The sequence below is a fragment of the Malus sylvestris genome, chromosome 15, assembly GCF_916048215.2.
Source record: "Malus sylvestris chromosome 15, drMalSylv7.2, whole genome shotgun sequence".
NCBI lineage: Eukaryota > Viridiplantae > Streptophyta > Magnoliopsida > Rosales > Rosaceae > Malus > Malus sylvestris.
Genome location: NC_062274.1, coordinates 32,392,607 through 32,463,959, shown reverse-complemented (window position 1 = coordinate 32,463,959; position 71,353 = coordinate 32,392,607). Strand labels below are relative to the sequence as shown.

Genomic DNA, 71,353 nt, shown 5'->3' with positions numbered 1-71,353 from the left:
GTGAATAAAATATAGATTTATGCGAAAGCAGATGGTACTTACTTCCTCATATGAACTACCAAAGAAATTGGAAAAACCAAAGATTGTCTTTACATTCCAATTTTAAGGAATTTAATTCCGTCACTATAGTAGAGATGGATGAATGTTTTGTTTGACAAAACATTGTTCTTTATTAATCAATGATTGGATTATAGTAATCTAATTGATTGTCTCTATAGTAGAGATGATATGGTAGTGTTAACTGTTTAGAATACAACGATGCTTAAAACCCAAAAGGTTGCAAGGTAGTGACTAATCCCAACTAAAGTTGTGATACCTCTAAAAACATAAATTACAAGTTAGTCATAGATGGATACTTAGGATCGTTAGATCCGGATCCAATGCCTTCTTGTTAAAATTGTATAGAGGCAAAATGTTTGAATCTTCATTCTTTTGGAAAGAATAAAGAATCACAAAGTTGTTGAGGTTAATTCACTTAGATGTTAGTGGCACTTGTCCACAAACATAATACTACTCATGTTGGATAACATTCACCGAAGATCACTCTCGGTTGGACTACAGTTTATTTTGAATAAACACAAGCCCGAATACTTTGCAAAATGTTTCAAAGAATTCAAGAAATGTAAGTTGATAAGTAAGACATCTAAAGTATTTACCTTCTTAGATTTGATCCAAGGAAAAGTAACACTTTAGATGAGTTTCCTTGAAAGATATCAAGGAAAATAGCATCATAAGATAATAGATTTCTCCATTAGGAGAAGAACGAACTTGAATAAGATTTAGTTCGTTGGATATTATCAATTACCCATATATAGGATATATATGCTTCTAAGACAATATGATTGTCAATTAGAAGATCTTCCAAATTTTTCATGACTCCATAAGATGTAGTTGGAAAGAAAGACAAATCTTAAGCATGTTAAGATTTGGGGTTGTGTGCTAATAAGAAATATTTGTTTGATAACAATCTTGTGGGATATCCTTAAATTAACTTTTGGATATCACTTCTATAAACCAACTAACAAATGTTGTTTTGTTGGGTAGTTCATTGTAATCCTACAATGTGATTTGCCTAAAAGCAAATGAACGAGAGATAGAACTCAAAGAATGTGTTCTTTGAGAGACAAGAAAGTAATCAACAAATATAAACAACCTAGTTCCTATACCAAAAGCTCCAAGGTAGTCGATAAGGATTTATAAACCGTCTCAGTTGAATGGTTTGAACTTTATGACTATGTCATAGAGTTGCACCTCTTAATTCGAAAGAAATAAGAATGAAAATCCTTATGACTACATTGAGTGTATATATGATATATACTCAAGGAAATGGTAAAGTACCATTTGACTCGAAATAATGAAACCTTAATAGCTAATTGGTAGCTTAAGGTGACTACAATCAAAGAGAATGGTTGACTTTGAAGGAACAATTTTTGACGTAGTCTTAGTTTCAATTAATTCGAAGATTGCTAGCTACAACTAAATGGTGATTCAAAGTTTGGACATAATATAGGTTTCCGAAACCATTATTAAGATAGTCTTGATAATATATGTCTAAAACTATGAATCACAAGACATGTAAGTTGTAGAGATCCATCCATCATGGATCTTAGCAAGCTAGTGGGAGCTATAAGCGTCTTATGAGAAAAAGGTCAAATCGTTTGCTTTCTCATAAAGATGTAAATGAATCTTTTGTTTACTAGGTTTACAAAAGATTAGTGGGAGTTAATCATATTCCTAAATTTGTATATATATATATATATAAATATATATGTGATATATATGAATGTATATATGATATATTAATTTTGGAAATGAAAAGAATATTTCTTCGTTAAAGTTATGACTTTAAGCATTCTATAACGATAGAATGTATATGGGAGACATTGTCTATATACATGGGATGGAAATCTATATTGATAGATTTCAAGATATAATTTGATTATATCAATCCCTAATAATAGACAAAAGTTGCTAGGAAGTTTCTCATATGATGATAAACTTCAATTAGAAGGATGCCTCTAGTGTGACTAGTAAGTTGCCCTTCTCAAAGGGAACGTACCCTTTGACTCCCAAAGAAATAATGCGTAAATAAGAATCCTTTATGCATACGCATAAAGGTGATTTATGTATTTCATATTGTATGAAAAACATTGATATGAGTTGTACCTAGAACGGTACAAGATGATATCAGTGCAAGCCCAGGATCAGAACCATGGCAACTGTCAAGTAAGTCCTTAAGTATTTAAGAAATACTAAAGGATAAATTCCTCAAAGATCGAGGAAGAATTAGAGTAACGTAAAGGAAGCGTAAATGTATTAGATTATGAATCTAATCCATCATTGGATGTTTCTTCATTATGAATGAAGAGATAAACGAATATCTCTTTATTATGACTAAAGAGATTTTTGGATGGAAACATTAAAGTAATGACTGTAGTGTGTTCCATTATGAATGCAAAATATATTGCCATATAGAAGTTTACAACAATGTTGTTTGGATGGGAAAGTTCATTTATGAACTCTCTATTCGGTTCCAACCAGAAAGTGTATCTAGTGTACTGACACTATGACACTAATGGGGCGATAGCTCAAGCCAGGGAATCAAGGTCTCATCAAGATCCGAACTCAAATGAGAGACTAAACCACATGATTGAGAATCATGTATAATGGTGACGTCGTTATTCTCAAGGTTGCTTCTATGGATAACATATAGATATCCATTGCCTAGGCCTACTATTCAGCCATTTATGAAATGACTACAAAAGAGGTATCATCACTGATGACCAAGCTGATTGGCCCTAGTGCAAGTGGGAGATTGTTGGAAATGTGCCCTAAAACCAATCATATGATGATACTTTACGGACATTTCGCATGTTAAACTAATCTAGTTTAACTATAAAGGGCAAAGATTATTGTTTGAGCCGTCTCATATAAATGTTATATGCTTAAACGATAAAGTCCAAGGAATATGTGATTGGAAGAATGTAATCTAATGAAGTTAGATTCATGAGACCATTCTTTCGTAGACACATCCTAAATGTTCCTGATCATAGGATTGCCAATTGGGCATTGACAGTCCGTCAAGATCGGTACGTGCTATGTCTTCTCTCAGGGAGAGTGACTAGTCTCGAGTCATTGGTGTGTGTGACATCAAGACAAGTACGTAGGTGCTCAGTAGAGAATGAGTTCACTGAACGTGATCAACGAAGAGTTCTCATACTCATGTCACATGAGAACTCATGTTTGGGATAATGCAAATTAGTCCTTTGACCTGAGGCATCACAGTTGTCTTGTGGTTAAGTCTTTGATCTTTGATTATGTCAAAGTCACCCCATCGGGGTGTCCACGGCATCGTTGGGGTTAAGCCACTTAGTCATGGAGGCAAGTGAATGCGCAACAAGGGATCTCTAACCTTCAAACCGTTTGAGGGAGAATACTCTATGATATGATTTAGAATCTCTGGCCAGAGTATGAATGAGATTTAGGAATGCGTTCCAAATTACATTCAAGGTAATCATATAAGCACATGAATCACATTGGATAGTAGACATGAATAAATAAACTATCAAACCAAACAATGTGGTCAGGAGTATTAGATTAGAGAAAGACCGTATTGCATTTGTAATCCCAAACCGAATAGGTTTTCTCTACCTCTTCTAATTAGCTTGGGTAACCATGATATGCTGCAAGGTGTCACTCATGGTTTGTGGAAGTCCTAAACGTGTATAATCACTAAAGGGAGAATTGAAAGTAAGTTTCAATTCACAATCGATTTGAAATGGTTTTAATCGCCCACTGCCTCGCTAAAAGGAACCTAATGGATCGCACACCATAAGAGGTGGAGATTGGAGATTAAACGGAGATGAGTAAGAATGATTAAATGGTTTAATCATTTATTTATGGCAAGGATTAATTAATATGTTAATTAATCAAACGAATAAGTTCGTTAAAAGACCTCGGGATAGTTTTGGACGTTTAGGCCCAATGGGCTTCGAACGTCAAGCCCATTGACTTAGGTTGTATGACAACTTAATGAATAAAGATTCACAAGGGCATAATAGCCCAATAATTGAAGGAAAAATTTTGTCCTAGCTAAGAACAAGTATGAACATTTGAATACATATGCAAGCTATTAACACTTTAAAGTAGGCATGCATCCAAAAACAATTCATAAAACCCATGACTTTCAAAGCCTAGTATATGGTGAACCAAAACAAACTCTTTAACAACATTAAAGATAAGTAAAGATTTAGTGATTCTTTACCCTTGAAGCTCATCCTTGATTACACAAGGGATTCACCCAAGTGGAGGGCCTTCAAGTCACCTCCAAGCTCTTTGAATCCTCCTTTTAGTGCTCCTTTGATGATTTGAGGAAAAAGGATTTGTTCTCCAAAAACATCAAAAGCTTGATGTCTCTAAGTCTCTTCACCAAGGTTGTATATTGTGAAGATGATATGGATGACTTAGAGAGATTTTAGATGCTAGTAAAAATCCTCTAAGTGGCCGGCCTCTATGTAGAAAATGAGAGAAAAATGTTTCACCCAATTTCTATTTCATATAATTTCTTCACTAACATCCTTATGTGGTGTGCGATCCATTAGGTTCCAATTAGCGAGGCAGTGGGCGATGTTACTCTTAACGATCGATTGTGAATTGAAACCACATTTCAATTCTCCCATAAGATTAGTGTTTGCTAATCTTCAGGGCTTCCACAAACCATGAGTGACACCTAGCAGCATATCATGGTTACCCAAGCTAAGTAGAATTGGTTGGAGAACCTATCCAGTTACAACTACAATGCAATACGGTCCTTCTCTAATACAATACTCTTAATCACATTGTTTAAGTGATAGTTTGTTTCATGTCTACTATCCAATGTGATACTTTCCTATATGATTCCTTTGAATATGATTTGGAACAAACTTCCTAAGTCATATTCATATGCTTTGGCCAAAGACTTTAGAATCATATCTTAGAGTATTCTCCTTCCACCATGGAAGGTTAGAGATCCCTTGTTGTGCATTCATATGCCTACATGACTAGATAGCTTGACCCCAACAATGCCGTGGACAATCCGAAGGAATGCTGTTGACATGATCAAAGATCAAGGACCTAACCATTAGACATCTATGATGCCTCAGGTCAAAGGACTACTTTGCATATTGCAACTTCAGAGTTCATACATGACATGTATGTTCGAACTCTCTTTTGATCGACGTTCAGTGTACTCGATTACCTTTTCGAGCACCTATGTGTTTGTCTCAGTGTCCAACACCAAATGACTTGAGACTAGTTCATACTCACGTTTGAGTCAACATAACACATACTAACCTTAGCGGATTGTCAATGCCCAATTGGCAATCCTATGGCTAGGAATGTTTTAGGAATGAACATAAGAGAGAGGTCTCGATAATCTAACTCATTAGATCACTTATCTCTTAGAACAAATACATTCCTTGGATTCCCTTATTGCTTAAACACATGATACAATAAATAGTGATTAACAATAAGCTTTGCCCTTCATTAAACATATAAAAGTTTAATACAATAAGTATTCCAAAAGCTATTACATCAAATGAGTGGCTTTGTGGGCATACTTCCAACAATATCCCAATGGCCGGCCATGATGTTTAGGGTAGTGAACTTGGACTTATTTACAAGTTTGCCACTCAAATGAATAAAGGTATAAATATGACTTTATAGCCAAAATTCATTAAGGGTTTGTTTTGGAGAAAATTGGTGAGAACTTGTCTCTCCATTTCTCTCTAAAGAGGCCGGCCACCTTGAGGGGTGCATCTTGCAATCCCACTACTCCAAGGTCACTCATTTCTTCTCCAATCTCTCCTTGGTGAAGAGACTTAGAGGTTCTCAATTTTGGGAACTTGGAGAAACCTATTCTTCCATCCAAATCCATAGATTTTAGATGCAAGGAATGAAGGCCCTCTCTTTGGGTGATTAGCCTTTGCTTATGCAAAGAGGAATCTACAAAGGTATAAATTTCAACTCACTTTGATTTGAGTTGAGTTTTGGTTCACCAATCTACTAGGCTTTGAATTTCTTGGTTAATGTTTTGTTTTTAAGTGCATGCTAGCATGATTCCGCCTTTAATTGTTAATTGCATGGTTATTGATGTTGCTTAAATGAACATGTTTTCACAAAATATTCCTTCACTGAGGAGTTCCTGGTGGAGTCCACTGTGATACAATTCCACACTCTTTGAGATAATCTAGGAACTCGTTACTCAGATATTCACCCCCTCGATCCGATCTTAGGGTCTTTATCTGTTTCCCAGTTTGCTTCTCAACTTCATTCTTGAATTCTTTGAACCTTTCAAAGGATTCTGACTTGTACTTCATAAGATACACATAGCCAAACCGAGAGTGATCGTCGGTGAATGTGATATAGTAGGAGAAGCCTCCTCTCGACGTAGTAGACATAGGTCCACATATGTCAGTGTGGATTAACCCTAGAATTTCAGTGGCACGCTCTCCTTTTCCAGTAAATGGAGATTTGGTCATCTTCCCTTTCAAGCAACATTCACAAGTACCCATTTGGTCATTACCTAATGGGCGGATATATCCGTCTTTCGACATCTTGCGAATCTTATCAAGGTTCACATGTCGAAGTTTAAGATGCCACATCTTTTCTTGGTTAACTTCTTCTCTAGCCCTTTTGGGTTTTGAGGTATTCCTGCTTTCAATACAGTGCATCCCACTATTCGTCTCTAGGTGAAAAAGTCCTTCTATCATATTACCATGAGAGATAATACGACCGTTCAAATATAAAGTGCAACTCATTTTGTCAAACAATACTGAGTGCCCATCTCGTAAAAGCTTAGAGATGGAAATCAAATTCTTTATACATGAAGGAAAATATAAACAATTTTTAAGTTCCAGGACTTCCCCAGAAGGTAGGTTAAGCATGTAGGTGCCTATTGCTTTTGCAGAGATTTTAGTGCCGTTCCCAACGCGCACAACCATCTCCCCATTGCTCAGTGATCTGCTCCCCACTAGTCCCTGCATCGTATTACAGATATGTTGACTAGCGCCTGAATCAAATATCCAGGAACTGGAGCTCACTGTAAAAGCACTCTCTATGACAGAAATAGTCTCTTCAAAAGTTCGTGTCATAAGGCTCGCAATGCGCACCCTGTATTTCTTCTTCCAACGTTCATCCTTTCCACAATGAAAGCATGTTCCTTTGGATTTGTTTGCCTTCTTCTTATTCAACCTTTTCCTTGTGTTTGCATACTCACTCCCATTGTCCATTTTGAAACCTTTTTCAAATTTACAACACATGTCAATCATCTCTTTCAAAGAATGATCGAATCTATTCACTTTATAGTTTACAATAAACTTAGTGAAATCATCCGAGAGAGATGCAAGGAAAAAGTCCTGGGCCATTTTCCCATCGATGGAAGTTCCTAAACTTTTAAGATCTTTAAATATCTTTTCCATCTTTTGTCCATGTTTATGGACCGATGCCCCCTTTGCCATCTTGGCATTCATTAGACTACAAACATTTGAGAATCGTACATTACTAGTCTCAATGTCATACATCTTATGCAAACTTTCAACCATGGCACAAGAAGTGTCCATGTGCTTATGTAGCTTCATAAGCTCCTCACTAAGTGAAGTAAGGATTAAGCATTTGGCTTGTAAGTCATCCTCATAGTGTCTAACATAATTTTGACACTCCTCCTTTGAAGCTAGTTTCGTAGGAGGTACATGAGGAGGGGATTGCTTAAGCACATACAATATGTCTTTCACATTTGAGACATTCTCAATGTGGCGATACCAAGCAAGGAAACGTTGGCCCTTAAGGCCCCTTTTGTCAAGTATAATGGTGGGTATAATTTTAGGCATGTCGTTCACTACATAACATAACAGAAATCGTATTAGATTGTTTGTTTAAAACTATTTGATTGGGTCTTTGAATCAAATAGTACCACCCACTATTTTTGGCAAATTCCACATCCCTCAATAGAATTCGAGAGTTATATTGAACTCTTAGCGGGTTATGGGAGACTCACCATTACCAAGCCCACCTCAGAAGAACTCCATATTGGCTAGCAACAATAATGATGAGAGGATAACGCATTATCCATTTACAACTTTTGTAATTACCCATCTATTTTGGCCTCTAGAGAATGATGCCTCAGAAGAACTCCATATTGGCACCATTGCACTTAGTTAAGTTATTCCCACCATACTAGTTCAAGTAGGGGTTCAAGACTGACCTCAGAAGAACTCCATATTGGCCATACTCGTTGCCTACTTTCACTTCATCATATGTTTATGGGCTTCTCCTGAATGTAAGCACATACTTTGCATACCCCAGAACTGGACGAATACGGTGTATGAGTCACAAACGATTGAAGCCCACCACGGTGGAAGGCCTACGAAGAGATGTTCAAAGCATCTCTCGCTTATCAACTTAATATTCGGTTTTTTGAGGGAGTAGTTTTGGGCTACATCAAAACATTTTAATCACATTAAAAGAACTTGGGCCTATCACAACTATTGGTCCAAGTTTAATATAAATTTAGTAGTTTATAATACTCCCACTATTTCGAAGAAATAAGTGAGACTATATGGAACTACTAACGAATGCATTGCATCCTCATATGGACTATATAGTCATATTAGGTTTTAGGATGATTATGAACCATTCAATTTGATCCAACACGAGCCTTGTGTTGGACCTTGGGTCTAAGGTAGGTAGATGTTGATTTTAGTTACGCGTTTAATCCAATTAAACCGTTATTTCCTATTGGGCGTTGGACCCAACTATTCCATTTTGCATGCATATCAACAAAAAGGAATACATGAAATAATAAGAAGGGCTTATGCCCTTTTACAACACAAATCAAATGATGGACTTATGTCCATTTACAACAACTTGAATTAATCAAATTACATTCAAATCTACACTACTAAACCCAAACATTCATAATGTAAATCGGCCATTCACATAGCTTAATTATCGAGGCCTTTGGTTCATAATCACCCTTTTCTTAATCAATCACATTAACTAAGAAAACAACTTTAAACAATTGGTTTTTGGATCCATAGAATTGATTTAAATGGAACTAAATGAAATGAAAATCCAATTCTCATTTAAGAGACAAAACAATTTTGTTCTCATTCTTTTGGGCCAAAAGGAAACTATGACCACAACATTTGGGCCACAATGCAAATACAAAAACTTTTGGGGTCACTTTGTAAAAACACAATAGTCCACAACTTCATGTAATTACAACTAGATCCCAAAATTTTAATAATGTAAAAACATCATTAAAGGATCAAAACAATTTGTCCTTTAGAGTTTTTGGGCCTTAACGTAAAAAACGTAAACTTTTGGGCCAAAGTGCAAATACACAAAAGTATTAAAACTTTATGTAATTGCACAAAAGACCCAAAAATACCCCACTTGCAAGGTTGGCCGGCCAAGGATAGGATAAATGAAAAATTTCTAAAAAGTTTTTGCAAGTTGATTTTATTAGGTGATGTAAATGTGATAAGGATAAGTTTGTAAGATATTTTTGTCAAACATTAATGAAATTTTGTCTAACAATTAAGATATATATTATCCTTCATCAATAACCATCACCCATCAAATATAAACCAAAACTTTATGAAAAACATAAAACTTTTGAATCAAAACTTCAAAACTTTATGTTCTTGGCAAGAACTTCATGAACATTGAAGAACACCATGAAAACTCATAATAGCTCCATGAATGTTTTCACTCACCAAAACTCAATTTTTCACCACTCAAAAAGAGGGCTAATATCCTAGGGTACTTAGGGGTTCCATAAGTCACTTTAAAACCATTTTAACAAGACAAACATGAACCCAAAAAATCACCCTTTGGATTTGGCCGAATTTCCCAAAACACATGGCACCAAATTTTAGTTCCAATATTCATGCTTAAATGAAATACATCTACAACATTTGAGATGCTAAATTTTCTAGCAAAATTTATATATTCAAAAGCAAGAACAAAGCTTGTAACATTTACAACATTTAAATCACAAAATATGAAAGTCACAAAACCCAAAAGGATTCACCATAAACTAGGCCTAGGCTCTGATACCACTTGAAGGAAAAATTTTGTCCTAGCTAAGAACAAGTATGAACATTTGAATACATATGCTAGCAATTAACACTTTAAAGTAGGCATGCATCCAAAAACAATTCATAAAACCCATGACTTTCAAAGCCTAGTATATGGTGAACCAAAATAAACTCTTTAACAACATTAAAGAGAAAGAAGAATTTAGTGATTCTTTACCCTTGAAGCTCATCCTTGATTACACAAGGGATTCATCCAAGTGGAGGGCCTTCAAGTCACCTCCTTGCTCCTTGGATCCTCCTTGTGTTTTCCTCCCTTTAGTGCTCCTTTGAAGATTTGAGGAAATAAGGATTGGTTCTCCAAAACACCAAAAACTTGATGTCTCTAAGTCTCTAAGTCTCTTCACCAAGGATGTATCTTGTGAAGATGATATGGATGACTTAAGGAAGAAGAGATTGCTAGATGTCCCTTCCTTTAGTGGCCGGCCTCTTGGAAGAAAATGGAGAAAATGTTTCACCCAATTTCAACTAGAAAACCCCTAAATGAAAATAAAGCTATAAAGTTCCTTTTATACTTCATTTCTTTGGTGAGTGGCAAACTTGCCCATTCACCCTAATGGCCCGCCCTCCTTGGTGTTATTGGGCTATTTGCCCATTTTGTTTTAGTTGTCATACAACTTAAACATAATGGGCCTTTTGGACCAAAACGCTTTTGGGCCCCGAAACCCAAAACCAACATATAAGCCCTATACGAACCTTTCGTAAAATTAATTAACTAATTAATTAATCTTGACCATTCTTCAATTAAACCATTTAATTGCTTATCCATTTCATATAATTTCTTCACATACATCCTTACTCGGTGTACGATCCATTAGGTTCCAATTAGCGAGGCAGTGGGCGATGTTACTCTTAACTATCGATTGTGAATTGAAACCACATTTCAATTCTCCCTTTAATGATTAGTGTTACCTAATCATTTGGGCTTCCACAAACCATGAGTGACACCTAGCAGTATGTCATGGTTACCCAAGCTAAGTAGAATTGGTTGGAGAACCTATCCAGTTACAACTACAATGCAATACGGTCCTTCTCTAATACAATACTCTTAATCACATTGTTTAAGTGATAGTTTATTTCATGTCTACTATCCAATGTGATACTTTCCTATATGATTCCCTTGAATATGATTTGGAACAAACTTCCTAAGTCATATTCATTTGCTTTGGCCAAAGACTTTAGAATCATATCTTTGAGTATTCTCCCTCCACCATGTAAGGTTAGAGATCCCTTGTTGTGCATTCATATGCCTACATGACTAGATAGCTTGACCACAACAATGCCGTGGACACTCCGAAGGAATGCCGTTGACATGATCAAAGATCAAGGACTTAACCATTAGACATCTATGATGCCTCAAGTCAAAGGACTACTTTGCATATTGCAACCTTAGAGTTCATACATGACATGTATGTTCGAACTCTCTTTTGATCGTAGTTCAGTGTACTCGAGTACTCTTTCGAGCACCTATGTGTTTGTCTTAGTGTCCAACACCAAATGACTTGAGACTAGTTATACTCACGCTTGAGTCAACATAACACATACTAACCTTAGCGGATTGTCAATGCCCAATTGGCAATCCTATGGCTAGGAACGTTTTAGGAATGAACATAAGAGAAAGGTCTCGATAATCTAACTCACTTAGATCACTTATCTCTTAGAACAAATACATTCCTTGGATTCCCTTATTGCTTAAACACATGATACAATAAATAGTGATTAACAATAAGATTTGCCCTCCATTAAACATATAAAAGTTTAATACATTAAGTATTCCAAAAAGCTATTACATCAAATGAGTGGCTTTGTGGGCATACTTCCAACAACCTCGTCGATGAACAAGCTCAGCTATTAAACCTGGAGGGGCCAAAAACAAGGGTGAGTGGGCCAGTAAATAAAGTTTTAATAAAAACCTTTTAAAAACGTTATATGTTAGATCTCACATCGCCCAAGGGAATGAATCATGTAAGCCTTATATGTATATTCTCATCTCTACCTAGCACGAGGCCTTTTGGGAGCTCACTGGCTTTGGGTTCCAACGGAACTCCGAAGTTAAGCAAGTTCGGCCGAGAGCATCCCCAGGATGGTGAAGGATGATTTGTGAAAAACATGTTCGTTTAAGCAACATCTATAAGCATGCAATTAACAATTAAAGGTGGAATCATGCTTGCATGCACTCAAAAACAAAACATTACCCATGAAATTCAAAGCCTAGTAGATTGGTGAACCAAGACTCAACTCAAATCAAAGTGAGTTGAGAAATTTATACCTTTGTAGATTCCTCTTTGCATAAGCAAAGGCTAATCACCCAAAGAGAGGGCCTTCATTCCTTGCTTCTTAGATCCATGGTTTTGGATAGAAGAATATGGTTCTCCAAGTTCCCAAAATTGAAAACCTCTAAGTGTCTACACCAAGGTTAGATTGGAGAAGAAATGAGTGACCTTGGAGGAGTGGGATTGCTAGATACACCCTCCAAGGGGGCCGGCCTCCTAGAGAGAAAAGGAGAGACATGTTCTCTCCAATTTTCTCCAAAAGAACCCTTAATGAATTTTAGGCTATAAAGTTCTTTATATAGTCACTTCTTTAAATGGCCTAAAGAACCAAAAACCCTAATTCAACACACATGGCCGGCCATATAAGGGATATGGGCTTTTGGGCCTTTGTGAATATTTATTCATTAAATTGTCATACAACTTAAGTCAATGGGCTTGACGTTCGAAGCCCATTGGGTCTTAAGGTCCAAAACTATCCCGAGGTCTTTAACGAACTTATTTGTTTGATTAATTAACATATTAATTAATCCTTGCCATAAATAATTAAACCATTTAATTATTCTTACTCATCTCCATTGTTTCTTCAATCTCCACCTTACACGGTGTACGATCCATTAGGTTCCTTTTAGCGAGGCAGTGGGCGATTAGAACTCTTTCAAATCGATTGTGAATTGAAACTTACTTTCAATTCTCCCTTTAGTGATTATACACGTTTAGGGCTTCCACAAACCAAGAGTGACACCTAGCAGCATATCATGGTTACCCAAGCTAATCAGAAGAGGTAGAGAACCTATTCAGTTTAGGATTACAAATGCAATACGGTCATTCTCTAATACAATACTCTTGACCACATTGTTTGGTTTGATAGTTTATTCATGTCTACTATCCAATGTGATTCGTGTGCTTATATGATTACCTTGAATGTGATTTGGAACGACTTCCTAAATCTCATTCATACTCTGGCTAGAGATTCTTAATCATATCATAGAGTATTCTCCCTCAAACAGTTTGAAGGTTAGAGATTCCTTGTTGCGCATTCACTTGCCTCCATAGCTAAGTGGCTTAACCCCAACTATGCCGTGGACACCCTCCTTTTGGAGTGACTTTTGACATAATCAAAGATCAAGGACTTAACCACAAGACAACTATGATGCCTCAGGTCAAAGGACTACTTTGCATTATCCCAACCATGAGTTCTCATGTGACATGAATATGAGAACTCTTCGTTGATCGTGTTCAGTGAACTCATTCTCTATTGAGCACCTACGTACTTGTCTTGATGTCACACACACCAATGACTCGAGACTAGTCACTCTCCCTGAGAGAAGACACAACACGTACTGATCTTAACGGACTGTCAATGCCCAATTGGCAATCCTATGATCAGGAACGTTTAGGATGTGTCTACGAAAGAATGGTCTCATGAATCTAACTTCTTTAGATTGCATTCTCCCAATCACATATTCCTTGGACTTATCGTTTAAGCATATAACATTTATATGAGACAGCTCAAACAATAATCTTTGCCCTTGATATTAAACTAGATTAGTTTAACATGTGAAATGTCCGTAAAGTATCATCATATGATTGGTTTTAGGGCACATTTCCAACAGATGGGTGACCTATTGAGAAGTTCTTGTGTGATTTCCCAAAAACAAAATCGTGAGGGCGTGGTTGGGGCCCAAAGCGGATAATATCGTGCTACGGCGGAGTCGAGCCCCGGTTGTAGTGGGGGCCTAGGCCGGGATGTGACATTATAACCCCTCGCTGTAAAAACCCATATGGTGTCCAGAAAGTCATACTATGAATAAGTATGAAATCAATTGCAAATCAATCGTAAATCCAGAAATATTCCAAATCACTACATATCAGCAGTAGCATAATAAAATCATGCGTTCATCAATCTATGCTGACACATGATTCAGAGTTGCCTAGTGCAACATATACGACTCATAAATCAATCTATGCTAACACACGAGTTGGAGTTGCCTAATGCAACCTGTACGACTCATAGGGAACCTGTACGACAGTGTCAGAGTTGCCTATCATTGCAACATGTATGACAGTGTCGAAGTTGCCTATCATTGCAACCTGTACGACAGTGTCGAAGTTGCCTAAAACATAAATATAGTCATGCATAACTCAATCATTTCAACTAACACCCTAAACTCACCTGAACTTACCTGTGCATTCCGCATTCACCTTAGCACTTCAAAGCTTTTACCACAGTTATATGCAGGTAATATGCATATAGAAATGCCATGATGCAATCTAAAATTCAACCATTTCATAGGATTTTAAAATATATATATACATGACATGGCATAAATGCATAAATCAATTTAAAAGCATTTGTGGAACTATCAATCATATATATAATATAAAAAGGAAAAGACCCACTCGCCTGGAGTCCACGCTACAACTCCCTAGCACGAATATCAAGTTGTCACGAACGATCGCCGCCTAAAACAATTATCAAATCACGTCTCAGAATTCTTATCAATAGAACACATAACTTACATAAAACACATCCCCAAGGACGTTCTAGAATGATTTGAGACCCATTGACCAAAGTTAGCTGTCGGTCAAAGATCGACGATAGGGTCCACAACCCTATGTAACTCAATTCGGAAGATCTGCATCACAGATATCCGATCCGTAACTTTTAAAGATACACATTATATTTCTAAAGCATCATACTAAAATTTCATTACGATCCAACGGTTGATCTCCGCCAATTGCAAATTCAAGTGGCGGTTAACGTTTTATTTTATGAACTAACAAATTCAATTCGGGAAGATCCGTACATCAGATTCCTGATCTGTAAGTTCCTATGATCCTCATATATTACGTACTATAATGTATCAAAGTTTGGTGACGGTCCAACTGTTGGATCGTCAATTGCTATAATACTCAAGTGGCGGACCTTAATGGAACTAGGTTCAAACGACGAAAATTCGTCAATCGGACTTCACATATGGAATTGGAGAATAAAATTTAGCCTAGGGAGGTTTGGGGATTCCTCGGCCCATGCATCGCCGCCACGCGCCGCCTTACATGGCGGTCAGCAGTCCCAATTTGCCGGAAAAATCAACTATTTCTAAAAATTCTCAAACTTCACAGAAATGAAGATCTCAGTGAGTAAAGAAAATTTTATACCTGTGGACAAGCCCAATTTGGCCGGGAAAAGCCTCAAATTACCATGAACTCGCCTGAACCCTAAAATTTGGGTGTTCTTGATTCGATCAATCCGCAACACCACCGCCCTTAAAACTGTTTGGGCTTTGTTCTGACCTCTAGAGAAGTGTTTTGGTGTTGGTGATTGAAGGTAAGTGTTTAAGAAATGGGTGGATCGCTGCCTAGTCACCCACGAAGCCGTGCGTCGGCCTTCACAAAATTGGAACTAAAACTCTTTGTTTTTGGGCTGAGATGGTGGATGGAAGGCCACGTGAGTGATTTGCAGGTGATGGATGGTGGTGATCAACAAGAAAAATGGCGGAAATTCACCGGATTTGGAATCGGGTCGAAACTGGGTTGTGTACTTGAAAGGGAAGGGTTCATGATCTCGTGCCTCTCACTCTTCTCTCCTTTCTTCCCTTCTCTTCCTCCCATTGGTCCACTCACCTCCTCCTTCTCTGGTTCGTCCGCCTCCCATCAGATGGGTGCTTCCTCCCCCGTACCACCTTCCCTCACTTCTGATTGGTTACCCTTCCCACATGGTGAGAAGTTTTTAATTAATTTATATCTAAACATTAAATTACTAATTTCAAACGTCCGTAACTATACCAATATAATCCGGACTCGCAAACGGCTTTCACCTATGTGTTCGTACTAACGAGTACTACTCAAATACGCTAAAAGAATAATTCATACGTTTCTCTAGATGATGGTCAACGGAAGTCAAAGTCCTTACCTCTAGAGGCATTTTCGTCAATTCCCTCGATTAAAATAAATAAAAACGTAATTTCAGGGACGGGTTGTCACAATGATAATTGTCACATCCCACATAGCCTAGAGGTAAGGATCCTGTAAGCCTTATATATATATATTCCCATCTCTACCTAGCATGAGGCCTTTTGGGAGTTCATTGGCTTCTGGTTCCATTGGAACTCCGAAGTTAAGTGAGTTCGTGCGAGATCAATCCCAGGATGAGTGACCCACTGGGAAGTTCTCGTGTGAATTCCCAAAAACAAAGCAGTGAGGTCGTGTAGGGGCCAAAAGCAGACAATATCGTGCTACGACGGAGTTAAGCCCGGGATGTGGTGGGGGCCCGGGCCGGGATGTGTGTTGGAAATGTGCCCTAAAACCAATCATATGATGATACTTTACGGACATTTCACATGTTAAACTAATCTAGTTTAATATAAAGGGCAAAGATTATTGTTTGAGCCGTCTCATATAAATGTTATATGCTTAAACGATAAAGTCCAAGGAATATGTGATTGGAAGAATGTAATCTAATGAAGTTAGATTCATGAGACCATTCTTTCGTAGACACATCCTAAATGTTCTTGATCATAAGATTGCCAATTGGGCATTGACAGTCCGTCAAGATCGGTACGTGCTATGTCTTCTCTCAGGGAAAGTGACTAGTCTCGAGTCATTGGTGTGTGTGACATCAAGACAAGTACGTAGGTGCTCAGTAGAGAATGAGTTCACTGAACGCGATCAACGAAGAGTTCTCATACTCATGTCACATGAGAACTCATGTTTGGGATAATGCAAATTAGTCCTTTGACCTGAGGCATCACAGTTGTCTTGTGGTTAAGTCCTTGATCTTTGATTATGTCAATGTCACCCCATCGGGGTGTCCACGGCATCGTTGGGGTTAAGCCACTTAGTCATGGAGGCAAGTGAATGCGCAACAAGGGATCTCTAACCTTCAAATCGTTTGAGGGAGAATACTCTATGATATGATTTAGAATCTCTGGCCAGAGTATGAATGAGATTTAGAAAAGTCGTTCTAAATCACATTCAAGGAAATCATATAAGAACACGAATCACATTGGATAGTAGACATGAATAAATAAACTATCAAACCAAACAATGTGGTCAGGAGTATTAGATTAGAGAAAGACCGTATTGCATTTGTAATCCTAAACTGAATAGGTTCTTAACCTCTTCTGATTAGCTTAGGTAACCATGACATACGGCTAGGTGTCACTTATGGTTTGTGGAAGCCCTAAAAGTGTATTATCACTAAAGGGAGAATTGAAAGGAAGTTTCAATTCATAATCGATTTGAAAGAGTTTTGATCGCCCACTGCCTCGCTAAAAGGAACCTAATGGATCGTACACCATATAAGGTGGAGATGGATGAAACAAACTAAATGAGTAAGAACAATTGAATAGTTTAATTATTTATGGCAAGGATTAATTAATATGTTAATTAATCAAACGAATAAGTTCGTTAAAGACCCCGGGATAGGTTTTGGACCTTAAGGCCCAATGGGCTTCGAACGTCAAGCCCATTGACTTAAGTTGTATGACAACTTAATGAATAATGATTCACTAAGACCCAAAAGCCCAAACAACCCCCCATGGCCGGCCATATAGAGAAAGGGTAGTGAACTTGCTTTAATTACAAGTTTGCCACTCAAATGAATAAAGGTATAAATATGACTTTATAGCCTTTTATTCATTAAGGGTTTGTTTTGGGGAAAATTGGTGAGAATTGTCTCTCCATTTCTCTCTAGAAATGCCGGCCACCATGGAAGTTGTAGCTAGCCATCTATTCTTCCATGGTCACTCATTTATCATCCATGCTCTCCTTGGTGTAGATCCATCCAAATCCATGGATCTAAGATGCAAGGAATGAAGGCCCTATCTCTTGGGTGATTAGCCTTTGTTTAAATACAAAGAGGAATCTACAAAGGTATAAATTTCAACTCACTATGTTTTGAGTTGATTCTTGGTTCACCAATCTACTAGGCTTTGAATTTCATGGTTAATGTTTTGTTTTTAAGTGCATGCTAGCATGATTCCGCCTTTAATTGTTAATTGCATGCTTATAGATGTTGCTTAAATGAAAATGTTTTCTCAAAATATTCCTTCAATGTGACACAGAGGGCTCCTCTAAAAATTATAATAATTATAGCCGTTGGATCAAATTTCAACGGTCCAAATCATTTGATCCTTAGGCTCAGTTTTTTAAGATTTGGAGAGGATCTGGGTTTGTGTATATCATACATGAAAACATAATAAAATTTTGAATAATAATTGCGTTCCTCGTTGGAGAATGCGCATATTTCATATTTTGTGAATAAGGTATTTTTTCATATGAACTTCAAAATTAAAATCTTTAAATTTCTTAACTTCTATTTGAAGATCATTCATAAAAATATTATTCACATTGAAGGTTATTTGGTTATCTAAATGTATAAAACAAATGGACAGTTCATCATGAATATGTTATTTGGTGCTTATATCATTGATTTCTATACGTTTGAATGATTAAATATCTTCAATTCAAATGAGTTTTTTTTGTTTTTTTGTTTTTGTGAGAATAGGTCTTCAAATAAAGATTAAGAATTTAAATAGTTCTTATTATAAAAATGTATGGTAATACGTTATTCAAAGAGAAGTTAAACGGTTTCAGTTATAAAATTTGTATGATAAATATACGTTATTAAAAAAAGTAAAAAAGTATGTGCATTTTGTCACAGCTCGTCCCGAAAATTTTATATTGGGAGCGTGAAATGACGGATTTACCCTTAGCGGGTATTAAGGTATGTGTGTGTGACGTTATTTGGTTTAACTTATTATAAGTTTTGGATTAAAATTTTGGCTTTTGTTAATTTTGTGGTTAGGGAATTAGATGAAATGGATGGTGAGGATTGGTGTTGGACACCTCACACTCCCTGTCCTCTCCCTCTTTCCCGTAACTCTCTCTCTCCTCCCTCACGATTCCCTGCTCTCTCTCTCACCCCGATTGTACGGACCTCACCAAAACCATCCAAAACTCCATGGATCGAAGCAAACAAGGGAATTTCAAGCTCATAGTGAGCTTAGTGAGGTCCCAAGGAAGCTCGGAGTGCTGCGTTTGAAGGTTTTGGACGTCGAGATCACTAGGTTCGATTTTGGCCGGTTTTGCTTGGAATTTTTCCGGTGACACCTATCCCGAGGACGAGTGCATCCAGGGACGTCACGGGGGTTACGACCCATCGACTTATCAGTGAGTGGGCAGTTTTGTTTTCGTATTACCTATATACTACTGTTTTCCCAGAAAATGCGTTTATATGAAAATATGATTTAAATTGCCATGCATGCAATTGTTGAGATATTTAAATTGATAATTGATGCATATATATGTGAATTGACGCGGTGGACGCACATGTGAGTCTTTACATCATTCAGACGATTTATTTTATGTGAATTGCATTGGAAGCTCATAACCTGCACCCTTGGTGTTAGTGCTTATATTATTCACCACACCGCACGCTCACCTTGGATCCAAGTACCTGGATGTCGTACAGACCACTAGAGATGGTTCCGACATGCCAGTCGTACAGACCATTAGAGGGGTTCCGACTGGTGGGTGACCTTAGATTATGTGCACAGATGATTGATGAGAGAAGCACTAGAGCGTATTATTTCACCATCTTAGTCGTACATACTACTATAGGTAGTTCCGACTTATGTGCAGTGTAGTGCCGTACAGGTCACAGTTGGTGACTCCGGCAAGGCCGTACAGGTCACGGTTGGTGACTCCGGCTGGATGGGATAGTGAGCTATAGAATCAGCCGTACAGGACCACTGCAGGGTCTCCGGTTGATTTATTATTTCACCTGATTATATTGATGCATTCATATTATATTTTGGCATGGCATGGCATATTCTTTCTGAGATGTTATGTTGATAGTTGGTGAGCGGAGTTTTGATGATATATGTATTTATATGTTTATATGCTATTTTTCTGGGAAAGTATACAGGTTTTACGGTGAGGGGTTAGAAACGTTTTAAATAAAATGTTTTTGGAAAATCTTTGGTTTTACTGACCCACTCACCTTTATTTTGCGCCCCTCCAGGTTCTAGTTAGTAGTTGGTGGCTCACGAGGTCTTTTTCGGCATTCTGACAGACGTTCTGCATGTAGGGCTCACCTGCGGGTGTTGTACTTTAATTATGGTCTTACTTGACTGCACTTATATCTACGCTCTGAATTCGTGTGTTTTACTTTATAACTCTCTCTTGTATGCTAGTAGGTTATGCTGCTAGTGGTTGGTTTAAATTCCTTCATATTTCTGTTATATCTTGCTTCCGTGTCGCACTTTTGATTACGTCACACTCACGTGACGGCCAGCATGCCTTGATTCTAGGATCAGGGTGTGTCACATTTTCCATAAACATGAAGTTCACAAAAATTATCCTAAAATTTAATTAAATAATATTTAATTTTGTGACAAACTTGATACCTAATTAACAATCATCGTTGTGAGAACTGATAATTAGCTTTGTTGTGCAACTAGTGCATTACAGACATCCTTTCGTATTTCCAACCAAAATAAATAAATAAATAAATAAAGTAAAAGTCTTGTGGGGTTTAGATAAATTTCAAGTCCTTTGCTTTGTGGGGCTTTGATAGCAGAAGTAGCGATCTGGGTTTTCTTCTTATTTGATTGGAGAGTTGGCGTACTTGAGTTGGGAGGGAACAGAGAAATGGCGAGTTATGGGGACGCGAGCCAGAAGATAGACTATGTGTTCAAGGTGGTGCTGATAGGGGACTCTGCGGTGGGCAAGTCTCAGATTCTGGCCAGGTTTGCCCGGAACGAGTTTAGCTTGGACTCCAAGGCCACCATCGGCGTCGAGTTCCAGACTCGGACCCTCCTCATCGAGCACAAGAGTGTCAAGGCCCAGATCTGGGACACTGCCGGACAAGAACGGTCTCTCTCTCTCTCTCTCTCTCTCTCTGCAGCAGTAGCGTACAACCCTTTTCTTTCGGTCTTCTACTTGGGTTTTTAGATTTGGATAGTTTGCAACAATTCCAGTAAACTTTCTGCTTTTTACTTTTTCCTGTTTTAGTAAAAGTTGTTAAGTTGCTTTTTTTGTGAGCAGTATGCATAGATTTCATTTACATCCTTTTAAGTTATCTTTTTTATTTTCTGGGTTTGATTTCTTCAAGTAAATTTGTAATGTTGGTAAGTGAATTACTTCTTTGTATGCTACATATGAATAAGATAATCACCTGAGGCTTTTAGATCCGTGTTTTTGAATCTCATAAGTGCACTTAGTATGTTGTGATATTGATATTGATATTGATATGGATATTCACTCAAACGATTAGAAATGTTAAATGCCAGGAATGAAATTCGTTAACATTATCGGTTTCTTATTGTGATCCTTGTGTTCTTAATTGTATAAACTTGCCACCAGTAATATGGTTTTCGGTTACAAAGATATGAAATCGTGTTTAATTTGTCTTCTACTTTTGGTCTTCTTGCAATCTTGGATATTGCCATGGATGATATAGTGGGAGAAGAATTGTCACCTTTTGTTAAGCGGTGTGAATAATTGCTTTCTTTGATTCCCTATATTTGAGAACCATGACACATATGACTTGTCCAAGCTTGTGTTTCTTGCCTGTTATCACCGATTTGGTCTAATGTTTAGTTTCTTTATAAAGAAGATAAGACTTGAGTTTATTAACTGATGGGAATGAATGCTGTTTGGGTGACGATTGTTCACTACGATGATGCACAGTTTTGGACAAATTTACTCCGATTATATTTGGTTATCAACTAAACCGGTCACCTCTGTCTAGTATAAGATGATATGTGCTGCTCATTATATTTCGTTAATTCCAGATTTGCACTAAAGGTTAAGTGTATTCACATCTGATGATTGTCCTTCCCTTGTGCTGTTTTGCGCAGATATAGAGCGGTTACAAGTGCGTACTACAGGGGTGCTGTTGGGGCAATGCTGGTATATGATATAACCAAACGCCAGACCTTTGACCATATACCACGCTGGCTGGAAGAACTGCGTAGCCATGCCGACAAGAACATAGTCATCATTCTGATAGGCAACAAAAGTGATCTTGAGAACCAGCGTGCAGTCCCCACTGAAGATGCCAAAGAATTTGCCCAAAAGGAAGGCCTTTTCTTCCTGGAGACCTCAGCACTGGAAGCAACAAATGTGGAGAACGCTTTCTCGACTGTGTTGACAGAGATATTCAACATTGTTAACAAGAAAAGCCTTGCTGCCAACGAAAATCAAGCTAATGGAAACCCTCCATCTTTGACTGGTAAGAAGATCCTTGTCCCAGGCCCTGCACAAGTAATCCCAGCTAAGAGCAAGGTGTGCTGTACATCGTGATTCAACAGGACCGTGGATTTATAAACATCGGATGCTTTCTTCGACATTCTTAATACTAGCAAATTTTGAGGGGTGTGATATATTTCCTTTGTATATTTTTCTCATTGCTTTGCTTTTAGTTTGCATCAGCTGATTAATCGCATGTTTTCAAAATTGAAATGAAGAACTAGACGAGCCTGATTTGGGTATGCCCGTTGTTGAACTTAAATCTGTAATTTCACATTCTCCCTACTCATGTTAATTCGTCGAAAAAAAGCTAAAACTACTCAAAACACTCGTCCCCCGAATCTACAATTTAGGGTTAAAATCTCACACATTAAATGTCGCAGCACTGTTTTGTATATCCAAATCGTAAAATGGTTTGTAGCTAATGTGGTTAAGAGCATTTATGATTACAAACTTGGCGATCAAAGCCACAAATACAAACATGCATTCGATGTTAAAAAAAATGACATTCCAATTTTGTAGGAGGTAGTAAAGAAACAATATGAATTCCTGCCACATAAATTACAACACCTGTGTTAATTTATCTAATTAGAGTACAACAAGGCAAGGTTGGAATTCCGGAAGTTATCGCTTTACCCTCTGATGCAAGTGTGATACTTTCCTTGTCAACGTTCCTTTTCAATATCCTTTACGTCCTGTACCTCATCCCTGTTGACACTAGAAGCCTCGTCTTTCTTCTCCGAAGGCTCCTTTTCAGTTTCCATGCGCGCCAAAAGCCTTTCTTGCAGTTCTTGGCAGTCAATTGCTGTGATCATCACAGACAAACTGGACCTACCTTTCCAGCATCCAATGGCTATTGTTGACTCGTCGACTTCAATAGGACCCGACGTGGCTTCGCCATCTGCAGATATAAAGTTCTACCTAGGTAAACATAATATATATACAATGAATGTGCACTTATGGTCCTTTAACAAATGATGCTATATTACCTTTACTCAAAACTATCACACAGCATCCTGACATTATGCCTGATGCCTTCTGACTGAACGCAGAATCAACAAAATCAGCAAACTTGATAGATTTATACTCAAGAAGATGTTTAAAGTCGACTAGGGATGCACATACAATCTGTTTGGTTATGTACCGAAGAATAAGTGGCAATCCTTCTGGTGATATCCGGAATAAACAAGGCGCCAAATTTCCTTCTCTTGCAGTTTGTCGTTCCTGTTGAGAGCAAGAATAAATTAGAGAAAGATTGTTACGGAATATTTAATGCTAGACACCAGAATGTAGAAATACTTCGTTCATCAGTCCAGGGCTTCACCAGAATCTCTAGCTTCAAACATGAGAACCCTAGGATGAAAATATATATACTACACACTTGGAATCCATGAGTGAGCGTAATAAGGTTTAATATTTCTACACCCAATCAGTAGGTACTGGCACTACTTGTCTCGCTCATTGTCTTAATTATACACACACTTAGGCTATCAGATTTAGAAAGTGATCAACTTATATGAAGGCATAATAATTTTGCAGAACCTTCTTTGATCACATATCTAGAAATTCGAATCGTATAACAGCCTTATTTAAAAGAAAAAAGACATTCATATTTGAAAATACTTACGAACATCTTAAGCCCAATAGATGTTATCTTAAGTTGCTGTCCAACGGAGAAATTCAGCTCAAGAACATCTTTGACTGACTTTGAGATGTAGTAAATTCTTTTCACATGATTAGCATCGGTGTTTCTTGTGACAAGGTGGTCATTGAAGGGAAACGATTCATCAATGCCATAGAATGTCTTTATGCTATTAATGGTAGCTTCATCTTTAAAGAAAACAACAGGGTCCACTCCTCTCCACTTGCCTTGACACTGCTTCTTTCTCTTTCCTCCAGCTTTCTTGGGATCTGTTTCCTCATCAACAGGCTCCTGGGCTTCCTCCGATACATCTTCTTCAAGCGTGACAGAAGGATCAAGCTCCAAAGATGCCCCATCTAGTTCTTCCTTTATTAACTCTACCTCTGAAGCTGCTTCTAAAAAAGTCTCATCTGTACCATCTTCCAAACTAGCCACCGTCCCATTTGTACCTTCAGTACCCAGATTTTGTAATTCTACCTGCGGCTCGTCATTTCTAGTGCCCAAGTCCTCTTTCAGACCATTAGGTTTCCCCTGATTGGCTGTTCAATGAAAGAAGAAAAGAATCATCGAAAGGAGAAAGGAAACCAAATTAAAAATAAACAATATAAAGAGATTGTGATTCTCTATCAGCAAAACCCAAACCTGGAGCACATGTCCAAATCCTAAACAAACTACAGGCCACACATATTGACACAACGACCCAATTTAAGTGTGAAACGCCATTTTATTTTAAATTCTTTTTAAGGTGCTCCCTTTCTCCAAAAATATCTTTGAAATGGATAATTAGGTGAAAATAGCATTTACTAAATGAGATAATAGAATAATGGGGTCATTTGTTTTAGGTCATAAAATTTATTCCGTCTGCTAAGGGTCATTTGTTTTAGGTCATAAAATATATTCAGCATTAGCAGACTTTTTTTCTACATAGGAGGGAAACAACCCCTTCATACGTATAAGAAGACAATAATACAGTAAAAGCTACCTCAGAGCACTTCAACTCTTTGCAGATACTTGAACTCACCTGGCAAAGCAGAATGTTTGTGGAAGACAGCAATGAAGAAAGCTCCTCCATTTTGATCATGCGGGACTATCCTCATGCAGCGTTCTAGTGGAAATTCAGAAACTTCCTCCTCTTGTTCGTTGGCTACAGTTGCAGGATCATCAGTTGACTGCAATGCATCTTCAAAATTTCCATTGCCACCATTCTCATGCTTTTCTTCCACTTCCATATTATCATTACCGTCTGTTGGTTCTGTAAAGCTTCTTCCAGAAGGAAACATGCTGGGAACAATGATATTTTTCCGATATTTGCTGACATTTTTGTGGGAAGGTAACCACCTACCCTTGTCATGTATCTGCATTTTCAAATGAATGAATAGGGATTTTGTCGCAAGAGAAAATTTTAAAGCTGCAACTTGCATGCAACACAGTAGGTGATGTTTGAACAAACTGTTGCAATTGAGACCACTATGCTATAAGATGTGTGTGTGTTGAATTTGACTCTGATGAGTGGGTGGGTGTGTATTGAATTTGATGTATTGAAGACAAAAATATTATAATGTTGACCCAACTTATACATAATCACGAAGCAGAGTCGAATAAAATGGTTTCACCTAACATTCATGGCGCAATATAATGCATTGATTGCAAAAGGATTTCTTAACCCCTGAATCTTATATCAGGACAAGAATGGAAATTTGTGATATCTTCTCCTTGACAGGTAACTCCGGATTATTTGTGGCAAATATACCTTATTACAGTTTTATATTATAGTAGTGAATATGTGACATAAACAATGCTTCAATCAGACGATTTTCAAAGCACTAGGATAAAATAGCACTACAAGTGATAACAGCAACATCCCATTCAGTAATTGAGAAACAAACTTATGTTACACAAACTAAGGAAACATTCTTATTCAATAATATGTTGTGCACATCAAGCTTTCACTATACAGCACTACCATAAAAAAGGTAAACAAACAACCAACCTTCCATTTTTTAAGACCTAGCCTCCGAACAAGATGGGGAAGCTCACTAGAGACATCAATAAGCTCAACAGACCCACCACCTCTCCGCAAAATCTGCAAAAAAAAAAAAACAAAACAAAAAAAACAAAAACAAAAAACAAAATACAGAATGACGTAATCTACCACTCATAGCAAGGTCATCCAAATAAAGAATGAATAAGCACAACAAAAAATCATGAAACTCTGCCACTCATAGCAAGGTCAAAAGCATCAAATTGAAAGAAAATGTTTTCTGATGTACTTTCATAACACAAACAATATTCAAATTAAAAGCTAAAACATAAGCTGAAACAGTACATGTCCACAATGACCGAATAAACAAAATCCATAAAATCAATTAATCGTATGAGGTGAAGAAGTGCTCCAATCCACTAATCAATTTGCAAGAACTGAAAAGGTCAAAAGAAATAAAAGAAACAATAATTGTACGGTTGGCATTCCATGACTACCTACTATGCCTACAAGCTCTCTTCAATTGTATGAATAAACCATGCCGTTGTCACTTATAAAATAAAATCTTTCAACCCATCAAGTTCTAAGTAAATATTTTGTAAGAAGATAAGCAAACATATTACCTCAGCAACCACAGCTTCATTTTCAACTGGATTCATAGAGCAGGTAGAGTACACCATTCTTCCGCCAACTTTAAGCAGCAATAAACCTAGGATAAACAATATAACATATGAGAATAAACTAGTACGTAAAGCATAGAGCCATTGTTAATAATAAAAAAAATCTGAGAAATTTCTTTTCATGATAGATACCTCGCATAGCTATCTAAATTTGTAGAGGATGAACCCCATTTCCCAGTCCAGCATGCCTGTATATAAATAAAACAAATCTCATCAACCTGCCAAAAGTAAAATAGCGACTGAAAAATTAAAGTTATACCATTTCCTCCAGATATCAGGAGCCTTGCGAAGGGTACCGTCTCCACTGCAAGGGACATCACATAAAACACGATCAAAGATAAGATGGCTGATAGGTGGCTCCATTTCAGCTCCTATTTCAGAAGCACTAGACTTTGCCCGGCAACCAGGAAAGTGCTGAGCTTCATGATTTGTGACTATCAAGTTGGCTGTGCACATTCTTTTTGTTTGATGGATGAGTAGATTACATCTTTGGACATCAAGATCATTTGCTACAACCTAATTAATGGGCCAGTAAAACAAGGAACCAGTATCATAAATGGTAGTTAAATGAGGGAAAATCTATGTCACATGAAGGGAAAATAGTAACTAGGAGAATCAAATAAGAATTTAAAGGCAAGATAACAGCCTAAACTTGAGTCCTTGACCGAGGAAAAGACGGAACTGACGAACTAAATCAGATATAAGGAATGTGAAAGAATATATAATTCAAGGAACCATACCAATCCATCAGGTAGAGATCCTGGTTTCATTGATCGGTGTATTACCTCAAGCAATTGGAATGTTTTCGAACCTGGTGCAGCGCACACTGAGAAAAATTGTAGCTGACGGTCAGTAAGCACTAGATTTAGTCTTTAAAGCAAAACAGAAGGAGTAACATGTTACAATCCATAAGGTAAATTTTTTTCCTTATAAAAATTGAAAACTATACCACAGAACAGAGAGTTCCCAACAAAAGAAGTCCCTCAAGGAATTATGCATCTCCAATCCAAACTACAATTTTCATCAACACTCACAATGCCAATAAGAAGGTTGAAAATGCAATATAGAATAGAACACAACAGATTAGATTTTCACGTGATGCTCGTGATTCAAGTCTCATCATTTGGGTCAACTAGGTTTCTAAATTTTCAGTTTTAGAAAGGGGAAAGATAAATGCAATATAAGTTGCTTACTATCAAGTACAAAATGATCTGGGCGTACATCAAGGAATAGTGGAGGTACCTGTATCATTGAAATTAAAATAGAGGTAACTGAATACTTGAGCATTAGTAGAAGGTGAACTACTTAGCCCTGAGACACCCAAGATTTATACTTGAATATTGCAGCACAATTCAGTATTTAAACCACAAAGGGACAAACTGCAAGTAACATAGGCCTACCATGCTGACAGCCTCCTGTCTTGTGATGTTTCCAATCTCATTTTCAAGCTTTAAGAACTCATGAAACCTGAGATATTTGTACCATCAGAACCATGAATACACAGATAATAATATTAGAACGGGGGATAGATTGAAACTAAACAGAGTGACTTGATACCATTATGCAGAATTTGGTTAAGCTCTATATAAACAAGAAATTGAAGAAGATTCAATTTGGAACAATCACAATAGTTAAGGTGGATACATATTACATATTAGTATTATTCATATAGGTAGGAACCCTGTTGGAATACATCAATTCATTTACCTCTCAAGTGTTTGGTTCTTCCTCAGTTGCATGCGAGAAAAATTTGAATGCCAAGCTAGATTCTCGGGGTAGGCTGTGATTCACCTCCACTTACCTGGAACAGTATAGATTAAATAATCATAAACACATTACAATTTACAACAAAAATGAAATGAGGCAACACAGTTTTTCGCTACATTTTATTAGTAAATTAGCCTACAAGAAACCAACCTCAGATTGCAAAGAGATCATAAAGTCATTCTCCAACTGCCTTCGGATATCCGAACAAAATTGGCTACTGCAACATCCACAGAAGTTCAATTGAGAATTGAGTTTAACATTGAATGAAACCGCACATGAAAACACATACAGAAACAACATAGCACATACATTATTTCAATCACCTTGAATTGATTCTAAAAGCAGCAGGCAAAGGCCTTCGAAGAACTTCATTGAATGCATCCCACTCTTCTGGGCTCACTATCCCTTGCTCCTACCACCATAACACATTCCACGGTTCAATAAACGAATAAAAGAAACTAACTTTTACTCCAAAAACATACATGCATAGATATAAACAAATATATGTATATATAGAATATGACATCACCTTGTAATATTCATCGAATGCGGGGTTTTGAGTGGCAAACGGCTCCCAACCACGATTTTCTCCATTGTTTTCATTGTTGTTTTCATTGTTGTTTTCAGAGGAAGGATCAGACTTGGAACGCTTCCAAACGTTCTCTCGGTTCTGACGGAAGTGGCGCCTCTGAGTGCGAGAACCTCCTGTGCCTCTGCCGCCGCCGCCTCCCATCTCTGTAACTGTTTGATGTTTGGTCTCAGAGAACAGAGCTTCGCTGTTCCACTCGCTGTGCGGAGTGCGGCGGGTTTTAGAGGACCATAACCGGATTCATGGGCTGGGGGATATCATGGTTTGGGCTTTAGAGTGTGTATGGTTTCACTTGACCCATGAACGTAATAAGTCTCTTTCCTTTTATGTCAAACGATAGATTTGTTAGGTTAGATGTTAGATTATAAAGTTGACAGAGTTTGAAACCACGTCGTAGTGTAAGGGCAACACTCTTTCTTGAGGGATCATTTTATTCATTGTCTTATTGCGATGTCTGGTAGTCTAGACATCTGACATAACGTTTTGGATAGTACTTGAGGATGATCGATGTATAAACACTTCGGGGTGTATTCGGGGTGTATTTTTTTGCCAAATTGCCGTGTCATACCGATTTTGTGCCAAATTATTAGTATCAATCGGTAATGATACAGTATTGTATCGGACCAAAATTTCATGGTACGGTATTAGTAATGGATACTATTACTACGGTATTACCGTATCATACCAAAAATATAATATAATATAATATAATATAATTTATAAATTATATAATATTATATTATATAACACATATTTATAATATATATATATATATATATAATATTCCAATAATTCGAAAATAAAACCCTACTTATATTAGCATTGTTGTTGGTGACTTTGATGTCTTGAGTTGGTGGAAATCAAACACAAAAGAGTTCCTAATTCTTTCACAAATAGCTAATGATATCTTTGCAATCCTTACTTCTACCGTTGTTAGTGAAAATGCATTTAGCCCAGGGAGGAGGGTTGTGGACCCTTTTAGGGCATCATACTCCTAAAATGGTAGAGGCACTAATGTGTACTAGTGATTGGCTTAGGGCGGATGAAGTAAACTTTTACAAGGAACCAACGAAAGATATGCTTTAATTTTACAAGGAAATGAAAGAAGTGAAAACAAGTAAGATATGCTTTTATTTTATTTTAATACATTTGTTATTAAATGGTTTTCAACTTTAATTCTTCTTGCTATTAATATGTTTTCTTTGTTTGTAATGTAGGCTTGACACAAGTTCAATGCCTCCTCCAAAGGCTTTGACATCTCAAGCTTGAAGAATTGATCAATGAATTTTACTTTTTGAAGTTTAATTCCAATTTTCATTTGGTCTGAAACTTTAACTTCTATTTTGATTGTTCACTTCTATTTGTTTTGGTTCATAACTTCTATTTGGATTGTAAGCTTAATGTTCATCATGAATCTTGGTGCATCGTTTGAATTATTTTGTGTGTGTGTGAATTGTAAATGATGAATAATAGATGAATTTAGGCTACAATGTATGAGATTAAGGTACAAAAAAAAAAGTTTTGCCCTTGAATTGGGTTAAAAAAACAAAAACAGATTTTGTCCCAAAACAAAGTGGCAATTACCATTGTCATATCATGCCAATCGAACTATTTGGCAATACCGAACTTCGATATACCAAAAGTTTGGTACAGTAATGGTTGTTTATACCATACTTGACTAATCCCGAAACTACTAAGCACTGGTCAACGTTATACCGTCAAGGACCCAGAAGAGTTTCCCTCTAACCAGGAGGCCAATCACAGCGCGACACGTGTCGACATCAGAAGCCAATCATACGTGTCAACATCAGAAGCCAATCACAACACGACACGTGTCAATGTCAGAATGAAACTAGAAACTCTCTTCTATAAATAGAGATCATTCTCTCACAATATTTCCTAATGTCATTTGTACTAAATCATTCACTAGTACTCACTAAAGGAGAGCTTGAACTATGTACTTGTGTAAACCTTTCACAATTAATGAAAACTCCTCTACTCCGTGGACGTAGCCAATCTGGGTGAACCACGTACATCTTGTGTTTGCTTCCCTATTTCTATCCATTTACATACTTATCCACAATAGTGACCGGAGCAATCTAGCGAAGGTTACAAACTTAACACTTTCTATTGTACCAAAATCCTCACTGATTTTGTGCATCAACATTTGGCGCCGTCTGTGGGAACAGCACTTATTCTCACTCTTTTCAGCTTTGTTAAGCTGGTTTCCACCATTCGTACACTCTCTTTTGACCAAGCATCCCTCTCTAACATGGGGAGCAAAGGAAGCCACAACACACAGAATGATACCCCTCTTGCACCTAGTGCGCAGCAACGAAAGAAGGAAGGAAAGAGGGTTGCTCTTCAAGCTAAAGTCGATGAGCTAGAAGCTTAGAACAACAAGATAGCAATGAAGAATGAGGTCCTTCAGGAGCAGTATGAGAACCTTTTTGAGACGCTCCACGAAACTAGGCGTACTTGATAAGAGCATATTTATGCGACTGAGTTAGCATGTTCTCATGCATTTATGTTATTATTTCTTAGTTAATTATGTATTTTAAGCTATTTTTGTGTGTTTGTAGGTCCATAGGGCTTATGAAGCAATAAGATGCATTTTGGAACAGTTTTGGGCTTGGAATGAATAGCACATGCATGGAGCAAGGTGGATGGATGAAATTGAAGACTAAAGAGGCTAGGAATGTGTTAAAGAGAAAGAAGAATTAATGTAAAAAGGACAAAGAGCTCAGCCACAAAGGGGTGTCACTCCACCATTCACCTTTCCATCATTGCCGTGCACCATCATTGCACTCCCTTTGGATTCCTATGCCGTGCATCATCATCCATGTTCCCTCAATTGACTCATTTGTTGCATCATTCCACCTCCCTTTCCGTTCTCTACCATGTGCACAATCATTCATGTTCCCTAGCTGCATCACCACTCCATTTTACCCCAATGCTTTGCATCATCACTTCACTTTCACCTTTGAATCATTTCAAACACCACTCATTGCACTCAATTGCTACACCATTCCTTGTTCCCTCCATCATTTTAGATTTCATGCATCATTACATTGAATCATTGCACTCAATTGCTACACCATTCCTTGTTCCCTCCATCATTTCATATTTCATGCATCATTGCACTCAATTTCTACACCACTCCATGTTCCCCTCCATTGCCATGCACTTCCTCTATAAAAGGAAGTGTGTGTAACATAAATTTAGTTCATACTTGGTTAGATCATTCACTCCCATTTCAACACAACCTTTATCCAAACACATCCATTCATCTTCACATCCATTCCTCCATACAAACAAACCTTCAAACACTCACCAACACCTTGTGCCGTAGCAAAGGAAGGGAAGGAAAGTGCTTGGATGTGCTTACTGTCCAACTTGGATCATTGGAGCGTTTAGGTGTTTTCTTTCTTTTGTTTCTAATGTTTAAATTCATTTCCTTTCATTTTGTTGTAAATATGAGTGGCTAAACCCCTCTTGGCTAAGGGTGATTTCAAAGCCATGATTATGTGTGCAATATAATTTGATAAATTCCAGTTATGAACTCTTGAATCGTGAATGCAATTGGCTTAACTATTTGATTGATAACTTATTTGTATTTGTTAATTAAGGGTCGACACTTAATTGAAAAGCATAAATCCGTTGCTAGAATATAAGGAAGTTTCACATAATCGTTACAAACTTATATTCACATGTAATGAAAGTCGCTTATAAACGATCGCGTTAAGTTCAATTCCTAGCATGAGTGACATGATGTCATAGTCGCAAGTGCTTTGTCAATGCTTATGATTTTCATTAAACGTAATGATCTTTGATTGTATCTCTATTATGATGTCATGTAGGGAACTTTAGAAGAATGTTTTGGGTTGTCGAATGATGTCATCCAATCCAATAAAACAAGGAAAATTTGAAAGTTAACTAGTTATGTCACGGTTAATTTGGAGGATTGTTGTTCATAATTCAATGAAGTAGTAATTGGAAATCTAGTTGTTTGCATACATATCATGTGTGGAGAAAAAGCCTCTAGCTATCCCATCCATCATCTTATTTCTCAAATTTGTTTTACAATCTGTCTAGTTTTTCATACTTGTTTGTTTGTTTCAATTTCGTCCAAAAGTCACTCCCCCTTTACTTTAGTGTGTCTAATTAGTTAGAATCTGTTTTAATTTGTGTTTTGAAATGTTTTGATTCAAGTAAAAGTCAATTTTTGTCCAAAGTCATTCCTAGTGTCTAGTTTAAGTTTATTTGGTTGTTTTAAGCTGTTTTGAGTATTTTAAGTTTGCTTTGAGTCTTGTGAGTCTTGTTAAGTGTTTTTAAGTTTAGTTTTATGTTTTTGAGTCAGTTTAGAGGTTATTAGCAAGCCCTCCTAATCCTCGGTCCAGAACGATCCCTACTTATACTTATACTACAATTGTCAAAAGAGGGTTAAATTTGTGTGTTAAGTTAATTTTCGCATCAAGTTTTTGGCGCCGTTGCCGGGGATTAGCAACTTTGCTAATCCCTTGTTATTTCTTTTTGTTTATTTTCATGTGTTTTTGTTCCTAGTTGATGACTTTACTTGTTTTCTTGTTTTAGGTGGTTTATGACTCGAAGTTCTCAACCTGTTCATAAGCACATCCTTGACTTTGACGACGATTTTGAACGAACTTTGAGACGAGCAAGGAATCAACAAGAACCCCAACCATCTCAACCGGCTCAGATTTTTGAAGAAGTACAAGACATGGCAGCGGACAATCGAACAATCAAGGAGCTTTCAGCTTCGGGATTGGACAATGCCGCACCACTTTGCATTCAATACCCCGTGGCTGCCCAAGGAAAGACCGATGAGTTCAAATTAAAGTCCAGTTTATTGCACCATATTCCTAAGTTCCATGGGTTGTTCATGGAAGATCCTAATAAACATTTGAAGGAGTTCGAGGTTGTTTGTTCGAGCATGACCTTTGTGAATGTTGATGGGAGTATTATGAAAATGAAGGCTTTTCCCTTCTCTCTTGGAAAAGGCTAAAGATTGGTTGTATGAACCAGCCTCCGGAACTGTCACATCATGGGAGAGTATGAAACAGGCATTTTTGGAGAAGTTTTTCCCAACTTCTCGAGTCATTCTACTACGCAAAAGGATTAGTGGCATTTAGCAAAACCAAGGTGAATCATTTCCCACTTACTATGAACGTTTTAAAACCCTTGTTGCTTCATGTCCACAACATCAAATGAAGGAGGAGCTTCTTCTTCAATATTTCTACGAAGGGCTTCTAGCAATTGAACGCCAAATGCTAGACGCCTCAGCGGGAGGAGCTTTGGTGGACAAAACACCCATGGCTGCCAAGACCTTAATTGCTAACCGAGCATTGAATGCTCAGCAATATGAAGGGGTTGGTCAAATAGACATCCCACGGCAGCAACATGTTAATGAGGTAAGTGCTATTTCCGAACTTAAAAATCAAATGGCTAATCTTACTACTCTTCTTTCACAGGTGGTTGAAATACCAAAGGTACAAAGTGTAGCTGCTTGTGGCGTGTGCTTAATGGAAAGACATCTCACGGATAAGTGCCCTCAATTAATCGAGAATGAAGGGTGGGAATTTGCCAATGCTGTGGGTTTTCAAGGCCACAATCAGCAACATAATGACCCATACTCCAACACTTACAATCCAGGGTGGAGAGATCATCCAAATTTCAAGTGGAGAGAACCACAACAATCTGCCCAACAAGGAGGATTTCGGCCACAACCCCCTGGGATGTATCAAAGGCCATATGTACCCACTCAAGTCCAACCACAATCTACCCAAACCAATTCAGGTACATCCATGGATAATTATCAAATTGTTCAATTACTAACTTCCTTAGTGCAGGGGTAGCAAAATCAAAATAAAACAATGCTCAATCAAGCTAAGGAGGTGGATGAATTGAAGAAACCAATGGGCCAACAAGGAACCGGATTCGTGAGAAAGAGGTGGTACATGTGAATGAGAATGTCTCTGCAATGTTGCAAAGGAAGTTGCCACCCAAATGCAAAGATCCAGGTAGTTTCACTATCCCTTGTGTTATTGGAAATACGAGGTTTGAACATGCTATGCTAGATCTAGGTGCATCAATTAATGTCATGCCATATTCTGTTTATGCATCTATGAATCTAGGAGAGCTTAAACATGATGGTGTTGTTATTCAACTAGCCAATCGATCTAATGCTTACCTGAAATGAGTTTTGGAGGATGTTTTGGTGCAGGTAGACCATTTGATTCTTCTTGCAGATTTCTATGTGCTTGACATGGAGGATGTAGCCCACTCTTCACCACCATCAATCTTACTTGGATGACCTTTCATGAAAACAGCTCAAACTAAGATTGATGTGGCCAAGAGAGCATTAACAATGGCATTTGGTGGTGATATGATTCACTTTAAAATTCCTGAATCTAATGTGAATCTTACTGATGTTCGTTCTTGTTTTGCCATTGATGTAGTTGAAAACATAAGACAAGAACCTTCAGCACCAACCAAGAAGGATGAATTTCCAACCACCAACGAAGAGGAAATTGGAGTGGAGCACAAAGAACACACCACTAACCTCCAAATGCATAATCTGGCCGAAAGCACATTTGGAAAATTTGTTGACAGTGCTGCCACTTCATTGCAACACATTGGTAAACCACCTATTCCAATTTCGATTCCCATTTCAACTAATAGGTTGTTAGCTTGTATGATGCAGGTCCCCAATCGAATCCAAGCTTGTGGGAATGATTACATTGACTTAAGGATGCTCAACGTCCCAATCGGGAAGGATTACTATCCCCTTCCATTCATAGAGCCAATGTATGAGTATTTTGAGGAGCATGCCGTAGAGGACATACCCTTCCATGCCTTGGGCCCTATACAAGCTTAAATGGAGGTATCGTCCGACTGGAAGACGTTAAAGCAAGCGCTTCTTGGGAGGCAACCCATGTACTCAGATAAGGAAGATTTTTGAATTGCTCCACGATTGGTTTTGCGTTCCTAAAAACCTTCCCTTTTATGCAGTTTTATTTTGCCATGATTGTCATTTTTATTTGTTGCTTGTTTAATTGTTTTTGGTGTGGGTTTATTTTTGAAACATTGACAGATATGCAAGGTAGTTTTACATTCATTTTCATGGAAAAAAAGGAACATTAAGCAGAAAATACAAGAGGAAGCCTTCACAAAGGTTGCTTAGGAGAAGTCTCAGTAGTCGGCGGAGCCTCAGCAGTCGGCGGAGCCCCAGAAGGAGGAGGCATCAGAGGTTGATCATTTGGAGCTTCACTATGTGGTACAGCCTCAGAAGATGAAGGCAAATGCTGTTGGAACAAACCCACAAACTTCTGATGATCAAGTAGAATCTGACTATCAAATTCCTGCATCTGGTCAATCTTCCTCTTCATGTTGGTAGCATAGTTATGTGCGAGCCTGTGCAATTGTTTATTCTCATGCTTGAGCCCTCTAATCTCCTGTTTGAGACTCATTACTTCAGCCGCCAATGATTCAACTTGACGGGTTCGAACAAATAGACGTTGGGCCATATTGGACACAACCTGCACACTGCACACTGAGAGCCAGAGAATCCTTAACAGCCAACTCATCAGACCATTTGGAAAGTAGTTTGTTATCTTTGGGAGTGACAAGGTTCCGGGCCACCACTGCAGTGGTTATATCATTCTTCATCACCGAATCCCCAACGGTAAGAGGACCAGTAAGGGATATGAAGGATGGGCGCCATATGTTGTCTGGAGAAGGCATGGATACCTCTTCACCAAGGTTCAAGTCAAAATGACGGTCGGAGGGGCCAGACATTTTCAAAAGTGTTGAAGAAAGAAGAGGTCGAACAAGTCAAGATCGTAGAAGTGTAAGAAGGGAGTTTCTACAGGCAGAAATTTAAGTGTGCTTTGAAACGTACTGTGCGCCTCTATAAAAACCAGCACTCGACGGGATTTCAGAGACCGAAGAGGCGAGCTCAAAATCGAAGAGGCCAATTCAAAAATCGAAGAGGCGCTAGCTTTCTCAAAAGCTGAGCTTGCTCAGAAACCACGGGGCAATCTTCTTTTCCAGATTTGTCCGCATTTGTCACATGCAACCTCTGCACTTGACGGAGCTCAAAACTCGAAGAGGTGAGCTCAGAACTTGAAGAGGCAAGGTTAGAAATCGGAGAGGCATCTGCTTTTCCAGATGTGTCAGCATCTGTCACATGCACACTCAGCTTTGCGGAAATCACGTGCAGTTTGTCGAAGCGCCGATTCCAGATATCGAAGAGGCACTTGGTTTTCCAGACATGTCAGTGCCTGTCACATACACACTCAGCTTTGCGGAATCACGGGCAGTTTGTCGAAGCGCCAATTCCAGATATCGAAGAGGCACTTGCTTTTCCAGACGTGTCAGCGCCTGTCACATGCATACTTAGCCTTGCGGAAATTACGGGTAATCTGTCAAAGATTTATTGTGAAGTAGAAGGGACGTGAAGTTTACTGTTAAATCATCCAACGGTTGCCGACAAGAGTAAAAGAATAGTACCGGTTATTAATTCCTATAAATGTCAACCTTCACCCTCCATTTCAAGGCAGACATACATAACCTTTCTTCATCTCCGAGAATGCCTTCCCAACAAAGCCTCTCGAGTCACTCAGTGTTCCTTATTCCTTGGGGTACCTTTGCAAACAACTCATCCAAAGCAAAAGTATTTCATATCATGAAGGTTGAAAGCAAGAGTATCTCATATCATGCTTTCTCTCCGTCCTTCTCCTTGTCGTTGTTTTCATCTGCGGGACAATGAGAAAGAGAGCAATCAGCAAGTACTTGGTATCAATCTTCCGATTTGGAACCGACTGCTTGGAACCCCTTCCTGATTGCTTACCTAGCCTTGCTCTCGAGTACTCATCTTCAACATCTTATGCTTCATCTTCGTCTACCATATCTGCTTGGGGAACAAATAAGGGAAGTGAAAATGATACCTCGAAGCATGTGGAGACAATGTGCTAATTCATCCTCAGCTAGGGACAAGGAGAAAGAAAGCAAATGGTCGGCACGTGGAAAGATTGAAGAAAGAAACAGACCATCACTTCTACCTCGTGCCTGCCTACCGTGCAGAAGAAACAAGCAAAGAAGAATGTAGACTGCACAACCAAAGAACTCTAATATTCCTCACTCAGAATTCCAAACCAGTTCGAGATCAAAGCTGTGGAAAGTCAACAAGATCATCTATCTCCAAAACCAGATTTGCGTTCTTAAACTTTACTCTGTCTGGTTTTTACTTTGCTATACTTGTCATGTTTATTCGTTGTTTGTTTGTTTGCTTGTTTTTGTGTGAGTTTATGCTTGAAACATTGAGGACAATGTTTGGTTTAAGTGTGGAGGGGGGGTAACCATTGTTTTGCATGAAATTCGTAGGAGTTTATCACCCATTACTTCTAGTATTGTTCCTTGCTGTTTTTAAGCTGTTTTGGAGTGTTTTAGTGTGTTTTGACATAAAAATCTGAAAATCTCATAAAAATTTGAAAAATTGTTTTGAAAAACCCAAAAAGAGTTGTTTTTGTGTGTTTATTTGTGTCTTAGGGTACCTTCCAACACAATGATGAGGATTTGGTTTTTAATTACATGACTGTTAAAGAGAGTTATAAACATGGATGAAAATTTGATTTACTCTTTGGTGTATGCTTGGTTGTGGTTATAATTTATGAATTCACACGCAATCATAAAGGAAAAATCAGTTTTTGTAACATGCTTAAAGGAAGGAACTCAAATGAACGCTACAACCTTGTGAGACTTGAGCCTAAACGTTTATTTGGAGAGTTAATAATCTTTGCATCATTGTTTTCTAAAGTCGTTGCGTGATCTCATTATTCTTTGCTTGGTTACTACTTAGGAGGCGTTTCATCATTTAGTTCCAAATGCTAGAACTCATGCCTATTTCATTCAAAGCATGCTATTGATTTGCATAACACATATTCAAGATGAAGTTGTGTAGTGACCACCAAAGCCAAATTGCAGTGCCCCTATTTCATTATGTGTTTAAGTTTAACCCCGTTGAGCCTTGTTAAGCCTATGTTCTTTGTTAATCCACACTATCCTTACCTAGCCTAGTTTTAGGACCATCCATACCCTTGTTCTTGAAGCATAGTAAAGCATGACTTAAAATGAACTCTCTTTTTATTAATGTATTGCAGAAAGCAAGTGTGGGGGAAGTGATTCTTGTGTGTGTGTGTGTGTGTTCCAAAGTCCTTAATAAGGCATGGGTAGAAAAGAAAGAAAGAAAAACAAAAAAAAGAGTGAAAAGAAAAAAGTTTGTTAAAAAATGGTTCAAAACATTGAATTCGGCCCTAAGTGTTGCATGAATCTTCCCTTTGTATTTAAAAGTTGATTCTGCATTCTAAAGTGAATTCCAAGTGTCTATTTCATTGCTTTGCTTGCTATCGCTTTAAGAACGTTTGTTATACCTATCCTTTCTTTATTAGCCATTACCCCCAAGCCCTGTTACAACCCTTGACTTCAATCTTGAGTGTTGTGTGTTTCAATTTGTGGAGTTCGAAATTGGTATGAGCATATGGTGTCATTGGTTCTCACATCTAGATAGTAGCATTCCATTCATGAGATCATATCTAAACATGCTTAATAACTCCAGAAAATTGCTTTCTTTGTTATAACATATGTGAGTCCTAGTCTTTCGTGTTTACATTAATCTTCTCACATATACTAGTGTAAAGTGTGTAGTCAGAAAATGTGTGTGAAAATAGAGAGTATCTTGTAAGAAATTGAGAAAATTCTCTAAGGCATGTTACTACATTCAAAACATCGTTTTAATTGGTTAATTGTGAACTAGTAAGTGGTGACTGTGATTAAGTATGTGCTCAAGCGTAAAGATAACCAAAATTTGTGGGAATGATGATTTTTAACATGTCATGTTTCATTAAAAATCCCTGAGGCAAATGTTGGAAGGTCTAGATTGTGTTTTGTTTGTTTTGTTTGTTTTGTTTTGCTCGAGGACTAGCAAAAGCTAAGTGTGGGGGATTTTGATAGGAGCATATTTATGCGACTGGGTTAGCTTGTTCTCATGCATTTATGTTGTTATTTCTTAGTTAATTATGTATTTTAAGTTATTTTCGTGTGTTTGTAGGTCCATAGGCCTTATGAAGCAATAAGATGCATTTTGGTGCATTTTGGAGCAGTTTTGGGCTTGGAATGAATAGCACATGCATAGAGCAAGGTGGATGGACGAAATTGAAGACGAAAGAGGCTAGGAATGTGTTAAAGAGAAAGAAGAATTAATGTAAAAAGGACAAAAAGCTTAGCCACAAAGGGGTGTTACTCCACCATTCACCTTTCCATCATTGCCGTGCACCACCATTGCACTCCATTTGGATTCCTATGCCGTGCATCATCATCCATGTTCCCTCAATTGACTCATTTGTTGCATCATTCCACCTCCCTTTCCTTTCTCTACCATGTGCACAATCATTCATATTCCCTAGCTGCAACATCACTCCATTTTACCCTCATGCTTTGCTTCATCACTTCACTTTCACCTTTGAATCATTTCAAACACCACTCATTGCACTCAATTGCTACACCATTCCTTGTTCCCTCAATCATTTTAGATTTCATGCATCATTACATTGAATCATTGCACTCAATTGCTACACCATTCCTTGTTCCCTCCATCATTTCATATTTCATGCATCATTGCACTCAATTGCTACACCACTCCATGTTCCCCTCCATTGCCATGCATTTCCTCTATAAAAGGAAGTGTGTGTAACATAAATTTAGTTCATACTTGGTTAGATCATTCACTCCCATTTCAACACAACCTTCATCCAAACACATCCATTCATCTTCACATCCATTCCTCCATACAAACAAACCTTCAAACACTCACCAATACCTTGTGCCGTAGCAAAGGAAGGGAAGGAAAGTGCTTGGATGTGCTTGCTGTCCAACTTGGATCGTTGGAGCATTTAGGTGTTTTCTTTCTTTTGTTTCTAATGTTTAAATTCATTTCCTTTCGTTTTGTTATAAATATGAGTGGCTAAACCCCTCTTGGCTAGGGGTGATTACAAAGCCATGATTATGTGTGCAATATAATTTGATAAATTCCAGTTATGAACTCTTGAATCGTGAATGCAATTGGCTTAACTATTTGATTGATAACTTATTTGTATTTGTTAATTAAGGGTCGACACTTAATTGACATGCATAAATCCATTGCTAGAATATAAAAGTGTTTCACATAATCGTTACAAACTTATATTCACATGTAGTGAAGGTCGCTTATAAACGATCGCGTTAAGTTCAATTCCTAGCATGAGTGACATGATGTCATAGTCGCAAGTGATTTGTCAATGCTTATGATTTTCATTAAACGTAATGATCTTTGATTGTATCTCTATTATGATGTCATGTAGGGAACTTTAGAAGAATGTTTTGGGTTGTCGAATGATATCATCCAATCCAATAAAACAAGGAAAATTTGAGAGTTAACTAGTGATGACACGGTTAATTTGGAGCATTGTCGTTCATAATTCAATGAAGTAGTAATTGGAAATCTAGTTGTTTGCATTCATATCATGTGTGGAGAAAAAGCCTCTAGCTATCCCATCCATCATCATATTTCTCAAATTTGTTTTACAATCTGTCTAGTTTTTCATACTTGTTTGTTTGTTTCAACTTCGTCCAAAAGTCACTCCCCCTTTACTTTAGTGTGTCTAATTAGTTAGAATCTGTTTTAATTTGTGTTTTTAAATGTTTTGATTCAAGTAAAAGTCAATTTTTGTCCAAAGTCATTCCTAGTGTCTAGTTTAAGTTTATTTGGTTGTTTTAAGCTGTTTTGAGTATTTTAAATTTGCTTTGAGTCTTGTGAGTCTTGTTAAGTGTTTTTAAGTTTAGTTTTATGTTTTTGAGTCAGTTTAGAGGTTATTAGCAAGCTCTCCTAATCCCCGGTCTAGAACGATCCCTACTTATACTTATACTATAATTGTCAAACGAGGGTTAAATTTGTGTGTTAAGTTAATTTTCGCATCAAGTTTTTGGCGCCGCTGCCGGGGATTAGCAACTTTGCTAATCCCTTGTTATTTCTTTTTGTTTATTTTCATGTGTTTTTGTTCCTAGTTGATAAGTTTACTTGTTTTCTTGTTTTAGGTGGTTTATGACTCGAAGTTCTCAACCTGTTCATAAGCACATCCTTGACTCTGACGACGATTTTGAACGAACTTTGAGACGAGCAAGGAATCAACAAGAACCCCAACCACCTCAACCGGCTCAGATTTTTTAAGAAGTACAAGACATGGTAGCGGACAATCGAACAATCAAGGAGTTTTCTGCTTCGGGATTGGACAATGCCGCACCACTTTACATTCAATACCCCGTGGCTGCCCAAGGAAAAATCGATAAGTTCGAAGGAATGGAAGGATCGGAAGCCGTCTTTCGCGACTGTCGAGATTTCCTAAAGCAACGTCGAGACAATCCCATCCATGTAAGCTCAAAGATCAATAACCCAAGGGTCTCTGAAAGACTCGGTCCCCTCCCATGTCCCAGGCCGGCTACCAATTTGGGGAAGGGGCAATAAGTCCTAGAGAAACACGAAGGTATAGAGGACTCAGAGATGTTCCGACAGACATACCTTGGAAGTCAGTACGGCAAGTCCAGGGAAAAATCACATGCTCTTGATCAAACCTTCATACTTCTAAGAGGAGATGGATACTTACGAAAGAAAGCTCCAGTGGTAGATAACTCCACTTAAGACCCTCTTGTCCTACAACTTCTTAAGGAAGTAAACAAGTTGAAGGCCGAACGTCAGGTTGAGATACTTGATTGGAACCAACCTAGGCCTGGCCTTCTTACAAAGAGGATCCTCGACACCCTCCTCCAAGCAAAGACAAAGCAAAAGCTTGGCTTGCAACTCTATACTGGAAAGGAGGACCCGATTGAACACTTTAACCTTTTTGAGTCCACCATGGCATACCGGATGTACACCGACGAAGAGCGATGTCTTCTCTTCCCCTCTACCCTCTCTGGTGGAGCTCTAAACTGGTATTGCCGTCTTCCACCTGAGATGGTAAACTCATTTGAGGAATTGAGGAAACTGTTTGTTTCTCAACACATTTTCCAGACCGATCGCTTGCATTCTGCAGATGATTTGTACACTATTCGCCATAAGCTAGACGAGTCATTATGTATGTATGCTGGTCACTTCAGCCATGAGTATTCCCGTTATGCCGAGGCAAACGACAAGATTGCCCTCAAAGCTTTCACGACAGGCCTACATGACTGTTTCTTCAAGTACATGATCAATGCCAACACTTGGAAGACTTACTCTAAGGTGATGGCACAGGCTTACAACCATGCCTCCGCCGAGGCAAGGACATATCAAGGGAAACCTCCCACAACCACCCCTTATCAGCAAGTAGGGAGTGGAAGTCAGATCCAACCAAATGAGAAGACCTCGACCTTCCAAACGGCAGCAATGCCTCCCCCTGCTTTACTTAATACTTTGCCAAGTCAACAGACATATCAATCTTAGGGCAAAAGGAAAGATTTCCATCCTCACCAGTCTCATTTTAGTAAAAGGAGTAAGGGATACTACCGCGATAACCAAGGGTATCGCCATGATAATCGCCGACCCCAGGCAGTCAACATAGTAGGTCAAACACGTGTCAAGACAGCCTCTACCCCAAGGTATGAGGCATACACACCTTTGAACGCCATATGTGTGGCCATTTACCCCAGCATAGCACACCTGATACCGAAGCCAAAGTTGAGGCACCCGGATTACAAGCTCACGAAGAACACGGGCACGTTTTGCTGTTAGCACAAGCATAACGGCCATGACGGCAAGAAGTGTATCACCATTCGTGATTATATTGAAGCTTTGGCACGTGAAGGAAAAATTGATCAATTCCTCATTCACCCTCCAAGGGGTAACCGTAACCAACACTAGGTGAATATGATATATTCCATAAGTGGTGGCACTCCCATATCTAAATCTTCCAACAAGACCATGAAAAATAGTGAACGAGCTTTAAGGTCTGGCCACCACATGTTTCACGTGGAAGACATCAGGGGAGGTAAGTATCAAAAGCCTAACTGAGATCCAATATGTTTCTACCTTGAGGAAGAAAGAGGTATCATCTACCCTCACAACGACCCACTGATCGTGGAAGCTCACATAGCCAACTTTGAAGTACGACGAATCCTAGCAGACACGGGGGCTTCGGTCAATATCATGTTTGCTGAAGCTTTCAGGGCACTTAATGTAGCTGAACACTTGCTCGATCGCTCGATTTCCCCTCAAATAAGCTTTTTCGGTGATATCTTGCAACCTTTGGGGAGCAGACACTTACATTTCACCATTGGTATAGGCCCTTACACATCTACCATTACCACTAACTTCCTGGTGGTTGATTGCCCAACGGCATACAATGTCATCTTCGGACGCACTGGCATCAATGATCTCAATTCCATGGTATCCACACATATGGTGTTGATGAAATTTCCAACCCCCTATGGCAATGGTTACATCAGAGGAGATCAACTTAGTGCATGATCATGTTACAACACTTCGGTCAAGCAACAACACCTGCCTGTGCCCAAGGAAACCCTTTCTATACATGACCGAGATGCCATCAGAATATCCCGCTTATGTGATAAGTGTTAACACTACGTAACTTTTCCTCACTCCCCTCCCAAGCCGCTCACTTCTATGATCAGCCTTTGGCCCTTCGCCCAATGACGAATTGATTTGATCGGTCCAATACCTGCAGGGAAGGGTAAGGTCTGCTATGTAATCGTTGCAATTGTCTACTTCACAAAGTAGGTCGAAGTAGAACCCTTGGCAACCATTACTGATGAGGCAAAAGTAGAAAACTTCGTATAAAAGAACATCCTTTGCAGATTCGGCATTCCCAATGCGATAGTCATTGACAACGGGCGACAATTCGACAACAATAAGTTCAGGATGTTCTACTCTAAGTGCAAAATCAACTTATGTTTTGCCTCCCCAGCTCATCCTCAGTCTAATGTACAAGTTGAAGCCATTAACAAAATAATCAAGCGAACTTTGAAAACCTGCTTGGACAAGGCTAAAGGTTGTTGGCCAGAATTGTACCCTAAGTTCTTTGGTCATACCACACTTCGTATCGGACATCAACAGGAGAAACCCCTTTCTTACTTGCCTTTGGTACAGAGGTAGTTGTCCCAGTTGAGCTTGAACAAGAAACGTTCCGTGTCTAGAACTACATGCAAAGCGAAAATGACAAACAACTTACCCTCAACTTAGATCTAGTCGAGGAACACAAAAACTAGGCTAACTTGAGGAATGTCACCTACAAGCAGCGCATCTCCAACTACTATGACTCAAGGGTCAAACCTCATTCTTGCAAAGTGGGGGACGGGTATTGAAGAAAAGATTACTTTGCGACAGAGTCCTGAGTGAATGAACACTTAGTCCAAACTGGGATGGACCGTTTGAAGTTGTTGCTATCAGTCGCCTTGGCTTCTACAAGCTTAGAAGCTCTGATGGCAAGACCATTGGCCATCCATGGAACGCTGATCACTTGAAGTACTATTACAAGTAAACTCACATTATACAAGTGTTAAGCTTCAGTCGTTCGACATCCTATGTAACGAAGACTATTTGGCATGAATTCAATAAAGAGGTGATTTAGACAACTCGGTCATAATCCTCTTACATTCCTAGCAATGAAACACTCTGGTCCAAAGCTTCACCACAAAAGCTTCACCAACAAAAGTTTCATCAATGGAGGACAACTACAAATTTTCAAAAGCTTCATCCAAAAAAGCTTCACCTAGTGTGAAACAAAATCAATTAATGGTACCCAACAAAAGCTTCAACTCCAAAGCTTTACCCACAATAGCTTCACCTAGAAAAGCTTCACCAACAAAAGCTTCACCCACAAAAGCTTCAACATAAAAGCTTCATCCAAAAAAGCTTCACCCATAAAAGCTTGACCTACAAAAGCTTGACTCACAAAAGCTTCACCTACAAAAGCTTCACCTGCAAAAGAACTCACAAAAGCTTCACCCATAAAAGCTTGACCCACAAAAGCTTGACCCACAAAAGCTTCACCTACAAAAGCTTCACCCACAAAAGCTTCACCTACAAAGCTTCAACACAAAATCTTCACCTGCAAAATCTTCATAGTGTGAAGCAAAATCAATTCATGGTGCCCAACAAAACTTCACCAACAAAAGCTTCACCCACAAAAGCTTCACCCAATACAAAAGCTTCACCAACAAAAGCTTCACCCACAAAAGCTTCCCCCACCACAAAAGCTTCACCCACAAAAGCTTCACCAACCATAAAAGCTTCACCCATAAAAGCTTCACCAACAAAAGCTTCACCCACAAGCTTCACCCACCACAAACGCTTCACCCACAAAAGCTTCCCCCACCACAAAAGCTTCATCCACCACAAAAGCTTCACCCATAACAACTTAACCTACAAAAGCTTCACCTATAAAGCTTCAACACAAAAGCTTCACCTATAAAGCTTCAACACAAAAGCTTCACTACAAAAGTTTCACACTATCTTGATCAAGATAGTGTGAAGCAAAATCAATTTATGGTACCCAACAAAGCTTCAACATCAAAGCTTCACCTACAAAGCTTCACTTATAAAGCTTAAAATATATATATATATATATATATTTTTTTTTTTCAGAAATTCGAAAATTCAAAAATTCAAAAATTCGAAAATTCAAAAATTCAAAAAAAAAAAAAAATTAAAATTGCCTAGGCCTCCTCTTCTTTGGGCCTAACAACTTTCATAACAAATATATATGAATGAGGAGTTTTGGGCTACCACTTAGAAAGGAAAATGGTGAAGTTTTGTTACTTTGGAAACTTGGCTACTAGCAAGACACCTCATTCGTCCACTCACTCGACCGGAGACTTGGCGGACTCCTACCATATGCTACTGCACCTTGATACTCGGAAGTCTCACGACCACTCAGTGACTTGGATTTTTTCAAGTCTCCAACCGAGAAGTTTTCCTCACTCGGGAAATTAAGGGAACACTACCTCAACCTACATGCTTCACTCACAAAGCTTTAACATACAAGCTTCAACAAAAGGAAAAATTCAAAGAACTTAGTGAAGAAGGCTTTGGTGTATTTAACACAATACGTTAGCAAGATGTTGGGCCATATTAGACACAGAACCTGCACACTGAGCACTGAGAGCCAGATAATCCTTAACAGCCAACTCATCAGACCGTTTGGAAAGTAGTCTGTTATCTTTGGGAGTGAAAAAGTTCCTGGCCACCATCGCAGTGGTCATATCGTTCTTCATCACAGAGTCCCCAACGATAAGAGGACCAGTAGGGGATAAGAAGGATGGGCGCCATATGTTGTCTTGAGAAGGCATGGCTGCTTCTTCACCAAAGTTCAAGTCAAAACGACAGTCGGATGGGCCAGACATTTTCAAAAATGATGAAGGAGAAATAAGGTGCAATAAATCTCTGAAGTAAGGGGAAAATTCCTACAAGCAATAACTCTCTGAATGTACTTCTTGCACACAATTGGTGCCCTTATAAAAGAAAAGACAGCAGGGCTGTTGGTTCAAAAATCGAAGAGGCATCACTATCCGGACTCCGAAGAGGCACCACTTTCCACACGCAACAGCAGCTCCTCGGGTACCACATATAACTTTGCCAAAGATCTCTGACAAAGTTTAGACACATAAATTTTGAAGGTTCAGCTACCCTATCATTACCCATAAGGGTAAAGGAACAGCATCACTGCTTGATAAGTGGAAAGTCCCTGTGTGTGTCAACCTCTGTGCTCCGTGGCAAGGCAGACTGGCAAAAATGCCTAACCTTTACTCACATCGAGAAAACATTCTCAATAGGATTACTTGCTCAAAAATCGAAGAGGCACTGCTCCCCGAATCTCGAGAGCCAAACTCTCACAGGATTGCTTTCTTAAAAATCGAAGAGGCACCGCTATTCGAATCTCGAGAGCCAGACTCCCAACAGGATTACTTGCTAAAAAATTGAAGAGGCATCGCCCTCCGAATCTCGAAAGCCATACTCCTAACAAGATTACTTGCTCAAAAATCGAAGAGGCATCGCTCTCCGAATCTCAAGAGCTAGACTCCCAACATGATTGCTTTCTCAACAATCGAAGAGGCACCGTTCTTCGAATCTTGAGAGCCAGATCCCCGACAGGATTGCTTGTTCGAAAATCGAAGAGGCACCGCTCTCCGAACTTCGAGACCTAGATTTCCTTGGATAAAGCTTGTTTGCAATCTTCACATGCAACATCAGCTTTCCAGATACCACAGACCACTTTTTCAAAGTGCTCTGATAAAGTTAAAACAGGTGAATCTTGCAGCTCTCACTACATTGCTATGACCGAAAAAGGTAAAGGAACAGCGTTACCACTCATTGTTGGGACAATTCCTATATATGTCGACCTTCATCCTCCACAACCAGGCAGACCTGAAAATAAAAAAATGCTCAACTTTTCTTCACATCTGAGAGGGCACTCTCAGTAGAGTCTCTCGAAATACTCAGCTTCTTTTCCTTTCGATAATACCTCTACAAACAAGCTACACCAGTGCAAGAGTATCTCATATCATCAGGGTTAAAAGCAAGAGTATCCCATATCATGCTTTTTCCCTGCCTTTTCCTTTGGCCTTGTTCTTACCTGCAAGACAAGGAGAAAGAGAGCAATCAGTCAGCACTTTGAATCAAGCATCCAGTCAGGAACTGACTGCCTGGAACCCCTTGTCTGATTACTTACCTGGCATTGCTTTCGAGTACTCATCTTCAACATCTTATGCTTCTAGAGAAGATACCACATATGCCTGAGGAACAGATAGGGCAAGTGAGAAGGATACAAAGAAGCATGTGGAGATAAGCGTAATAGAACAGTGCCGATACATCCACTACTTTATCAACAACAAAAGTATCCCATATCATCAGGGTCGAACGTACTCTAGATTTGATGGACTTGTTTTGACCTTTAAATTCTTGAGTCAGCCTTATACTCTGGAGGAAACTAGAAAACCCTCCAGCCCAGTTTAAGAATAAGCTTGTGGAAAGTTACTTCTTCAAAAGCAAAAGTATCTCATATCATCTCTTCAACATTTGCTTCTCCTTATCCTTGTTGCTGTTTATGACACAAGAAGAATGAGAACAATCAACCGGAAGCCGAAGTCAAACCTCCGATCCCGGTTGCTTGCTTGGAAGTCTGATTGTTTACCTTGTCTGTTACCTTATTCGGCAAATCTCCTAGCTCGGCGACTTAGGGGACTCCTACTATAGGGTTTGTATCGTACTTGACCAAGCCCGAAACTACAAGTAAGCTTCAAGTGAAATTGATACATTACCTTATGCATCTTCATCGGTTAAAGATAGCACCCCTGAATGGAGGAAAAGTACTTCCAGAGAAAATGCCACATATGAGACAGATAAGGCAAGTGAAAATGATACCACACTTCGGTACTTAGAAGTTTCGTGATTACTCAATGGCTTGGATCTTGCAAGTCCCCAACCGAGGAGCTTCCCTCACTCGGGAACTTAGGGGAGCAATGTTTATACCATACTTGACCAATCCCGAAACTACTAAGCACCGATCAATGTTATACCGTTAAGGACCTAGAAGAGTTTCCTTCCAACCAGGAGGCAAATCACAGCGTGACACATGTCGACATCAGAAGCCAATCATAGCGCAACACGTGTCAACATCATAAGCCAATCACAACACGACACGTCTCAATATCAGAATGAAACTAGAAACCTTTTTCTATAAATTGAGATCATTCTCTCACAATATTTCCTAATGTCATCTGTACTAAATCATTTACTAGTACTCACTAAAGGAGAGCTTGAACCTATGTACTTGTGTAAACCTTTCACAATTAATGAGAACTCCTCTACTCCGTGGACGTAGCCGATCTGGGTGAACCACGTACATATTGTGTTTGCTTCCCTATCTCTATCCATTTACATACTTATCCACACTAGTAACCAGAGCAATCTAGCGAAGGTCACAAACTTAACACTTTATGTTGTACCAAAGTCCTCACTGATTTTGTGTATCAACAATGGTAATAGATTTTGTCAAACCAAAAATTTTGTACGATAATTGGTACATAATTTTGGTACGGTAACCGTACCAAACCCACCCCTATAAACACTTATTAAGGCCCACTTGCTAATTGTGCATATATTTGTATCCATCCACACCACACCGCTTGCAAACCTTTTTTTTTAATATCATTGATAATATTACTCTAGGAACTCGTTTGTTATGTATTATTGGATTGGAAATAAATAATTCATTAATTTCAAAATATGTTAAGGTGAGAAATTAAAAAATTATGATGAGGTACAAAATAGAAGATGGATTACTCAAGAAGAAAACTTATCAATTTCAATCCTCTTTAAAATGATAGGATTAGAAAGGGTGACCCCCAAGACAATGTTGGTACTTGGTGGTACCCTGGGGATGGCCTTGAACAAATTTTTGTGCAAGATTTCAAATTGCAATTTACTGCTAATGCTCGTAGACCTAGAGCTGAGGATATTACGAATTTTGTACATGTTGTTAACCCGTGTATCTCTGTTTCTCAAAATGAAAGCTTAATAAAAGATGTTACTAATGAGAAAATTTAGAATGCTGTTAAAAATATTGGCCTTCTTAAAGCTCCGGGTCCTAATGGCATTCATGCAATCTTTTACGATATTGTCAGTGACTCTATTTGCAACCTTGTTAAGGACTTCTTTAACAACAACTCTTCTCTCAGGTTAATGAATCACACTAACATTTCCTTAATACCAAAAGTTGACAACCCTAAGCTGGTTAGCCAATTCCGTCCTATAAGTCTTTGCAATGTAACCTATAAGATCATCACCAAGGTTTTGGTCAATTGTTTAAAACCAATTCTCGCTAACTGTATTTCCAAAAACCAGGGAGCCTTTGCTACTGGTAGATCTATCCATGATAACATCCTCATTGCTCATGAGTTTTTCTTTTTTTTTTAAGAACAACAAAGGCAAAATTAGTGCTATGGCAGTTAACTTGATCTTGAAAAATCCTTTGATTTCATTAGTTGGGACTACATTAAAATTGTTTTCCATAGATTTGGCTTTAACAACCATTGGATAAATTTGATTCTTGAATGCATCTCTTCCTCGTCTTTTTCCATCCTCATCAATGGCAGAACTCATGGATATTTCCACCCTTCTAGAGGCATTAAGCAGGGAGACCCTTTCCCCCCACCTTTTTATTCTCTGTATGGAACCTTTAATTAGACACCTAAATAAATTAGGGAACTTACAAAAATCCAATGTAGGTGTGCTTACCTCTCCTAAAGGCTTTAAAGTCTCTAATCTTAAGTTTGTTGATGATTGTTTTATCTTTTGCAAAATCCACAGGTAAAACTGCAAGGAACATCCTACAAGTCCTAAATGAATTTGCAAATGTCTCAGGTTAGAAAATCAATTTTCATAAGTTCCCTCTTTATTTCTAAAATAACACCCCTATTCAAATTAGAAATGATATTGTTAATATCCTCAAAATTTAATACAAAACTACAATTGGCAAATATTTGGGTATCCATAATATCATTTGCTGAAAGACCACATCAATACTAAAGATCTAATTCTTAAAGTTAAGAACAAATTTGCTGGTTGGAAAGCTAATACCCTCTCTAAAGCTGGTAGACTCACCTTTAAGAAAGATAGTAGATCATTCTTCTGGGGCAAAGAGAGCAAGGTGAACCCAGTTGCTTTAACAAAGTCTGCCTTCCCAATTGTTTGGAGGGCCTTGGCATAAGAAAAAGTAATCACTTCAATAATGCTTGGCTTGCTAAACTTGGCTAGAATATACTAACCGAGGAAGACAATTGGTGGGTACAAAATACTTAAGGTATGACTCCTTCCTTAACTGCAAAACTAGACAAAACCACTCCCAAGCCTGGAAAGGAATCCTTTAGTGGGAAATGGAAAGAGTATATTCTTTTGGACCGACAATCGAGTTTTTCCTTTCTTTCTCATTAACCTCCTGCCCAATGACCAAATCCCTGGTTTAGACTTAAGTATTATAGTTAGCAACTTCATAAAAAACAATACCTAGGATAAGAATGCCCTCTCTAGTCTGTTGGACAATGACATTATCAACAAAATTTAGCATTCCTCTGTTGGACAATGACTCTTTGTTCTGGGGTCTCAATGCTAACACTAAATTTACAGTCAAACCCGCAACCTGGATCCAAAATAAGAGATACTCTTCTCAAAAGAATGTGGAGTCTCAACATCCCCAAAAAAATCAAGTTGTTTCGTTGGCTACTAATCCTAGGAAGATTACAAACTAAAGATCAACTTTCTAAGTACATCTAATCTCTCCCCTTCCAATGCCTCTTAGTATTAATCACCTTTTTATGGATTGCAATGTGTTTAAGCAAATTTGGACTAATGTTAATTTCTTAAACTCATCTTGGACTCTTAAATGCCTTTTACTACTTGAATGGTTGAATTCGTTGGATTCAAAGGAAGATAATAAAGTCTCTTCCCTAAGCATGACCCTTCTCATTTGCTGGCATATTGGAAGGAGAGAAAAAAATGTTGTTTTTCAAAATGGTACCATCAACCCCAGGAAAAACATTCTCTCTGCTACTAAACGTGGTGAAGATTACTCTAATGCAAATAAAGCTAACAAAAAAGTTTGTAAGGAAAATTCGACCATCAAATGGTCTCCTCCCCCATATGAAAGCCTTAAAATCAACTTTGATGGCTTTGTTATAAATGACTTGCTGCTGGCTTTGTTATAAGAAATGATTTTGGCATGCCTATCCTTGCTGGTGCTAGGAGCTTGGGGATGAATACTATCAATGTGGCGGAATGTGTTGCTTTACGAGATGCACTTTGGATGGCTAAACCTTGTGGGTTTAGAAGCATCTAGATTGAGGGGGACTTCAAACTTGTGATTGACTTCATTCTTGGGCAATGTTTTACTCCTTGGAGACTACATTTCATCATACAAGACATCAGGCAATTAGCCAGCTGGTTTGAGAATATCTCTTGGAACCACATCTTTAGGGAGGCCAACTTCATGGCGGATGAGATCACGGACGAGGGTTTTAGTTATTGTAATATTCATGTCTGGGATGGTTCTACCCCTAGCTCTACTCACAGGGCTCTCTTATTTGATCTCATGCAATCGGGTTGTACTCGTGGACATTCCCTTTAATCTTATTGCTTTTTTTTTTGTATCCAAAAAAAAATAATGTGACCCCCTCTCTCCCTTTTTATTTTTAATTTGTGCAGAAGGCTTCTCATCTCTTATACGAAATGAGGAAATAGAGGGTCTGCTAAGGGGGTGCAAGTCACTAAGAATGCTCCTTCAATGTCCCATGTTTTGTTTGTTGATGACTCCATAGTGTTTTGTCGGGAGACATAGTCCTAGGCAGTGTGTATCAATTCTTTTATATGACGTTATGGGAAGGTTCAGGTTAATTAATAGATCTTGATAAGAGCTCAGTGCATTTTAGTGCTAATTGTTCTAGGCACACTAAGAGGTTTTTGCCATTGGTTCTGAACATTAGACACCAATAAGGTTTTGGCAAATACTTGGGGTTGCAAGCTGATTTTGGTGCTTCTAAAAAGAAAGTGTTTGAAGAGGTGAGAAATAGAGTGGATGAACGAGTAAATGGATGGGCTGAGCAATTTCTTTCACTAGAAGGAAAAGAAGTCCTTATTAAAAGTGTGGCTTTAGCATTGCCGAACTATGCCTGTCATGCTTCAAACTCCCTGTACAGTTGGCAAAAAAAAATTGGAGTGTAATTTCAAGATTTTGGTGGAAGGATCAGAAGACAAAAAAGGGCATGCATTGGATGGCTTGGCATAAGTTAGCGAATGGAAAGGCAGTGGGTGGCCTTGGTTTTAAAGAAATTCTCTCATTCAACCTTGTTTTTGCTTGCAAAAATAGGCTGGAGATTTATTATGGAACCAGACTCTCTTTTTGGACAAAGTTTGCAAGCCAAATACTTTCCAAATTCTACTTTTTGGGAGGCTCCCATAGTGAGAGGCACATCATAGGGTTGGAAAGGTATATTGCAAGGATGGACGATCCTACGAGCTGGAATCCAATGGAGGGTTGGTGATGGGAAACAAATACGAGTTAAACAAGATCCATGGTTGCCTACTCCTGGAACTTTTAAGCCTATTTCGTATCAGGAGAATATGCCAGAACGAGTGGTGGATTTGATTGACACTAGCATTGGCCAATGACGAAATGACGTTGTGAATAACTATTTTAGCAATGAGGAAGCTCGAATTATTCTGAGTATGCCCTTAAGCAAGATTGGGTGTGTGGATAAATTAATATGGCATTATCAAAGGTGGGTTTGTATTCGGTGAAGTCGGGGTATCATATAGCCCAGGACCTTAGCTAGAGCTTGGACGAAAGGGTCGGGGGAGTCGAGTGTGGGACAAGGGCGGGGTAAGATATGGTCTAAGAAATGGAAGTTGGATGTCCAAAATAAACCTTCAACATTGAGGTATTCGGCTTGCTACTACTTGTCTGACTTGTGGTGTAGCTGATGAAACCCAATGTCACATGTTCTTTCATTGCCCATTTGCACAAGTCTTTTGGTTTGGGACACCTATTCAATTAGATTCTACCTTAGTATAGGGACGTGATTTTTCCGAATGTCGGGAATGGCTCATAAACCATTATAAAAAAAAGGAAGATCATGAGAGATATAAAAAATGGGTGGCATTTGGTTTATGGAGAATTTGGAAGTCTTGGAATTGCTTAGTATTTGAAAAGAAGTGGAGCATATGGAATCCATAATGCTACTGAAGAAACAATGGTTTAATTTTGAGGAAATGAAACAAGGGAGGGTACCATATGTAGATAGGGAGTAGCGGCAAGAGATTGCCCAAGTTAGTGATTAAAAGTTGGGTACGCCCATCATTTCGTACAATCAAAGTGAATGTTGATGGAGCTTGGTTCAAGGCGTCGGGTCATGGTGGATATGGATGGGTGGCAAGATTATGCGGGTATCTTTCAGGGGGCAGCAGGCAGTGGAGACCTGCCATATCAATCTAGTTTAATGGCAGAGGCAGAAGCGATATGAGCAGCAATGTTGGCTTGTATTGATAAGGGCTTTGAGGTGGTTCATATAGAATCAGACTCCAAATGTCTAGTGGATATGCTTAATGGGAAAACTCAACTTGATGTTATGATTGAATGCGTCCTATTTGATGTTCAGTATTTGAAACAGCAGTTGAGGTTAGTAGAATTTATCTTCGCTCCTCGTGTTTGCAACAAGGCAGCGCATTTAGTGGCTTCCTTTGTTGCATGGGAAGGGGGCTTTCATAATTGGGATGGTCTTGAGCCAGAATGGCTATTTAATACTTTGGCTTCATAAGTAAACATTTCCATTCGAATATAATAAAATTTCTTTATTTTGGAAAAAAAATAGAAAGGGTGACATTCTTTTAATCTCATAAAAACAATTTTTTTTTTTTCACTTTTACCTTTAATATGCTTTAAAAGCATGGAGTTATTTATTTCAATGAGGTCATACATATCAAACCAACCATAAGTTAAAGAGGTGAGATATATTGAATTATGGACACAGTGAATTGAAGGAGAAGACTCTTTCTAGCACAACAATTCACCACTTACACACATTCAACAATGTTAAAAAATTAAATAGACATGATTTGAAGTGAGGAAATCATTTCCCAAAATAAAAGCCCTCAAAGAAAAAATTGTGGTTGTACGATCTTTGATGAACGGTTACTATGCATTGATCCCTGGCATCCCCAGTGAGGGGATTCAGAGAGGATCTAAATCCCAAAATTGCAATTCAGAGACTACCAAATTAAACACAAACACCTCTGCCTCCTAGTAAGTAACTTAACTAATTCAACTCCCTCAAAAATATCAATGTTGTCTCCTTCTCCTCCTCCTCCTCCTCTTCGCCCCACTCCCCCCAAACGTAGTCGTGGTCCGTATCCTAGGACGACTCTAAGGGTAGTCGAAGTAGGCACTCACATAAAGCCCCCATAATTTTATATTTTGGAACAAGTCAATACAAATCAGACACTGTAACGCAGTGTCCATTTACTGGTCTCGTTTTTTCTGTCACTCACACTCCTCTTACATGTTCATTTTTATATTTGGATTCAGACACTGCAATGCAGTGCCTGTTTCCTGGTTTTGTTTTTTTTACTTTTGGATTCAGATGTTGTGTTGCAATGTTCGTTTCCTGTTTTTTTTTTTTCATCACTTACATGTCTCCTACGCTTCACACTAGGGCACTGTAATGCATTGTTCGTTTCCTTGTTTTATTTTTTACATTTGGATTCAGACACTGCAATGCAGTGCCCTATTTTAGTTTTTTGAGTTAAGCAGACCGACTCCTTCATGTAAACGAAGGGCGAGAGAGAGTGATAAAATATGCATGTTCTAACTATTAGTTCCATAAGGATGGAAATCTAACGGCCAAAACTTCTTCTCCCTTAACTCCTCTTTCCCCTCACACCACCATAACCCTTAACTAGTAACAACCCCAAATTCAATTGTAGGTCATTTATGCTCTAAGTCGGATTTTTGTTTTTGCTCTCATACTGTTTTTTATTTTTATTTGTCTTCTTTCTTCTTCTTCATCTTTGAGATTTCTCTCTCTACTGTAACTTTGTTTCTCTCTCTATAATTCTTCCATAATTATGAAAAAGATTTCTACAACAAAAAGACGCTGAATTGCACTACCCCTCTCTTTATTGTTTTGTTAACATCGACTGAGATTTTAGGGTAAGAGATTTCTCTCTCTACTGTAACTTTGTTTCTCTCTAATTCTTCCATAATTATGAAAAAGATTTTTGTAGCCAAAAGACGCCGATTTGCACAACCCCTTTCTTTATTGTTTTGTTAACATTGGCTGAGATTTTAGGATTGAGGGACCTACAATTGCTCGGGATGTGGCTGTGATGGGCTGATTTTGGAGAAGGCTTAGTGAGGGACCTGCAATTGGGAGTTGTGGGTTAGGTGGGTTATGGCGGTGATGGCGTTGATTTTGAGGTAGGTTGAATTTGATCTGGAATTTGGGGAGCTGGTGGTTCGAAATTGAGAGTTTCGAAGTGACGGAGAAATAGAAGAGTTGAGGGGAAAAGAAGAAGAATAAGAGATTTTGGCCATTGGATTTGTATCATGAATGAGATCCATCGGTTTAGAGGATCCCCATAAAATTGATCCGAAGAGCTAAATCCCTATTTATAATAGCTGAAACCTATATGACATTCACAGAGTCAAATTCTAATTATTTATAATGACTTAAAGCCTATGTGGCATTCATCATTGATCAATGCCTAATTAATAAAAATATATCATTGATTAAGTGCAAAAAAAAAAAAAAGTAATATGTCATTGATATACGGCGTAATAGTAAAGTTTTCATTGACTTTTGGCTAAATTACTTTTTTTTTCTTTACCCTTACCCACATGTAACTATAGTTTTACCATTCAAATCTAAAGAAAATTTAAAAATAAAAAATGTCAATTCTTTTTCTCGATAGATTCCCATTAGCTTTCTCTCTTCATTTTCACAAAAATTATCACTCTTCTCTCTCAGTCTTCATGATGAATCGATTTTATTTTATATATTTTTCCCTATTCTTAGTATGTTTTAGTAATTATTTTCATAAAATTTTGATACTTTGATTTATATTCTCAATGTAGGACATATGACTTCTTGATCGAAAAGTGGCCAAACGGATGAATTATGGAGTGATTCCAATTGGAGGATGTTCTTGAGTCTCTCATCTTGTTCGTTTCAAAGTTTCAAATTTTTCTACGTAGCAAATAATTTATGACGAGGAAATAAAGGACTAGTGCGCGAAACTGTCAAAGTAATGTTTTGGGCTTATTTGGGTATTTTGACGTCCAAGATGATATTGTTTGGTGATGGGCTTTTTTGAAAATATGTTAAGGCCATCTCAAGCTTTTCAAAGAGTTATCTTGGGCCTATTTTGGAGATGTTTAAGGCTCAGAAAATGGATGTTTTCTTGACTGGCATATTTCCCTTTTCAATTAAGGTTTATATTTCCTAGTTCTTTTAAGTTATTTTGTTTCCTAGTTTTTAGAAGATCTTTCCTAAAAAGGATTTCAATTGTAGTAGTATAAATAAGGTTTTTTAGCCAGCCATAATCTCTCTATGTGACTTTAAGAGGAATTCAGCCATAGCTTAGAAAATTGTAGACTTTTACATTCATTGTGTTTTAAATTTGTTTTCTATTTCAATAAATCACTTTGATTTTAATTATAAATATGCATAACTAACTTTCTATTGTTAGGGTGAGGCCACAAGCCTTAGCAAGAATATATAGTTTATATCAATTTTCTTATGGATTTACGCATGCAGGTTTTGAATTATTAATCGCCGTGTTTGAAATTGCCTAATTGTCTTGATGATTCGCGGCCATTAGGATATTTAGAAAAATAATTTGATGCAATTTTGGTTAGAGGGTTGTCCCTGAAATTGATTGTGGCTTCTTTTGGTTAATAATTGTAGTTTCACTTAGGATGAATATGACGTCTCAAGGGTTGCATGGTTTTTCAAAGGGTTTTCGTAAAACTTAATGAGTCTTGTATGTTTATATTTGATCTGAATACCACAGACGCATTGTATGTTTGATATATGTTTTATATTGGGGTTCTAAGTTAAGACTAATTTTCTTTCAGAAAATCCCAAACCAAACCAAAAAAATCCGATCCCACATCGAAAAATTCCCAAACCAATAATACATAAATTTTGGGATCCATACCGAACCGATCCCAAACCTTTCGGTATAGGAATTGGGATTACATATTCAATGGTTTAGGAATTCCAAACCGAACCGAAATAATATATATATATATATATATTTATTTATTTTAGTTGCATGCATGTTAAATGTTGAATTTAAGTAGTTTGATAGTAGACTATATTAGAAATAGAAGTATGAAATTAAGTAGTTTGTAATTTTGGAAGATCAATTTGACTTTGTATGAATTAATTGGTATTTCAATTGATATGGAATTTCAAATTAGTATGAGGTAAAAAACCTAAATTTCAATTGATATGAAATTGAGGAACAAAATTTTAGGCCAAAAACCCAAATTTTAGCCCATAGCCCAAAATCTCAAATTTCAACCAAAAAACCCAAAATCCAAAATTCAATCCCGATCCATCCCGAAATATCGAAAACATTTCGGGAATCCTAAAAATTGGTAATACCGAAATTACGGTTTAGGATTAATCTTCAAATTCCCGTCCGGAAGATTATCGGTTTGGAATTCGGAATTCCATTTTCGATTTGGGATCTCATAATGAACCACCCCTAGTCTAAATAGAGCATACTTTAAGAAAAGCTAAGCTTTAAAATATGCATGTATAAGTCATAAATAATTGGAAGAACTATATAGGATTGTTAAGTGACAGCGGAACCTTAGTGCTTTTACAACTTGATTTTCCAAAACTGTTTTCTTTCAATTTCTTTAATATTGCTGATTTCTTTAATTTTTCAATTAAATTAATTTTTATTAATTTAGGCTATAAAATCAACTTTTCCAAAATTTCGTTTCAAATAATTAGTTAAGATTTGTTTTGGGTATAAATTGTTTTTAATCCTTGTGGAGAACAACCTTACTAGACGCCGACTATACTATAATAACCTTGTCTCTCTTGCACGTATTTTAGTTGTATTTACTCTTTTTGCACAAGTGGTAAAAATCCTATCACTTCACATGGTGAACATTTTGATATTGATGTAAAAGACTTAAGAATCTTGAGAGAAACTTTATCGAAGGAAATAAGGGAAGCAATGGAAGTGTTGAAATATTTGAGACAAATGGATGGTTGTTTTTCGAATGCATGAGTTGCTTATAGAACTTTGTTGACCATACCAGCTATAGTTGCCTATGAAAAAAAAAAGATTTTCAAAATTAAAGTACAAAGGGTCGGAAGTCAGAGAACTTAGGCCATCACTTCAAAGGCTCGTCTAGGGCCCCCAAACGTGTCATGAAGCGAAATCCGTTGGTGGGGACGTCATGAAGAAGGCTCTGGTCAGAGAGCCCTGGAGCCTTGCCTCTGTCATGCATTTCTAATCCTATGAATGCTTCGTCAATGTAGTAAACAAAAACTTTCTACAAAAAAACAAAAGTTCTATAGTTTCCCCAAGTTTTGTTAATATTTAAATTACTATACTTGAAGGGTTGTGATGGTTCTGTGTTACTTGATGACACACCAGCAATGCATGGAGAAAAGTTTTCCCTTTCAAATATAAATTCTCTGAGATCTTATGAGGTTGTTGATGAAGCCAAAGAAGCCTTGGAGAAGGTCTGTCATGGAGTTGTGTCTTGCACTGATATTGTAATCATGGCCGCCTGAGATGCCGTTGCTCTGGTATTAAACTTTTCTTACTTGTTTCACTAGCCAAAACAGAGGATTTGTACATAATTTGATATGGATTTATTTAAATTCTAACCCTACTAATTTGCAATTTGGAAATTAGAGGACCAAGTTTTGAAAACAATTCATCGAAAGCTACCATGCGAATATCAGCCACAGATTTGCCTCTAAAAAAATGTACTTCAGCTTTGTATCATAAGAGATGTTAGAGTCCTTAATCTCAATTCAAAGGAACTGAGGTATAGTTTTGTTGAGGACATTATCAGTGATAATTTTTAAAGAAATTTTGTTTATTGTCAATTCTCGAGAATGCGAAATCAAATTCCGCTATTGCTGGGTCTTGGTTAAGAGCTATTGATAAGTTCAAACTAGATGTTTTCCTTACCATTACCATGTACATCACAAATTGATATATTTGAACTGTGTTATATAATGTTATTGGCGTGAGTAATCTTTAGGGAAATAGGAATGTAAATATTGTGTAATTATTAGAGTCCTTTATTAGGAAGGATATTTCTTGGTGTCCTTTTTTGTTTCCTTGGAGAACAAGGACTGTATGTACTTATATCAAATTATGCAATACATGAAAATTAAGCCGTAAAATTCTATTTGGTATCAAGAGCTTGGTAATCGTCAAGTGTGCCGTGTATTATGTATTGTGTTGTGCCTCGTGGGAATATTGTTCTGCTGCTGCTGCAATCTACTTGTTGTCTGGTAGGTGTCCACTTGCTATTCGTGTGCCCTTCTACAGCCTTGTCGTGAGTGGCTGTTGTAATTCTTCTATGGGTAATTGCTACATAATTACAACCTATTTTTTCTTATGCCATGGATAACTGTTGTAAAGGATTGTAGCGTGTAGTTGTTTACTGCAACACTTTTTCGTTTTGCGCGACTTAGTTGCTAAGAGGACAGAAGGAAAAGGAGAACCAAAAAAGAAAATAAAAAAAAAAACGAAAAATTGGTTAGGTTTTAAGGCCCGCACGAGCAAGCAGAAAAGAATGGATTTTGGCTTTTTTTTCTTTCTTGTTAGTTGTCTGTGTAAGCGTATTTTGTTGCAACTAGGTCTTGTGTGTAGTCGTATTTTACTACAATGACCAATACAAGTTGGATTTTAGATTCCAGGTCAACATATCATATGATGTATGATAAATCTTTGTTTCAGTCCATGAAAGATTCTCATAGAAAGTGTGTGGCAACTACCAATAGTACTACTACTGTTGTTGTTGGAGCGGGAACAATGTCTCTTACACCCTCTCTTCCTTTACATAATTGTTTATTGGTTTCGTCATTGTCCCATCACTTATTGTTTTCATCTCAAGTCACTGAACAATTGGATTGTGTTGTACTAAAGTATCTTTCATTTTGCTTGCTTCAGGATATTCAGACAAAGGAAATCATTTGGTGTGGCACTAAGAGAGAGGGGCTATATAATGTTGATGACGTGGTTTCATGAAGAGTAAATTTGGTTGATGCATCACGTAATAGTAATCTACATAAGGTATTGTTATTGCATTGTCGCTTGGGGCATGTATCATTTGGTTATTTGAAACATATATTACCTGATTTGTTCAGCAGTATTGAAGACTCATATTTGAAATGTGAAGTATGTATTTTAGCCAAAAGTCATTGTGCTTTATTCTCTCCAAGTATGAATAGAAGTTCTTCTCCATTTGCGCTAGTACATTCTGATGTGTGGGGTCTTTCCCCTGTTAGTACTACTTCGGGAATTAGGTGGTTTGTTACTTTTGTGGATGATTGCACTTGTATGACTTGGTTGTATGTGTTGAAAAGTAAAAGTGAGGTTTATGATGTGTTTCGTCTATTTCAACAGATGATTAAAACTCAATATTCCTATGATCTTAAAGTTTTGCGTTCTGAGAATGGTGGATAGTACATAAATTCTGAGTTATCCTATTTTTACAAGATCATGGAATTATTTATCAAACTACCTGTTCGCATACTCCGCAACAAAATAGGGTTGCTGAGAGAAAAAATCGTCATATCTTGGAAATTGCTCGTGCCTTGCTTATTGGTACGTCCATGCTTAAACAATTGTGGCCTGAAGCCATTACATATGCCATGTATGTATGCCATCTCAAGTTGTGGAATTTCATGTTGGAAATGTGCCCTAAAACCAATCATATGATGATCCTTTACGGACATTTCACAAGTTAAACTAATGTAGTTTAAATATCAAGGGCAAATATTATTGTTTGAGCCGTCTCATATAAATGTTATACGCTTAAACGATAAGTCCAAGGAATATGTGATTGGGAGAATGCGATCTAAAGAAGTTAGATTCATGAGACCATTCTTTCGTAAACACATCCTAAACGTTCATGATCATAGGATTGCCAATTGGGCATTGACAGTCCGTTAAGATCAGTACGTGCTGTGTCTTCTCTCAGGGAGAGTGACTAGTCTCGAGTCATTGGTGTGTGTGACATCAAGACAAGTACGTAGGTGCTCAATAGAGAATGAGTTCATTGAACACGATCAACGAAGAGTTCTCATATTCATGTCACATGAGAACTCATGGTTGGGATAATGCAAAGTAGTCATTTGACCTGAGGCATCATAGTTGTCTTGTGGTTAAGTCCTTGATCTTTGATTATGTCAAAAGTCACTCCAAAAGGAGGGTGTCCACGGCATAGTTGGGGTTAAGCCACTTAGCCATGGAGGCAAGTGAATGCGCAACAAGGGATCTCTAACCTTCAAACTGTTTGAGGGAGAATACTCTATGATATGATTAAGAATCTCTGGCCAGAGTATGAATGAGATTTAGGAAGTCGTTCTAAATCACATTCAAGGTAATCATATAAGCACACGAATCACATTGGATAGTAGACATGAATAAACTATCAAACCAAACAATGTGGTCAAGAGTATTGTATTAGAGAAAAACTGTATTGCATTTGTAATCCTAAACTGAATAGGTTCTCCACCTCTTCTGATTAGCTTGGGTAACCATGATATGCTGCTAGGTGTCACTCATGGTTTGTGGAAGCCCTAAACGTGTATAATCACTAAAGGGAGAATTGAAAGTAAGTTTCAATTCACAATCGATTTGAAATGGTTTTAATCGCCCACTGCCTCGCTAAAAGGAACCTAATGGATCGTACACTGTGTAAGGTGGAGATTGAAGAAACAAAGGAGATGAGTAAGGATAATTAAATGGTTTAATTATTTATGGCAAGGATTAATTAATATGTTAATTAATCAAACGAATAAGTTCGTTAAAGACCACGGGTTTAGTTATGGGCCTTAAGGCCCAATGGGCTTCGAACGCCAAGCCCATTGACTTAAGTTGTATGACAACTTAATGACTAATAATTCACAAAGGCCTTAAAAGCCCAATGAAACCCTTAAGGCCGGCCATTTAGAGATGGAGTGGGTTTTGGACTTATTTACAAGTTTGCCACTCCAATGAATTAAGGTATAAATATGACTTTATAGCCAAAATTCATTTAGGGTTTCTTTTGGAGAAAATTGGAGAGAACATGTCTCTCCCTTTCTCTCTAAAGAGGCTGGCCACCCTAGAGGAATTTAGCTAGCAATCTTGCTTCCTCTAGGTCACTCATTTTCTACTTAAATCTAACCTTGGTGTGGAGACTTAGAGGTTCTCTATTTTGAGAACTTGGAGAACCATTTCATCCATCCAAATCCATAGATCTAAGATGCAAGGAATGAAGGCCCTCTCTTTGGGTGATTAGCCTTTGCTTATGCAAAGAGGAATCTACAAAGGTATAATTTCTCAACTCACTGATTTGAGTTGAGTCTTGGTTCACCAATCTTCTAGGCTTTGAATTTCATGGTTAATGTTTTGTTTTTAAGTGCATGCAAGCATGATTCCGCCTTTAATTGTTAATTGCATGCTTATAGATGTTGCTTAAATGAACATGTTTTTCACAAATCTTCCTTCAAGTGGTATCAGAGCCTAGGTCTAGTAGTTGGTGAATCCTTTTGGGTTTTGTAGTTCATAGTTTGTGATTTAAAAGTTGTAATATGTTACAAGCTTTATTCTTGTTTCTTTGAATGTAAATTTTGTTAGAAAATTTGCCATCTCAAATGTTGTAGATGTAGTTCTTCTGAGCATGAATATTGGAGCTAAAATTTGGTGCCAAGACTTTGGGGAAATTCGGCCAAATCCAAAGGGTGGATTTTTGGGTTCTTGTTTGACTTGTTAAAAGTGTTTTAAGGTGACTTTTGGAACCCCTATGTACCCTAGTTTGGTTATATGTAATTTCCCTTAAGTTTAAATGGTTTTGGGATGTTTTTGGGTGAAAAATGTTCATGGAAATTTTTGAGTTTTTTCATGAGTGTTCTTCATTATTCTTGACATTTTTGCCAAGAACAAAAAGTTTGGTGTTTTGATTCAAAGTTTTGGATGATTTCATAAAGTCTTTGTTTTGTGTTGGTTGGTGTGAATTATCTATCAACAAGACATTTAATTAATTGAAAAGGTGATTGAAAATGTTGTAAGAGTGTTTGAATTTATGTACATAATTGTTTTTTCTTTCTTACACACATGTTCCCACCAACCAATTTCAACTTGCATGACTTTATGACTTTATGACTTTGTTGAAAAAATTTCAAAATTTTGTGGGTTCATCTCTCCTAAAACCGGCCATTCCCTCAATGGGAGTACTTTTGGGGCTTTTATGCAATTACATAAAGTTTTGATACTTTTGTGTATTTGCACTTTGGCCCAAAAGTTTACGTTTTTACGTTTAGGTCCAAAAACGCTAAAGGACAAATTGTTTTGCTCCTTTAATGAAGTTTTTGCATTGTTTATATTTTGGGTTCTAGTTGTAATTACATGAAGTAGTGGACTTTTGTGTTTTTACAAAGTGACCCCAAAAGTTTATGTTTTTGCAATATAGCCCAAAGGTTGTGGTAATTGCATATTGGCCCAAATTAGGTTGAGAACAAAATTGTTTTGTCTCTTTAAATGAGAATTGGATTTTCATTTCATTTAGCTCCATTTAAATCAATTCTATGGATACAAAAACCAAATGAAAATGTTGCATTCAAATTTTAATTGGTTAAAGCGTTAATTGATTAAAGAAAGGGTGATTATGAACCTAAGCCTACGATAATTGAGCTATGTGAAAGGCCGTTTCAAATTTGTTTGAACCATGGGAATGTGTAGATTAGATTTTGGTTGTAATTTGATTTGATCAAATGTTGTAAAAGAGCATAAGCTCTTCTTTACTTTAAAGTAATTTATTTTGATCAATTGTTGTAAAAGAGAATAAGCTCTTCTTTACTTTGAAGTACTCATTTCTTGTATTATTTGATATGCATGAAAATGGAGTAGAGGGTACAACGCCCCTAAGACAACACGCCTTAATGTGATTAAACGCGTAACTAAAATCAATCACCATCCCTAGACCGAGATTCAACACTAGGCTCGTGTTGAATCTAAACAAAGGTTCATAGTCATCCTAAGGCCCTAAGGCAACTATATAGTCCATCAAATGAATGCAAACCTTATGTTAGTAGTATCATATACTCTTGCTTTAAAAACCATTTTATAAGCATAGTGGGAGTATTATATACAACTAAAACAATCAAATGGACCAATAGTTGTAATAGGACCAAAATTGTTTTAATAAGATTAAAATGTATGTTTATATATGATGAGACCTAAAACCCTCAACCAAACCATTATTAAGTTAATAAGCGTGAGAGTGCTTTGAACACTCTTTCGTGGCCTTCCACCGTGGTAGGCTTCAATCGTTTGTGACTCATACACCGTATTCATCCAGTTCTGGGGTTGCAAAGTATGTGCTTACATTCAGGAGAAGCCTATAAACATATGATGATGTAAAGGTAGGCAACGAGTATGGTCAATATGATTTTCTTCTGAGGCCATTCTTGAACCCCTACTTTAACTAGCATGGTGGGAATGACTTAACTAAGTGCAATGTGCCAATATGATATTCTTCTGAGGCATCATTCTCTAGAGGCCAAACTAGATGGGTACTTGCAAGAGATGCAAATGAGTAAGCGTACTCTCTCATTATTATTAACGCTAGCCAATATGATTTTCTTCTGAGGTGGGCTTGGTAATGGTGAGTCTCCCATACCCTACTAAGAGTTTCCTCCAAAACTCTCGAATTCCGATGAGGGATATGGAATTTGCCAAAAATAGTGGGTGGTGCTATTTGATTTAAAGACCCGAATCAAATGGCTTAAAATCAATCGATTTATATTCGTTATGTATTTATTTACCAATATATTTGCAAACGCTATCCAACACTTGACAAATAAAAGCCGAAATCTTTAATTTCCGGACTTGGTACTACAAAACCATAGATTGTCTTTAATGGCTTGTAAATGTACCTAAGTAGTCTCATCCTCACAATCTTCCTATTGATAATGTATCATTAGAAGAATATGTTAGAAAAAGTCTATCATAAAGAGGATAACACTTTTAATGTCATAATTCTTCAATTACAAATTGTTGTATGAAGAAATAAGAGTTGCTTTGAACAACCCTTAGTCAATGCAAACACTAGTGCTTGTTTCTTTGTTAAATGAACAAAGAACTTAAGAAGAAAGCACAAAGGCATGGACACTTTATGTGCCATGATTCTTCACTTACAAATTGTTGTATGAAGAAATGAGAGTTGCCTTGAACAACTCTTGAAAGTTTGTAATTATGTTTAGAACATAATGGTTGGTTGACAAAAATAGTCCATCAACATGGACTTATGATGATTTTGAATCATTGAGTGTTGAAGTGTTAAACCACTTCTAGAAACGAAAACTAGGCAAGGACTTCACCTTTGTGTCCCTATCCAAATGGTTCACTAAGTTTATTGTAAACTATATAGTGAACAATAACCACACGCTCTCCAAATCGTTTGATGTGTATAACACAATTGAAATAAGTTTCAAGAGAGATAGTGGGAGTTTAGGGACCATGACTATTGTAGTCAAAGGAGAAGTCAAATAAAGAAGATAAAATTAACTCCAAGGGAACAATCTTTCTTTATGAAAGGATGGACATTGGAAGGGGTATTTGCAAGAAATGTCTTGCAAGTATCAAGAACACACCTTTCGAAGGTGTTGTAAATTGTTCTTGAAAAGTTCAAAACAGTTGGTTCTCCTACTTGAATGCTTGATTCCGTATTAGTAACTATGTTTTACAATCGTTGTAAAAGTGTGACTAATAAGAAGTAGAAGATATATGAGAGAAGAAAAAGGTGCTTCACATTCGGAACGTGAATAAAATAAAGATCTCTGCAAAAGCAGATAGTACTTACTTCCTCATATGAACTACCAAAGAAATTGGAAAAACCAAAGATTGTCTTTACATTCCAATTTTAAGGAACTTAATTCCGTCACTATAGTAGAGATGGATGAATGTTTTGTTTGACAAAACATTGTTCTTTATTAATCAATGATTGGATTATAGTAATCTAATTGATTGTCTCTATAGTAGAGATGATATGGTAGTGTTAACTGTTTAGAATACAATGATGCTTAAAACCCAAAAGGTTGCAAGGTAGTGACTAATCCCAACTGAGTTGTGATACCTCTAAAAACATAAATTACGAGTTGGTCATAGATGGATGCTTTGGATCGTTAGATCTGGATTCAATACCTTCTTGTTAAAATTGTATAGAGGCAAAATGTTTGAATCTTTATTCTTTTGGAAAGAATAAAGAATCACAAAGTTGTTGAGGTTGATTCACTTAGATGTTAGTGGCACTTATCCACAACATAATACTACTCATGTTGTATGACATTCACCGAAGATCACCCTCGGTTGGACTATAGTTTATTTTAAATAAACACAAGTCCGAATACTTTGCAAAAGTTTTCAAAGAATTCAAGAAATGTAAGTTGATGAGTAAGACGTCTAAAGTATTTGCCTCCTTAGATTTGATCCAAGGAAAGGTAACACTTTAGAATAGTTTCCTTGAAAGATATCAAGGAAAGAAGCATCATATGATAATGGATTTCTCCATAAGGAGAAGAACGAACTTGAATAAGATTTAGTTCATTGGATATTATCAATTACCCATATATAGGATATATACTTCTAAGACAATATGATTGTCAATTAGAAGATCTTCCAAAAAAATTTTTTTTCATGACTCCATAAGATGTAGTTGGAAAGAAAGACAAATGTTAATCATGTTAAGATTTGGGGTTGTGTGCTAATAAGCAATATTTGTTTGATAACAGTCTTGTGGGATATCCTTAAATTAACTTTTGGATATCGCTTCTATAAACCAACTAACAAATGTTGTTTTGTTGGGTAGTTCATTGTAATCCTACACTAGGATTTGCCCAAGATAGAGCAAATGAACGAGGGATAGAATCAAAGAATGGTTCTTTAAGAAACAAGATAGTGATCAACAAATATAACAACCTAGTTCCTATACCACAAACTCCAAGGTAGTCGAGAAGGATTTATAAACCGTCTGAGTTGAATGGTTGGAACTTTATGACTATGTCATAGAGTTACACCTCTTAATTCGAAAGAAATAAGAATGAAAATTCTTATGACTACATTGAGTGTATATATGATATATACTCAAGGAAATGGTAAAGCACCATTTGACCCGAAATAATGAAACCTTCATAAGCTAATTGGTAGCTTAAGATAACTACAATAAAAAAGAATGGTTGACTTTGAAGAAACCATCTTTGACGTAGTCTTGGTTTCAATTAATTTGAGGATAGCTAGCTACAACTAAATGGTGATTCAATGTTTGGACATAATATAGGTTTCCGAAACCATTATTAAGATAGTCTTGATAATATATGTCTAAAACTATGAATCACAAGACATGTAAGTTGTAAAGATCCATCCATCATGAATCTAAGCAAGCTAGTGGGAGCTATGAGCATCTTATGAGAAAATGATCAAATCGTTTGATTTCTCATAAAGATGTAAATGAATCTTTTGTTTACTAGGTTTACAAAAGATTAGTGGGAGTTAATCATGTTCCTAAAATTTAAATATATATTTGATATATTAATTTTGGAAATGAAAAGAATTCTTCTTCGTTAAAGTTATGACTTTAAAACATTATATGAAGATAGAATGAATATGGGAGATATAGTCTATATACATGGGATGGAAATCTATAATGATATATTTCATGATATAATTTGATTATATCAATCCCTAATAATAGACAATAGATGCTAGGAAGTTTCTCATATGATGATAAACTTCAATTCGAAGGACAACTTTAGTGAGACTAAGAAGTTGCTCTTCTCAAAGAGAACGTACTCTTTGACTCCCAAAGAAATAATGCGTAAATAGAATCCTTTATGCATAATCATAAAGGTGATTTATGTATTTCATATTGTATGAAAAACATTGATATGAGTTGTGCCTAGAACTGTACAAGAGGATATCAGTGCAAGCCCAGGATCAGAACCATGGCAACTGTCAAGTGAGTCCTTAAGTATTTAAGAAATACTAAAGGATAGATTCCTCAAAGAATGAGGAAGAATTAGAGTAACGTAAAGGAAGTGTAAATGTATTAGATTATGAATCTAATCCATCATTGGATGTTTCTTCATTATGAATGAAGAGATAATTAGATATCTTTTTTATTATGACTAAAGAGATATTTGGATGGAAACATTAAAAGTAATGACTTTAGTATGTTCCATTATGAATGCAAAATATATATTGCCATATAGAAGCTTACAACATTGTTGTTTGGATGGGAAAGTTCATTTATGAACTCTCTATTCGGTTCCAACCAGAAAGTGTCTCTAGTGTACCGACACTACGACACTAATGGGGCAATAGCTCAAGCCAGGGAATCAAGGTCTCATCAAGATCCGAACTCAAATGAGAGACTAAACCACATGATTAAGAATCATGTATAATGGTGACGTCATTATTCTCAAGGTTGCTTCTATGGATAACATATAGATATCCATTGTCTAGGCCTACTACTCAGCCATTTATGAAATGACTACAGAAGAGGTATCATCACTGATGACCAAGCTGATTGGCTTTAGTGCAAGTGGGAGATTGTTGGAAATGTGCCCTAAAACCAATCATATGATGATACTTTACGGATATTCCACAAGTTAAACTAATGTAGTTTAAATATCAAGGGCAAAGATTATTGTTTGAGTCGTCTCATATAAATGTTATATGCTTAAACGATAAGTCCAAGGAATATGTGATTGGGAGAATGCGATCTAAAGAAGTTAGATTCATGAGACCATTCTTTCGTAGACACATCCTAAACGTTCCTGATCATAGGATTGCCAATTGGGCATTGACAGTCCGTTAAGATCAGTACGTGCTGTGTCTTCTCTCAGGGAGAGTGACTAGTCTCGAGTCATTGGCATGTGTGACATTAAGACAAGTACGTAGGTGCTCAATAGAGAATGAGTTCACTGAACACGATCAACGAAGAGTTCTCATATTCATGTCACATGAGAACTCATGGTTGGGATATTGCAAAGTAGTCATTTGACCTGAGGCATCATAGTTGTCTTGTGGTTAAATCCTTGATCTTTGATTATATCAAAAGTGTTGGAAATGTGCCCTAAAGCCAATCATATGATGATACTTTACGGACATTTCACATGTTAAACTAAT

General features: G+C 37.5%; 1 protein-coding gene and 1 pseudogene across 1 annotated transcript; one reads left to right on the top strand and one right to left on the bottom strand.

The window, feature by feature from the left end:
* Window positions 1–20,906: 20,906 nt before the first annotated feature.
* On the top strand, window positions 20,907–22,908 carry LOC126603805 (ras-related protein Rab11D). The gene is made up of 2 exons (XM_050270762.1): window positions 20,907–21,288; window positions 22,276–22,908. The coding sequence occupies exons 1-2, from the start codon at window positions 21,065–21,067 to the stop codon at window positions 22,718–22,720; spliced, it is 669 nt and encodes a 222-aa protein (XP_050126719.1). The 5' UTR covers window positions 20,907–21,064; the 3' UTR covers window positions 22,721–22,908.
* Window positions 22,909–23,041: 133 nt separating this feature from the next.
* On the bottom strand, window positions 23,042–29,535 carry LOC126603806 (uncharacterized; annotated as a pseudogene).
* Window positions 29,536–71,353: the final 41,818 nt, after the last annotated feature.

Bases quoted from the DNA above. Each gene is read 5' to 3' on its own strand.
- LOC126603805 (XM_050270762.1), top strand. From the start codon at position 21,065: ATGGCGAGTTATGGGGACGCGAGCCAGAAGATAGACTATGTGTTCAAG. The intron at 21,289-22,275 runs GTCTCTCTCTCT...TGTTTTGCGCAG, and splicing joins GACACTGCCGGACAAGAACG to ATATAGAGCGGTTACAAGTG.